At 38.1% G+C, this 72089-nt stretch overlaps 1 protein-coding gene across 1 annotated transcript; it reads right to left on the reverse strand.

Moving 5' to 3' along the window:
• Positions 1-20943: 20943 nt before the first annotated feature.
• OPRK1 (opioid receptor kappa 1) lies at positions 20944-47146 on the reverse strand. The gene is made up of 5 exons (XM_079302854.1): positions 46550-47146; positions 43197-43559; positions 42399-42723; positions 29120-29472; positions 20944-24582 (listed from the first exon to the last, which is right to left on the reverse strand). The coding sequence occupies exons 3-5, from the start codon at positions 42653-42655 to the stop codon at positions 24050-24052; spliced, it is 1143 nt and encodes a 380-aa protein (XP_079158980.1). The 5' UTR covers positions 42656-42723; positions 43197-43559; positions 46550-47146; the 3' UTR covers positions 20944-24049.
• Positions 47147-72089: the final 24943 nt, after the last annotated feature.

Consider the following 72089-nt stretch of genomic DNA (forward strand, 5'->3'; position numbering starts at 1 on the left):
AGCCTTTCTCATTGCTATCAAATCCATTTTTACATAAAGACATTTTCCAAACAAAAGATACGAGGCCAAGTTCAGCATGCAGATGAAATAATTTCTTCCAGATCTGAAGTCACTCTTTGTGCATGTATTAGTAGAGGAACATTACTTTTCTATTACTGTCACACATTGCTCATTTCAGTCCTCCATTATCCTTCGTCTATAGACTCTTATCTTACTGCCTCCTCTCCTTCAATAGCTGCCAATCATCCTATTTTATATGGAACTTAGATGGTCTTAAATGCCATAATTAGTACAACTAGTCACTGAGTACCTCAACTGAAAAATTCAAGTGCATTTAGCTGAAATATCTTAATTTGCTTTGCTTTTTTTTTTTTTTTTTTTTGGTAACAAAAACACTGAATCTGAAGAAAGCTGCATTTAATGGTCGTGGATGTCTTTGCAAAGCAAAGCACCTTCCGTATTTATGAAGGCTTCCTAAGGTCAGCTTTGCACCTGCTGTTGAATGACTTTGGTGACTTTGCACAACTCCATGCCACACCATGATTCATTTGTTACAAGAGAGGCCAATATGTCTCAGGAAAAGAGATGAAATTATTGTGCATGTACATATGCCTCTGAATGACATTTCTTCATAATGGCTCTCAAACCTGGAGATCAAATGTCTAAAAAGTGAATTATGAGCACTGTCTTCAAAGAGAGTAGAAATACCTGTTTTCACACAGAATAGTACTCCCCATAACTTTTCTTCAACACCGTCTTGTCAGAGACTTCAAAGATGCACTTGGACTTCTTTTCACCCTAAAAGAAATAAAATCTTTTAAATGCTCAGTCAGGAAGAGCCTGTAAGAATAAATTAATTGCAGCATTACTACTAGCAGTGATTAGGCAGATCTCTTGGGAAAAAGTAAGCCCCATTTTCTATCCTTTCAAAGTCTGTTTCTGGCCTTGTGTCACCCAGTCATTAGCTAATATGCAGTCTTTGGAGTAACAACACACCTAAAGCATCTCCAGTGAACAGTTTACTGCTTCTTGCCTTGAACTTGAGAGTTTCACACCTCTCAGGCAATGACAAAACAAAAAATGGGGTATCCCACATTCTGTGTAGAAGAGGGATGAAAATATTCCAAGTCTATCCTTAAAATAATTGAATTGATGAATAAATGAATTGATGTGACTTTTACCTAAGGTTTACTGAAGGAGGATACAACTCCATGGCACCAAGGTTCACCTGCTTATTTCCAACACCAAAGAATTTTCTCATGACTGATTTTCCCTGCTCTACTTTCCACATCCAACATAATGTGTAAGTACTCACTATGGGACTTAGATTTCATTTTGTGAAAGGTCTGTGCTGCCTTTTCCTAAGAGTGGAAAAAGGTCTCATGCAGTAACTCTGATTAAAGAACTTTCTCCTAGAAAGACTTAGTAAGTTCTAAACCTTTTCCAGTATCAATTTTACAGGTGAGACCGCAATTTAGGCTTGCTGAGGTGGACTGCCATGGTTTTGCAAAGGTGTTGAATGAATCCAGAATATAGCCCAATGAAGAGTCATAATGAGCACTGACCAGACAGTGTTTTAACTTATTATATCAAATCATGTGACATTCGATATCACAGAGAGCAGACAATGGGTGTAAATTCACACAGAAATATATCCTTCTTTGGAAACAATGTCTTAAATCTGCCCATAGGTTTTTAATTCAATTTTTTCAACACACCGCAATTAAGCCTGGCTGTGTATCATATGAGGAAAAAAACCATTATGGTCAATTGTTTAAGATCTCAGCTTCTGTTCCAGTATTAAAAAAAGAACAGCATTTGTGAATGACAGAAAGCTTTTAACACTGTGAGAACACAGTGTACTAAACATTAGATGTAAAGAAGAGAACTTGGTGGTTTTTTTATAGGAATTGTTCATAATGGATTTTTATAGCACTAATGCACTTAGAGGTTTTCAGGCACAGTGGGTGAACCTGGATGCCCCCAGCTGAGAGTCAGCAGCAGCCTCTCCAGCTCAGCACCCTGTCTGCCTCAGAACCAGTGCTGCAGGGCCAGTGCTGGGTTTTCACAACCAAAAGTAACACCCAAATTTCCCTGAGTCTGAATTGCCATGTTCAAAGCCCACGCGAACGAGTAAGGATGCTCACAGAGCTTGAAGCAAAAACACACTTTGCTTTTCCAAAAGATCTTCCAGGAGGGAAATGCAAAGTTGTTTTTTTTCACTTGGACTTTCAAGTTAACATTTCTCTTAGAAAGAAAGCAGTAAAGAGTTTCTTGTTTCTTATCACACATCCAGTGTTCAACAAATCCTATAAAACCTACAACCTTCTGACAGCTTTAATAGCTAAGTAAGAAGCAATCACACTGTACAGCAAACATCAGTTTGTACACACAGTAGCTGAAGATCTCTAATGAAATGTTACAGTCTTAGCAATATTTAAAAAAATAAAATAAAGAAGAAGAAAATAAGACATAAATCTGTACACTGAGTCACAATATAGTCCAATTGCCCATATCAATTTTTTTGACATATTATTGCATATTTACTTCACTCCTGTCTTTGGCAAGCCTTTTTATAATTTTCATGCGTGACTCTATTGTACCTTTGCTCCATTTTGCATGTTTACCTTCACCCACAAGCCCTTCCACAGGACCTGTATTCTCTCCACTGCTGAAGTTGAGCTGCAAAAGTCATTGGAATGTTTCTTGTTTCACCATCTTGTTCCCCAACCTCACCATTGGGCTTTGGTTTTACAGTTATTTTTAATTGAGGGAATGATCAGGCCTAATTTTGTATATGATAGCAGAGCATTTTAAATCGCAATGAAAAACTGCATATATGCCTTTAGATGCAGATAGTCAGGGCTGACCTAACAGCAGCTGTTAGATTTAGACTTTTGTTCCAGAGAAGCACTTGGAAAATCGATATGTACTTGGATAAGGGATCAACTGGGAGTCTGAGCTGAAACCCACTAAACCTATGGGAAGACCCCTATTGATTTTTAAAATTTTGAAATGTATTGTTCAGTCATATGTTTCATATGTTGTCCAGTCAGTTTTTAAAGCATATTCTGAGGAAATTGCCATTTTACTATTATAGAAACCTAAAACTTCTCCATATATAATAAGCTACAATTCATAAATCATTTAAAAACTTCAGGAACTGTACTCAGCAGGAGAAAGGCCAGGAAAAAATGAAAAAGAACAAATCTGTGCTAGCAAATTCATGCTTCTTTGAAGGCTGATGATAAAACTAAAACAAAGCAAGTAACTTGTATCAAAGGAAGATAGAAAATGAATTAATTTAAATTAAATTGAATTAATGCAAGGATGATATTAAAATCACTAAAAGTAAATTTTTACAAGAAGAAGCCCACAGTCCCAAACTATAGTCATAACACAGCATGAAAAATCAGCAAATCAACTGAACATCATCCAGATCTTTGAGAACTTGATAGCCAAGAGACATGACAGATGGCTGAATAGCAAACACACAGGCATCTTTCTTCTTTTGTGAAGCAAAGTTTTTCCAAAATTTTGCAAAGTGTAATGGTTTAAATTGCTGAATTACTTTACCTCCTACATTTGGAACATTCATAGCAAAGAAGAAAGGAAAGTTTGCCAATTTGGGAGCATTCAGATATTTTAAAACAAGAGCCAGAACCTCAAAGAGGTTTTATTCCAACTCTGCAAATGGAAAAGTTGAGGAACAGATGGATTGAGAGGGCTTCTTGTGCACTGAGCAACTCCTCTTGAAATCAGTCAGTGGTGAACACAGAGGTGGTGAAAACGAGATTTCACAGCAAAGCTGACTACTGGAATTAGAAACGAGATCTAACAGTTCCCTCCCTCTCATGCTTCACAATCCAGGTAAAACCAAATCTCTCTTCTCAGAATGAGAATCTGATATCTCCTCAGAGTCCATTCTCTGTTAATCATTGCATGAAGTTTACATCCCAGAAGAACACACAGCAATCTGTTTCTTAAAACTAAGAATTTTATCACTTGCTTTTGCCCTAGAAATGTGAGATGGTCCCAGTTTTGAAAAGGGAGGGATAATGAGTTGCCCTTTGCAGAGATTTATATGCAATAAATTGTGGTTTATTGGAGGACACCTGATAGTTGCTGGCATCTTTGGAAGGAATTTCACAAACCTGGCACATCCCTTCTCAGCTCTTCAAGTTTTTCCTATTTCCTGTGATTTTGTTCTTTGCACCAACAGTGTCAAGAATAAAGAAATCTCTGTACCTGGAACTATAACTACAGTGTCTTAAGGTCCCCATGCAGCCAACATTGTGGGATGTCAAAAACATAAATCAACCATGTTGCTTAGGTACCTTAAAACATATCAAATAAATTTAAATTTACATTTGAAATTATCTAAATAAAATGTTTTATGTTGAGTCTGTTTAAGGATTTTTCTGTAGGAGAGTTTGGTTTGTGGTTTTTTTTAATATGTTAGAAATAGCAACTAAGTCTTAAATCATTTATTTTTAACCATAAATAGACTGTTTTCAAAAACTCATGCTTGAGCAAGTGACTTATCCCACAGTTCTCAGACACTGGTTGCAGGCTAGAATAAATACCTCCCTGAAGGTCTACTCCACTCTTTACTGAAGAATTGAATTTGAAAAGCAGTATTTAAATAAATACAACCAGAAAAGGTGAACCAAGGTGCGTATTTTACGATAAAAAAACATTTTACTCCCAGATTTATTTAATTTTTGAAATTTTGAAATCAAATATGGTAATATTTTCATAACTCAAAAAGAAAGAAGTGTCAATTTTTCAGTGAGAAAAATGCTTTCCCATAAACAGTTTTGAACTAAACTAACTGGTAATTTGGAACTAAATTTTCATGCTTTAGTATATACTTATCTTGGATTTTACTCTAACTTAATCAAGCAATTCATAGTCATGCCAGGTCTAGCATTAAAAAAATGTAAATTACATGAGAAATTTATAGCTCTGCTACAGAAGAAAACCTCTAACCCTTCTAGACTCCCACTTAGCATTATAGTCTTTTTGCATATTCACAACAAATAATTTTTTCTATCCTGAAAAATTTATTTTCCCGCGTTAACATTATTATTTTAAAAATATCTGTACTGAATAAGCTTATAAGTGAACATTACAGATAGTGTAACATCTTTTTAGCTCAGTATGGAGTGCTGAGTATCACTGAGCCTCTCTGTTCTGCTCTACTTGATGGGAAATGTGATAAAGTATGAGGTCTGTATCCTCTAGCCCCTTCCTTCACCTCCAGTGGTGAGTGCAAGCCTGAAGCACCTTTCTGCCCAGGGCAGGCAGGGAGACCTGACTGCCAAGATTTAGAGATGCCAAAATTATCTGAAAATACTGAAGACTTCAGGGGATCATGGGGGGAAAGAAATGGGTGTGCAAGCACTGAAGTTTATCTGTAATTTGAAGACATAAACAAAGGTGGACTCATGAACGAAGAGCAATTCTGACAGGGCTGTTCCATCCATACCAATGAACATATAAATAAGCCAGGGTGGAAGTTACAGGCACCACACTGATCCTAATCAGATTATGCAGAGGGCATTTTGGAGTTATGAGGCCTACAGATGATCTGGAGTTGGCACAGTATAGGGCACAAAATAAAGGTGGACATCTGAGTGGATGATATTCTGCTTAGCTCAAGATAAAACAATAGGGAAAAAAGTGTCCAGAGGAATTAACAATGAAGACAACTGAAATAAGTGTACAGAAGACCAACAGGCTCTAGAAATAGATGCATGTTGATTTTGCTGCAAGACATTGCTTCTATTGGGGGAGGTCAGGAACTGCAGAAAATGCTTTGCTACACTTTATAATAACAATACATTGGCAATAAAGTTCATAATTCACATTCATGTCAAGACTGGTTATATTCATAGTAGGGAAAATGATGAAAGCTGACAAACCACACTTTGTAAATATCACAGTATGCATCAGAGATAAAAAAGCACTTCCAAATCTAAGAACTTACGTGGATATACATTTTGCATAGTAATTTAGGCAGAAATTATTGCTGACTTTCCACATTCAGCTTTAAAAAAGAACTGGACTACACATTTCTGGTAAGGAAATTTAGTTTGGATTAGGTAAATTAGCTACAAATTTAAATACATTTATTAAACAGAATGAAGTCTCTAAGTGTTCAGTTTCATTCAAAATTAAAGTGACATCAACATGGTATGACATAATTTTCTAAGTTAATTAAAGAAATCTAAATTAAGGCTGTCTTAGTCCTAAGAAAAAGAAATCCCTGTAGGTGTTCACTCTAATCTAAACAGTCATTTTCACAACTCCCTTTCTTAATGTTATGCAATTTATTCTCTGGGCTTCTTTGAATTAACCCAGAAAGAGTTTTAATAATGTATGAGAAACCTCAAGTCAGATCCAATATTCTTTATACAGGGGAAACTGCCAGAAACTTAACAAAGTGCACGGAATATTTGACCTATGATGTTTCTTTTCCAGAGGATAACAAATTAACAACAATTTCACCTCATATTAACAAACAAAAGGAAGGTCACTAGCCAAAAAAAAAAAGTACTGAGTTAAAAACAGAAGCTTTAAGTTATGCAGCAGTTCTGGCAAATATCTGTTTATACAGTGCCAGTTAAAATCTGGTGTGACACACCCATTTTTTCTGTTGTGAGATGTTCTACACTGATCCTTCACCTGAATTTGCTCTATGGTATTATGCTGGGAGATTAATGTATCTTTTACTTCAATATCAGTTGCATGTTTTTGTTTGTTGCAATTTCTTGTAAAAAGGACAGATTAACTTCTTTCTCTAGAGAGCCTTACTTTCCTTTTCTTTTACTGCTTTCTTTTGATTAGAGCACTTTATTAGGCTCATCTAACACACAAAAATATCCAACTGACCTCTTCAAGGAAGATTGATTTTTATTTCTCTTACATTATTGCACAACTTAAAGGCCTATTTACAGACTTCATGTGAGATCAGAATCAGAATGACATGTAAATAAAGAAGCAGTGCTGTTGCAAGTCAAAAGGTTTGAATGAACAACAAACATACTCAGAAATGTGTCCCTCAAATGGGAATTGAGAGAAAATTTTCAAACTTATCTTGAAATAAATTTAGCATCAGTTACATTTCCTTTGTGTGTAATGAATAATTAGTGAGCAGAGAGCATCACTGCCAAACATTGCAAATTCATGATCGAGTCTAGTCTCACGCTGCTTAATCAATTTCCTATCAAAAATACTTGCATTAAATAGTAATTCACATTTTTAAAGCCAAATTCCTTAGGTAATTTCCTCATGGAATTCTTTACAACTCTAATGTACATTCATTTTTACAAGCTATGGAGCCTTTCAGTAAGATCAATATGCAGAGAGATAGGTTAAAAACTCCAATGTGTCATCCTCAGGCATCTCACAGCAGCTTCTAAACTCCCTTTATAGTGTTAAAATTCTCGTACAATTTTTCATTTTCTCTTTGAAGTGCACTCACACAAATAATGAATTCTAAATTTCTCAGTGTTTCTTCTCCAGTGTGGGGAAACCAAATTAATTCAATACATTTATTTTGCAGAACTCTGCTTATAAATATTCCCTGAATTTTCTCACATCACTCAGTGAAATGCAGTGAGCAGTTTGTCACTACTCTAGAATTTTCTTCAGAGAAATTGCTTAGGGAGTTGTTTTCCAGTCTACATTTCATTAATCATGTGTTTTTGCATATAGAAAATGCTTCTGTATGTGTTTCATTCCAGTATACAAGCTCAAAAAAATTTTGTTTATAATAGGTCTTTTTTTTCTTGTTTAAAGTCTCTTCGTATTTTAATAATTTAACGAATAAAATTACAATGGTTCTGAAAATTTAAATGGTTTTTTTTCACTGGCAAAATAGGAGATTATTTATATCGTCACTGTCACAGGAAAAATAAATTTCTAATATAACAGAAAAGATAGATGTAGAGTCATAGAATTATAGAATCATAGAGTAGTTTGGGTTGAAAAGGACCTTCAAGACCATCCAGCTCCAACCTCCCTGTCACAGGCAGGTGCTTCCACTACTGGTTCTCAGAGTCCCATCCAGTCTGGTCTTGATCATTTCCAGGGATGAGGCATCCACAGCTTCTCTGGGCAACCTGTTCCAGTGCCTCACCACCCACACAGTATAAAATTTCTTCCTTAATATCTAACCCAAACCTACTTTCTTTGAGTTTAAAACCACTCCCTCCTCTTATTTGCTATAATGCCACTACATGCCCTCATCAAAAGCCCTTTCCCAGCTCTCCTGTAAGACCCCCTATAAGTTCTCCCAGAAGCCTTCTCTTCAAGATGAACAACCCCAGCTCTCTCAGCCTGTCTTCATAGGAGATAATTGTAAAATTGAAAAATTTAATATTTCCTCCCAGCAAAAGACTGCATTCATGTCTATTGGATTTCAGTAAGCAGATTTCTAATGTGAAATTCAAATTTTCCGGCTCTCTCTGCACTCTACCATGAGGAGTGAAGCTGTACTTCAGCAATTCAGTCACAGTAATATTGATATAATCTCTGCTGATATGAGAAGGATCAAAAAATCATTAGCACTTCAATTAAAGGCCTTTTAATCCTATCCCTCTTGACACACCTGCAGTAGCATGTGTCAGCCCTAGAAGTTAAGCCATGGTATTTTAACAACCTGCCAGCTGGAAGTTTTCAGAATTATCTGGTACTCAGATCTGCCTTATCTTAAGAGAGGAAAGCTTTTTGCCTTGTTACACTCTCCTCTTGCAAAACCCACAAAAACATATTACTAAACCGTTTGGCTGAGAAAGGTACGCTCAGATTTTACCCTCTCACGTTTATTTTTTTCATAACATCGTATTTTTACTTAGACCTTTACAAATGCATGTTTTCTCACCCATAATTTCGTGGTATTGACAAAAGGAACACACATTTAAACATTTTATTTCATTGAAGTGCCAGCTGTTCTTACATATGTAATAATTGCAAATTGCCTAGGCAACCTGCATAACTCTGTAAGACATGAAAAGTCCTCTGGCTCTGGCAGTTTGCACAAATCACTTTCTTCTCTAGGCATGAGCAGCAGAGCTGCTTGCAGCTGTGTGGTACCCTGCCCTCACTTCAGCTTTGTGCACAAGGCTGGTGCTGGAGCTGTGCCTCTCTGGGTTGCTCTTGCAGGCAGAGGTGGGATATGGATGCCTCACAAGGATAAGTGAGAGTGGCTCTGCCTCTGTGGTACCCTGAGGAACCCTGAGCCAGTAATCCCAAACAAACTGAATATGTCCCAGTTTCCACCTGAATGAATTACGATGAGCCCATCATAGATGTCTCTTATTTCAATGGCTTGTTCAGTATGGGGAAATTATTTTGAAGTTTTTCTTTCCAGATTATGCCTTTCCCAGATCCATTCTGGGGGAAACTTCTGGTAAGATCAACTACAAGTTTATTTATATAACCTTAAATTACATGTTTCTGATAACTGACAGCATTGTGAAGCAGCACTTTTTGTAATGAGATTAGTCAACAAGTAATATTCCTCTGATTTTTAGCCCTCTAGATAAACACCAACAGGTCAACTCAATTTGTTTCCATCTCATTTTTAACAAAATTTTAAATTCTGCTCAAAAAGTAAATCCAGCCAAAAATCATGAGGGTGACAAAAACAAACAGCCACCCAAGCAAGCTGAGTCAAGTTGAATTAAAGATGTGTGGTCAGGTGAAGGTAGATTTGAGTAGTGGCTGATTTACAGAACCCTGGTACCAATTTTAAGTACAAAATATCTTGGTCTTCAGTGTGGCATTGACTTACAAAATCTCTTACCTTTTCAGTTGCACAGTTATAACCATTTTTCAGCAGGAATGTAGCACATTTATGTATCTAGAATTTTTCCAAAAGAAAAAGTAGCATCCCAATATCTTCAGTGTTATATTTAAAAAAGCAAGAGATAAGTATGGAAAACAAACTCTAGTATAAATAGTTATGTTTGCCTTTAGCATTCAGTGCTCACAGTCAAGATAAATTCAACATAAATCAAAATTAGCAACTTACAGTACTGAATTACATCAATCTAAGATGAACTACCTGGTAGAAAAGAGATTAAATTCAACTACCCTTGAGAAATCATAAATTCATCTAGAGTTTTATTGAGAAAAAAAATTCACCAAATTTTCAAATCCTGGAGAAAAATTCTAGAGATTGAATTATATTAGAAATGTTCTCACAAGTCTGTGAATTGGGTTTTTCTTCAGCCCAGGACTTTGAAATATTTTAATCATGTTGCTCTCTCATATTCCACTCCTGTTGCCTATTTGGAGGCCTCATTTTGGCTTTGGTGAGGTTTTACATTTGTCCTTGAGTAGGCTAGAAAATTTATAAATAAAAAGCATGACAGGATTTAGAGAAACTTAACTATTGCCTTCATCAAGCCAGTATCCCAAGAATAATGATGGTGTGAGTCATGGATGAAAGTGCCTAAGTAAAGAATAAGGAACAGGTAGAAAACATTGTAACCAACAATGCCAAGCCTCAGCAGAAAAAAGTCCTACATCAAAGTATAAATAAATGTTTGAGCAAGAAATATTTGTCAGGAGATAGAAATTATCATAATGGATAAAAGTGAAAAAAAAAACTTTCTGGCATAGAAGCTGAATAGGGAAATGAGTCAATGTCATTACAGTTATAATACCTATAATTCAGCAAAAATGTCATTTGAAAGATATAAAAAAGTTACCAGGATAAATTTTTTTCTAGTGTTCTGGATAAGTTATGGGTAAATGTAAAATCTGGGTGGCAAAATTAAAACAATAAACAGTCATTTTATCACTACCTGAAGATCACTTTTGACTTGCCTCTAACTTTGGTCAATCTCAGAAATCCATAAAACCAGCACAAAAAAAAGTCAAGCAGGTTATAAGTAGTTTTGAATTAGTTAATTAACATGTCATTTACTACCTTAACATAGTTTCATTACTGGAGATTCATGATAGGTGGGTCCAGAAAAAATTTAATATTCTCACTCTCAATATCTCTGTTCTGGTACTGAGCTACATTTCAGGTGTTTAAGGTGCTTTTCAGCAGCTGTTTCTTTGTAGCTCGTCTTTGTTACGTTTAGCCCCTGAGAGTTTGCCAATCCTCGTTTGATAATCTTTTGGTTCCCCAATCAGGTAAATTTTTAAAGAGCAAATAATCATAGAATCATAGAACCACAGAATCATAGAATCACAGAATATGCTGAGTAGGAAGGGACCCAACAGGATCATTGAGCCAACTCCCTGCCCTGCCCAGGACATCCCCAGGAGTCACACCATGTTCCTGAGAGCATTGTCCAAATGCTTCTTGACCTCTCTCAGGCTTGGTGCTGAGACCTTCCCTGGGGAGTCTCTTCCAGTGCCCAGCCACTGTATGGGTGAAAATCCTTTCCCTGATATCCAGCCTAAACCTCCCCTGACTCAATTTCATGCCATCTCCCTGAGTCCTGTCACTGGTCACAAGAGCAAAGAGATCAATATAAAAGATGGCAGAGTAGCTTCTGTAACTGCTCATTATAAACCTCGGTATTTTCAATATGGTCTCAGTATTCTAGTTCAAAAGCATTTCCCATTTTTGAAAAACATTCACCCCTATCTTCTTAGTGAAAGCTCAGCAGAGACTACAGAGCCTACAGAGAATATTTTTTAAAGAAAATAAGACATTCAACTGCAAACATAGGTGTTTCTGTGATTTTCAATTATCTACAATACATCAAAACCATGATTTCCATCAGCATACTTATATCCTTGTATCCACATTTGCACCTGCCCATCTAACATTAACTTAAGGAGTGCAATATGTGTTTTAAATCCTGCATTTCTAAAGAAGTTTCCTCATAAAACTGACCAACTTCTAATGGCTACCTTGTAATTCTTACCTCAGAATTCTCATATTCTGGATGAAGGGTAAACCAAATATGAGAGATGATATCATACTAAACAATGAAGGTTCACAGCATGCCAACAGAAAACTTCAGGGTTATCCAACATATTTTTTCAGCCACCCCAGTGCTCAGAAAGGTCAAAGTTCACACATATGGCCCTTCTGAACTGTTGCCTGCACCTACAACACATGGCAGAAATGCCTGCAGAGGGTCCAAAAATTTCAACAAAGTCATGTAGTTTTGAAGCTTGTTTTTTTTTAAAAAAAAAAAAAGAGTATGGCAAAGTTAAAAAATAAATAACTCATCAACATTTGGAAGCATAAACACCAGAAGGAGCCCTGAAGGAGATGTGTCTTATTGCATTTTAAACAAATATCAAGGTAGGTAACTTTCATGATAAACACATTGCAATTTGATTTCAGTAGTTTATTAAATTAACAAAGCCATATTTGTTCATCTCAATTGCCAAAATTGCATAAGTTGCCATGTTATTTTCTAGCACCATTTTTGTCTTAAACATGAATTACAGAGATGAATTTCAGTTGTTTTTATCAAATGTTTTTGTGCCACATTCCAACACATAAGTTTTCTGAGCAGAATTAGGGTTATACAAAGATATCATTCACCATATTTTCTCCCATCATATGACAGATATATCCTTATACTCACTTCTAGTACTTACTTGGATTGCTTGCAAAAAGCCATCAGATTTTAAATCATCAGATCTCTGTTCTAGGAACCCACTTACCTGCTCCCCATCACTGCAGCACCTAAGTCACACACAAATTGTGACTGCCATGTGCAGAAAGGGGCTCTAACACACTTTTTCTCTGCATGTCTCTCATATTAGGTCCTGGTTCACACTTCTAACCAGTAACCATATATCCCAGGCACAGAATTCCTGCTCCAACCTGCCCCAGCCTGCTCCAACCTATACTTGGGCAGTTTCTTCAGCCACAATTACAGCTGTGAAATTACTTAAGTCCTACAGACCATCTTCATGGAGGCATCTGAAAAAACAGATACATTCCAGTGCTGCTTTTAAAACATACTGGCACTCAATTCCTTCAGGTAGCCAGCTGCCTTAGCATTTCCAAATCAATCTTGCTTGAAACCACCTTGCCAATTTTTCACACCTGATCTCTTTGATCTCACAACAAATACCTGGGACAGTTTCTGGGAGTGAGCTCCAGTTTTCCAAATGCTGATTCAGAGTACCTGCAGGTCCATCTTTTATTTTTGGAGCTGTTAATTGAAGAGTTATACTGTGAGCTTTGTACAAGAAAAAACATTCTTTTTTTTCTTCTTCTTCTTTTTCCTGGAAGTCCTACAAGTATAGTAATAGCTTCTGCTAAAAGCTGTTTGGAATTCACAGCCAGTTTCCACCAATGAAAGCTTCCCATGGATACTATTTATCTTCACTTGTTCAAAGCAAATTAAAAATAAGGTGTAGAATAGAACTAGCATTTGCACATTCACTTATGCCCAGCACCCTGATCTTTGGCATATGATAAGAAACATGAATTCTTACACCAAGCCTTGGATCAATCAAAAAATTGCCTACATGACCTCTTATTAACAAAGCAGAAGGTAAGGAAACGAAGAACTGTAGAAAGAGGATAACTCTTTTCAGGTGAAAGCAGCTGCTCAGGCTGCCTGCAACACAATAATTCAATCTGTAGCAACAAAACCAAGACCACTTGAAAGTGCTCAGGAAGGTACAGAAAAATCTTCAAACACATACCTGAAAAGCCTCCCATGCTTGGAGAGACACTCATCCAGTTTGTTCCCTACTAGAGTTTCTTCTCCAGCAGAGCTGTAGCCCACTTCTTTGCAGTGCTGCCATGACCTCTCTGCTGCTTTGCACAGTCATGGCTCTGGTATCAGGTCTAGCACAGCAGGTCTGACACTTTCTGAGGGCTCACTTTCTGAGGAGCCAAGCTAAGAGGTTGTTCTGCCTCCACAGACTCTTACAATGACTTATCTTGCCACTAGTCTCTGTGCAGCCATTCCTGGGTCTCACATCTACCCAGAAGTGAGGTTACAACTCAAAAGTGTCTGCCAAAATGTTTTGTTTCAACCAGAGAGGAAGCCACTATCTAGGATATGGCAGATCCACATTACAGTCTGTGATCACCCCTTTTCAGCCATACCAAACTCTCTCTCCTCCTCCTCTTACTCATCCCTGGTAAGCACCTAAACTGCAGTCCTTCTGGAGGTTGTTGTGTTTGTTTTCACTAAAAATTCACCCTGAGAAACTGCCCCTCAAAAAGTTTTATTAGAGCAAAACCATTGAAAAAGAATTTCAGCTTTGACTAAACAATATTTTCCAATCATGAGTACAACTCTCAGGCCACCATTATATGCTAATTACTGAGATGTAGTGAGCTCTGTGGTTTGCTGTTTACAAAAATAAAAGCACAGGCAGGAACTTTTTCTGTCAGCTGCCAAAATTAGCAATAAGCTAGTTCTCAGTGAAGAAAGTTTCTGGCAAGCTATCAACCACAAAATTGAAAATCAGAGAGAGAATATTTATCAGAAGGAGAACATTTATTTATTATTTTTCACACTTGTGAAAAACAAGTGTAGCATTTAGGTACATGCTTAATGGAAGGCTTGGTTTCACTGCATATAGCTCATCTGGGTAGAGTGGAAAGAAACAGGAATGTGTATCTGTTTGGGAGAGAAAGAAGGAAAGAGATTAGCTGGCAAGGGGGAAAGTACTGAGGGAATTTGCTGGAAGGTCTACCACATCCAGTTTATGCTGTTTATTAAGTCAGGAAATTCTGGGTATAGCTCCCAGTCAAAGCCCATTTTTATCTGCCTTTTTTTGCATATCTGCAAGGAAATTCACCTTACTCTTGCTACACAAGTGTATTTGTCTTCACTGAGGACAATGAAGAATGTTGAACTAGAAAAGATTTCATCAAAAACCACGAAAGTTTGTAGCATTCATCATGTCAAATTGGAGTGTTGCTCTAGCAAAATCACTGTCTTTCTGCCACAGAGGCAGTGACTCTGCAGATGGAAATTCACCACACTTCTGAGCCCATCATACATATCAAATAACACCTTTAACCTCCTAATTACTCACTGACTTTCAACACCAGGTGCATTTTGAAGCACAACATCAGATAATAGTTTTCTAGAATTGATAGCTAGCAAGAACATGTGCTGAGGAAAACAGATATGAGGAGCCTTCATACTGAGGGCACAGGACATGTTAGGAATATATGCAAAGTTTACAAATTACAATCCTGAAGAAAGGAATCACTTGAGGAAAAATTATTTCATTTCCCTATGAATCCTTATTTGATGCCATAAAAACACAGAATCTTAGAATGGTTTGGGTTGGAAGGAGCCTTAGAGATCATCTAGGTCCAGCCCCTCTGCCATGGGCAGGAACCCCTTCCACTAGACCAGATTGCTCAGAGCCCCATCCAACCTGGCCTTGAGCACTCCCAGGGATTGGGCATCCAGAGATTCTCTGGACAACATGTTCCAATGCCTCACCATCCCTACAGACAACCTGTTCCCAACATCTAATGTAAACCTCCATTCTTTCAGTAACCATTCCCCATGTCCTTGTAAAAAGCCCGTCCTCAGCTCTCTAGTGGGCTCACTTTAGGTACTAGAAGGATGCTCCAGAGCCTTCTTTTCCCCAGGCTGAACAGGCCCAACTCTCTCAGCCTGTCCTCATAGGAGAGGTGCTCCAGCCCTCTGATCACAGTCATGACCCTCCTCTGGAGTCACTCCAGCTGGTCCACATCCTTCTTATTTTGAGGACTCCACTCTCCAGAGGGGAGAATCACTTTCCTCAACCTGCTGACCCCTCTCCTTCTGGTGCAGCCCTGCATATAGTTGGCTTTCTGGGCTGCAAGTGCAGCCAGAAGGCAAGGAAGGAGCCATCTGGACAAATTCCTGCCAGACTAACACCATAATGCAGGAATTTCCTAAGGAGTGCATTCAGTTTGCAGTTTGGGTGCTATTTGTGGAAAACACCAGCAGGGAAAAGACGGATTATCTCACCCTGGTAATATATGTGCTCTTCTCTGTCCTTGCAAATAATATTGTGACTCCTCAGAGGCTAGATTGAATGGTTTTCAGATATGTCTTTTAAGAGACAGATAATATTAATATTTCCAAAGGCACATCAAGGATGGATCCCTCATCTCAGAAGCTGGGTGCCAGGATGTCAGGCCACCAGCAAGATGCTATTTTCCTCCAGAAAATTAGTAAAAAAAGACTGTTTTGCTATCCTCTTTTTTCCACTCCATCCATCATAATATTTTTCAGAAAGGAAATCCATATTCAGATCAGCTTTATTAATAAACAAGACAACTTTCCCCACTCCCTACTCTCCCTGCTAAGTAGCAAATTTCTCTTCCTTTCCTCCATTTGTTAAAGCAATGACTCAGAGGGCTCTTGCAAGTCTGAAACACCCAGGATGTGTGAAATATTCATATCAAATCAAGACACAGGACAGCTCACTAATTCATTAAAAGCTGCTAATATCATAGTAATCCATAAACATTTTTCTCTTTGACAGATTTTGACCCCCGTTTCTGTTTGCAGGGCAGAGGAAATTCATTTCACATCTCATGAAGACCTTTTTCCCCAAGCAACTACTTTTAAAAAAATTACTCTCTAGGCCTTGCCTTAGTTTTTCCAAGCTTTTCAGAGCATAAAATAGGTGGAAAAGCTAAAATAAAACATATTTTGTGTTTCCTTCTGAAAGGACAAAAAATAGTCTATCAAATAAGGGATATACATCAACAGAAAATATATGTAAAGTCCATGGCTTGTTCCAAACTTTCCTATAGCATTTCTGGCATGGCATATGCTCCCAAAAAAGAGCAAACAGCCAAGTCTCCTGTGGTGGGTTGACCCTGGCAGGACACCAGGTGCCCACCAAAGCTGCTCTATCATTCTCCTCCTCCACTGGGAAGTGCAGATGAAATATAACAAAAGGCTTGTGGGCCAAGATAAGGTCAGGGAGAAATCACTCAGCAATTATTGGCACAGGCAAAATAGACTTGACTCGGGGGAGTTAATTATATTGCCAATCAAATCAGGGTTAGACAATGAGAAATTCTTGCTACAGAACAACATAATGCTTGTCCAATTTTTTTAAGCCACATGAATATCACTCTCTAAAACCTTTCTACCTTTTCCCATGCAAATTAAGAAACAAGCAAAAATGCTATACAGTGTTTGTATGAGGGAATCTACTCTGGTATGTTACATATGTATTATATGTAGGATTCCAAATTTTTTGCTTCTGTCCAGAACTGATATGAAGAGTTAAGCAGGTGAGTTCATAAAAAGAGATCAATATTACTCATCTAATGCTAATGGAATTTGACTTGCAGCTGTGATCTTCATGGGGTTATCATTAGGCCTATGTGACTTAACTGCATTTTATTCTCTGATTAAAATTCATCTGTCAGAGTGAAATCAGAAATGTGGTTTCTGTCACACATAGAGCAATTACTCTTAGTACAAAGCCTGTGGAGAGAAAGGTCTGCTGTTCTTTAAAGAATAGGTAGAATTTAACAGCAGTTTTTACAGCAGTAGCACACTTTCTGTGTTTTGCCCAGCTGCCATTTGGTATTACAGAAATCTATAGGCCTAACATGTCCAAATTTTTTGCTTTTATTAATGCCAAGCCTGTGCCAAACTCAAATAACTCCTTGCTTAGCTAATTCTTTTGCCTGAGAATTGTGGTCTGGAAACCTCTCCCACAAGCTTCTTGGGCTTCAACATGAAGTGCAGTTGCAGCTGCTACTTTTTGGTGCTCAAGCAGATGAAAATAACATTGTAGTAAAAGCATTAACTTTACACATACACCATACTCAAATCCTGGTCTGAGTCCCACCACATAAGGTTTGAATTTGTACCAGTTGCTGAAAGCATCCTGAAAATGCACATGGAAAATCCTCTGTGTTGCAGAAGGTTTGTTGAATATGGAAATGGCAGCTTTAAATGGAAAAGCTTTTGTTTTTCACTGTGTAAAACCAAATAAAGCCCATAGCCATAACTGAGGCATTCCCCTGGGATGAGAAGGCTTCTGTTCTCCCCCTGAACCCAGAGACAGCACATGCCTTTATTTCCATTAAGTGAATGAAATGATGCTAAAGTCTTATCTTGTGAAGAAAAATATTGCTTTCACAACATTCTATGTGATCCTGTTATTATTATTATAATTACTTTTCACGTTTATGGCTGCCACTCTGACGAATCAATTTGTAAGTATGTTGGGTTATGGCACTTTCAGCAACAAAGCACTTTTAAAATGCATGCAAACACTATTAAGAACCAGCTACAAAGTGCAGTAGAGTGGTTAAATTTCATTTTGCCCTGTTAGACAAGAAAAAAGAAACTCCAGGGAGCACTGTATGTGTATACTTGCATATGGGGCAGAATTGTAACACCTGACAGCTCCCATAAGGGAAAAGCACCATATTTTAATGTGATTCATATAGTTGGGGGTAATCTCTGAGTTTTAGGCACATATAGGAGTTAATAAAGTGGAAGGAAAAAAAAAAAAGAAGAAAAAATGTAATATGGATTTACAGATAACAGTTTTATGAATTTGTAATTTTTATCTCTTTTTTTTCTTTTTCTTTTTTTTTCCCTCCACTAGAAAAGGAGACTGGAACTCAAGCAGGAATTGAAAGAGGGGGAAGGATACATTAGGTAAGGCTAATTTCTATAGGAGCTGTCCATTCCAGATACTTCTTGCATCATGACACAAAGCAGAGATAAGAAATGTCAGACTGAGGAAAAAGTGCTCCAAGAGCACAAAATACCAGCTTACCTGCTACAAATGTCATCCTATTAATGCTAGCTTTCAGTTGAATAAAGACATTTTTCAATTAGGGCAGGTCTGGCCATAAAAATTCTTCTTCAGGGAGAAGGTACATATCCCGAAAATGCATCCTGCCATTCCCAGGGCTAATTACTGTGGTTTTGTCAAGTACATTACAACTTCACACTACAAGGGTATTTTCACTGATCAATCAAATATTTGTCCAACAGATGCAGACTTTCAAATATGTTTCAGATATGTGGAAATAGAAGATAAATATAGGCAACTGATGTTTTTTTGCCCATACTAACCATTTACTGAAGAGCAAGATTTAGTTGCAGGTCCATCATTAGACTGCATTCATCACTGCTTCCTGGTGCTGCTTTCTGAAAAGCTTCTTGTACAGGAAAGTATTTTAAAAATGATGGTGGCTGTTTTGGAGACAGACAGCTAAGTATTTACTTTTATGAGAAATAGTTTGGGAGGAAATGTTTCAGCATTAATAAGTACTTTTCTTCCAGGACATGATGGCCTCTACCAAGAAAGTCTCCAGTATTTCACAGTAGTTTCCAAACCCTCCTTTAACCTTGCACTGTTCTCCCACTCTGCCAAATGTTTGGTACTTCAGTACCTGTGTTGTCTACTTTATCCCCATATGTTAAGGGTGTCTAAAATGTTTGTGGTTTTGATGCTTTTAGAACACATTTCAGCTAATTTGAAGAAAATCGGTTTCTTTATAATATATATAAATATATAAAATCAGAATTTATAAATTAAAAGCAAAAAGAAATCTTGTACACCCATAGACAGGTACATACATATTCACAACCTCTATTTTTCATGTCTCCTAACTTCTGTACACTTTTTCTAAGCAACTGCTGTCACTATCAATGCCATTTTCTCATACTGTGTACCCACTATCAAGTCTTCACACCATGAAATCACTAATAGACAATAACACCTCCAGATTTACTACAGGGTTTGCTTCAACTTTGCAGTGGAGTACAAAGCTGAAGGTATTTTTGATATTCCTTTTAGCAGGGAAGTAGCAGCCTAGATTTCTACAGCCATCAGTCTGCCCCAGGGCTTGTTTGCTTATGAAGGAGATGGGTATTTCCCTTCTGTAGATCCCTAAGCCCATCTGAGATGTTGCCATGGGCATTAACACAATTGGAAACTGAATAAAAGAACTCATATTCGATGCCAACTAAAAATCAGCATTGGAGGGAAAGCAGACTGAAGAGATGGTGAATTCCATGATTATTTTCCAGAAATGGCTGTCCTGATTTCAGTTGGGTTATTGTTAATTCTCTTTCAAGCAGCAGGTACAATGCTGTATTTTGGATTAAGAGAATATGTTGACAACACACTGATGTTTTAGTCATGGCTAAGCAGAGCTTAGCCCTGAGTCAAGGACTTCCCTATTTCCTATGCTCTGCCAGCAGGCAGGTGCACAAGAAGCCAGGAGGGAGCACAGCCAGAACAGCTGAACCAGTCCTGCCAAAAGAGACATCCCATGCCACAGGATTTCATACTCAGTGTATAAACTGGGAGAAGTTGGCCAAGAGGAGCCAGGCACTCTGTGGGGTGGGCTGGGCATTGGCCATTGGTGGTGAGCAATTGTATTGGGCATCAGGTATCTGTCTTGGGTTTTATTTTTCTGTCTCCTTTTTATTACTGATGGTATTAGCATTAGTACTAATACTAGTATATTTTACTTTGTTTCCATAATTAAACTGTTTTTATCCCAACCCACAAGTCCTTTGGAGGGGCAGGAATGGGCAGTGAGAAAGCAGCTCTGTTGTTCTTTGTAGCCAGCTGGGATTAAATCACAGTGGGGTAACCTAAAGCTGAGCAGCCCTTGCACACAGTGAGGGACAAGTTTTACCCAATGCAGCAGGAGAAGCAGCTCTTGCTCTCAGCTGCTTCCCTTCAGCAAGCAGCACCCAGAGCTTGCACACTCTTGCATTAGCCACATAGTTGGACATCCAAACACTTTTAACTAAGTGATCAAATTCTGCCGTCTGAGATAATTCCACCTTGCATGTCAGGGCTTTATGCAGCAACAGTTCTCAAGCCATATGCAGCCCAACAAAATGAAAAACCCAAGTCAAAATACTTTGATTCAGTCAGTTGAAGTATCTTTCAGTCTATTGGGTTTGAATAGATGTACTTCCTTTATATTGGGCTGCACACCTGTAAGATACAGTTAAAAATTATCCAGGTACAATTAATTTTTTTATTTGACAGATTACATAACTTATCACAAACTCAACCAATTTTGCTGAATCCACATTTTTTTCTGAAGAAAAAGCTTAAATGGGAGGAAAACGGCCATATTTACAGTGATTATGTTTGATTAAGTATTGATAAGTAATTAAGGAAAAAAAATCCCAGCACAATCTCCCTGTCTTCCTTGCAAAGATTAATTTAACAGAACCAAAAGGAATTCTGGCTCAAATTTGTATGTTTTCCCTCTGCCTTTCACAGGAGAAAAGTTTTATTTTCAGTTTTCCTCTGAATTTCTCGTTATGTTGAGATATTGCTCATTAACTACATTTGAGATTTCTCAGCATCTGAGCACCATTTCTCTGCCATATGTTGGTCTGTCCTGAACCAGAATATCAAGTATATTTTCCAAATAAAAGAGTTCTCAATTAAAAGAAGCCGAAAACACAGAAAGTGACATATTAACTATCCACACTAGCAGTTTGATTGGAATTTAGCCCCACAAACAGGTCCATGACCATGCTTTTGCAGCATTGAATTTTTGGAAACTCCAAAAAGAAAGGGTTGCAGCAAGTACAACTAATTCCCAGGCTGTCTGCATGTGTCTGCCCCAGGTTACCTTCCTCCAGGGCCCATGGGACAGCACAGCCTGTCCCTTCTGCCCCATTCCCCACCCAGACCCTCTCCTGGGCCAGGCAGCTCCTTCCCTGCCTTCACCTCTTGTAGCCTCCTGGAGCCAGCACGAGAGAGAAGGCAAGCCATTGACCTGGAATTGCAAAGTGAAGTGCTTTGCAATGGGAATCTAATCACCTAGAAGCAGATTCTGTGAGCAAAACCATAGCATCATTTTTAATGTACTTTCTCATGTTAGAGATATCTTGGCCAGTTTTCTGCTGTTGTTCAGTGAAGTGTAGTAAGTTTGACAAGAAAACTTCTGAGACACCTTTATACTGCATTCAGACTAATTTGGCTGGTAATATTCTATGATAAAAATAAACCTTTAGGACACATTCTTATGGCATTTTGCAAGCTTAATTGTTAGGAAGCTCTACTTTCCTCCCACTGTGATAGAAATTATGATCTTCTTAAAAACATAAACCACCAAAAATATTATTAGAAGCCTCCTTTTTGCAAATTAAGAGCACTGATTTTTCATCACAATGCAGAGCATTTCACATAATGTGTAGAACAAAATTCTATTCAAATACAGACATACATATGCAAATGGTAAGTCATGAAAAAGAACACATGTTATTTTGAATGAAAATGGTTAATTAGATTCTAGTTCTTTCCCATTTCACTTGCTCCTAACTTGATAAATATCTTGGATTTTCGACTTTTGCTTCAAACATTCTCTTTTTGTGGCCATTTAAAGGTCAGGACTTAATTTAGAAAGGTAGGTGAATGTTAAAAAAATGAATTAATGACAGAATAAGAGGTGAGACTCAGCAGTTGTGTGAGCATCATTCATTTCCCCAGGTAAAGCAAGCATCCTGAGGTCAGCTACAATTCTTCATGTCAAAATTTGTCCAGAAAGAGTTACCTTGAATATTTCACGAACAGCATATATCAAGTTGATATAAAAACACTTGACATACATGAATGTATTAACAAAAAGGTATATGGAAGTCCTGCAGAAGGCTGAATTTCTACAACACTTCCACAGGAACAGAACTGCCAGCTAGCCCAAAATAAAACTCATCATTTATACTGGCGTGCATAAAGCATTTTTGGTCTGATAGAACCAAATCAGATTGTGTTTCTGAGGAAATTTGCTCTGAAATGAAGGCACACACCTTATTCTTTCTTTTGCATAGAGAACTAAAATCACAAGAAGATATATGGTGTATCTGTTCAGAGTGAAGATAATGACAGCATTCCTCCAAATTTCAGCAGCAACAGTAGTGGGAGTTGTAATATATAACATCAGGAAAACAAAAGTCTACAGACTGGAAGTTAGGGTCAGTTTTGCCTTCAGCAAGCTAGTGACTTATTTAGCTGTGCCTTGACACCTCCATCTTCACAGGAAAAGAGAGAAAATAACTGAATTCATAGGACTGTGTCAAAGAAAATATATCAGCATCAATAAACCAGGAACTTTTTCCTTTCAAAGGCCAGTAAATCATCCAGTAGTATTTAATTTGCTTTGTTTCAATCCAGTTAGTTTATGTGCTACTTCACTTATTTCTAATTTGTCAAATATTTATTTAAGTCTGCTTACACATTGTCTATTGTCCAGGAAAATAAGTTACACATGAGAGTGTTTGCTCCATGTAATGCACATAATACAGCTTTTCATCACTTTTGTGACAAGTGAAGCATTTGAAGTTTTCTAGCCTCTGGTTCAATACACACTCTGAAAATGCATATATTAATTATTCAGATTCAATAAAGAAACAACCACCTTGGAAAATCACACATACAAAACATTGCACACAGGTGATTAAACACATGATAACAATTCTCCCTAAATTCCAATATTTTTGAATGCCAAAACCTTTACCATACAGACACAATAAAATCACTTTGGTGTGTAGGTAGATCATGCTTAAATTGGATTTTCACAACACAGTCAAGGGTTACAGATATATTAATTGAGGACAATAATGTTTATCATTCTGGCATTGTTCAAAGAAACCTAACACTCCTCACTGTTAAAGAGGATCAAGTTTTCAAACTACATACTTCAGAAGCAATCACTGTTGGGGCAGAAGTTTCTGGTATAGCTCAGTTTTCTGGCCAAATGTTGCTTACTACAATGTTATTGTAAAGAGAACTTGTAAAGAGAAGAGACAGAACTATTTTATCCAAAATCACCTCATGCAACACTATCTCCTCACACACTACAAAAGTGTGTTTTAGTGCTGTCTCGAGTACAACAGATATGGTGCCAAAACCTGACCATCATCCAGGTCCTCTTCATTTGAGCTTATTTTCAGGAGGTTCTTTTTTGCCAGCAGTAAATGTGCTGGGATTTCTGAAACGTTCCAGAAATGTCTGTCTGGGTGGGTTGGTTTCAAACAGCAGTGGTAATCTGCGTCAGCCCCAAGTCGTTGGACTCCTCTCTCTCCTGAGGACAGTAAGATGACATTTCCACAACTAGTCATACAGGTTTGTTTGTCCCACCTGCTTCCCTCATGTAAGCTGGGTCTTGCACAGTGTTTCTGACTCTACTGGTGCTCTGCCTGTCCATCCTCATCTTGAAGGGGAAGCAGAAGTCCTTGAAGCATCTCTTGAAGTTTTCATCCAAAAACGCATAAAGGATTGGATTGAGGCTGCTGTTGGTGTAACCCAGAGCAATGCAGAAGTAATAGCTGGATATGGCAGCAGTACTGTGGGACACATCTCCTAAGGCCTCAACCAGCACAAAAATGTGAATAGGAGTCCAGCAGATGATAAAAACTGCCACAACCACGAGCACCAACCTGGTGATGCGACGCAGGTTTCGATCTTTTTCTCGAGACCCGGAGAGGAGCCGCACGCTCTTCAGGCGCAGAATCATCAGAGTATAGCAAACAATTATAATGAGAACTGGAATAACAAATGCAAAGACAAAGACACAGATTTTCATGAAGATGTCCCACCACACATAATCTCTGTCTGGAAACTGCAAGGAGCATTCAGTGCTAGCAGTATCTAGAAATGAAGGAAGCAAGAAGAAAATTGCTTTGTTATTAGGCACTCTAAACAATGTTGTTATCATAGAATAACCTAGGAAAATGATTAACATGTACTGTGATATTAATAAATGGAGTTATCATTAATTCACTTAAAGGAAGCTTTCAGTTACTATTGAAACTAGTTTTATGAAGCTGTCTCCAGAAATTACTGAGTTTCGAGCTTTTTAAAATGCAAAATATTGTATGAAATCTCTTTCCCATGGGAGGATCTAAAATAGCTGCACAAAAACAAAATCTGTAAAGTTGTGTCTATTTGAATCTCACTCAAATTTAAAACCAGACTGAGTATCATGTTTAGCAAAGTAGAAATCTCATCATTATTATAAAACTACATATGTTTTTGTCTGTGGGTGGAGAAAGATTTTTGATAACATGAAGAGCAGAAGCTGAAGGAGGTTTTGATAGTAAGAAAATTTTGCCAATATATGATAACTGTGCAGTAATCTTTTCCCATATGCCTTTTTACAGCACAAATAGAGTACACACAAATGCTTACTTTCAGAAAAACTCCTGGAAACATCTTCTTTTCTGTTAAATAGAAGCAAATTAAATGCAGGTGTGCATGGAGCCAAATGGAAGCTACACTTTTTGCAGATCATGCCTGTGCAGAGACTACAGGATCTGGCCCACAGAAATCAGCCCACTCCCTTTCCCACTACCCCTGCCAGGATTCAGAGCCACAGGCTGCCACTTGAATGCATTTAACAGAAATATTTCATCTGGCAGGAGGTGGCTAAGGAATGAACTACTTGAGGTTTCATTTGCTGACCTCATCAGAGCCTTCCAGCATATAAAACATATGGAAAAATAAGCAATAAGATAAAGGAAAAGGCAAGAGAAGGGGCAAATTGACACCTACTGTCAGTAGTTCAACTCTACTGAAGATAAGTCAGAGTAGCACAGGGATTTTTCACTCTGAATTGTAGCTTAGATTTTATCCTGGAAAATTATTTGGAAATTTTTATCATTTTCCCTACTGAGTTTGTCATTCCTCTACAAATTGTTACGCATTGTTTTTCATTTAGTCAGCTCTAAGAATGGAATACTCCTGCACATCACTTTTTCATATTTGTCTCCATCAGGACATGTCAGGAAAAAAAAAATTCAGGCCATATTTCCCTACTATAAAAACGCTTCCCAAAATATTGCAGAGAATTTGTTTTGAAAAACGATTAGGTGAGGAAGTTATCATTATAGTACACACATTTCATTATATACACACATTTCCATGGTTAGATATCAGAAAGCTCTTACTGGGCAATATTGAATATGGAAATATTTTAATAGGAAACATTTACAGCTAAAAAATAAAAAAGCTAAATATTTTGAGTTTTTTTTAAATAATATGGTGCCAAAAGCTGAAAATGGAAAAGACATATTTTTCAAGGCCAATGCATGATACTCAGATGACACCACAAGTATGACTTGACACTCAGTGAACTTATCTAAATCCTTTGTGATGTAGGTTTTCATGAGCATAGTTGCTTTTACTTAATTTCATTCTAGAAATGCCAACAATTACCTTCAAAGAAGTTTTCCTGACAATTGTTACTGTTATTTGTATAGATTATGGCTTAGCAGCAGACATAAATTCAGGATGCAGCTGTATTATCTAAATTAGTAAAGCTGCCTCCAGATGTGTGGGATAAAAATGAAGTGTGATCAGGGATGGCTGCTCTGGACCACATCCAGCTACTCACTGAAACTCATTCCCAGAAGAAATTACCTCTTCAGATCTACTGACATAATTTCACATACTTATCAAAATTATTAGGTCATCCTCACTATATTTTGCTATAATTTGTGATCGGCAATGTTATTTTGGAATTCCATATTATCAAATACAAACGTAATTATTATCTTACATCTCGTTGCAGTTTGATTTCTATGGAAAATCTTATTCTAAATTCCTGAAAAATCAAGTATTGAACTTGATCTATGTAATGCCATAGCACAGCACTTTATGGAATTCATTTACATTTTCCCAGTTTACAAGTAGGAAACAGTCAATAAAAAATTCTGGTCATACTGCACAATACCGCATTAATTTTCTGGAACTTTGGAAGTGGAACATATTAAAATCCAATTTATATTTTAGTTTTACGGTCTGAAAAGTTGCAGAACTATGAATAGAGTCATAAACTTCAGATTTCATACTGACATTTTCCACTTTGAAAGTCAAATGTTCCAAATACATTGATATATTTAAGGAAAAACACTGATTTCTATATGGTATTTGATGTAAACTTATTTTATAATGTGCTTGATAAACTACCACTTAAGATTAATCTTAATCTTGATCTAGGAAACAAACATATTAGATATGTAATATTGATTGTGTCACTTTCATACCGTTCACACCCTTACTGGTAATATGAATGTTAATTTTATACCTTTATTTTTTTGACAGCTGAAAATTCTTCAGCAAGAAAAGCTCCATTAAAGCCAGAGTGGGAAAATTTACACAGATGTAAAATATATTCAGCAGGAAAAATGTACCTAAAAGGACACACCTGGGAGCAATTCTGAGCTGTGATAACAAAACAGATTAACTGAGCACAGTGATGGAACTTAAAGTATAACTACTTTCCATTTGCTGTTCAGTTGTTGCTTAAATGTGAATCCAACAGAGGCCCTGAAGCACATAAACAACAACTGTTTTAACCAACATAACATCGAGTTTCAGGCCTGAGCTCCAGCTGTCAGGCAAAGGGAGCATCCTCTCCTTCACTTCAGCATTTATCAGCTCAATTCATGAACACACCAGACAAGGTAATTGACACTAAATGTTCAAGAGAGACTTTAGATCAGACAAGCAGGGAGGAACAGTAACAGCTGACAAGCAGCTACCAATATTTCCAACCTCATTTAGTCCAGCTGTGTTCTGTATTACCAGTCTCTGTTTCATAAGTTTAAAAAAAAGGGCTGCCTTCTACATGTCAGGGAGAAGGCATTTAATCATTGCTGGCCCCAGAGGATCCCCTTTGATCTAAATGTGCTGCTGACATTGAATGACAGGAATATTCTGTTAGTTGAGCATGCTCCAACAAAACACCTGTCTGAGCCAGTGTCCCATGCCCTTCAAGATCTTGAACATAGCAAGACATTCTTCTAAATATGCCTGAAGTTAATGTTTCCCCAGCTAGACCTTGTTTTATAGAGCCTGTCAAAATTGTGCTGGGGAAAAGGGTTACAGCAGAGTTGCAGACCAGGACACATGATCCCCAAAGCACCAAATGAAAAGCTTCCAGAGGACCTTTCTGTCACCTACATAAGAGAAGACTAACAGAAAGAACAAAATCTGTGTATCTTCAGCCAAATCTATCAGTCCCTGAGCAGCTGTTACTTAAACAATTTTTCACATTGGTCTATGTCAAACATCTCAGCATACAACATTTATTGTCTCTGTCAGATGAAACAGTGTCCTTAGTAAACATTTGTCTCAAGAGGAGTGAAACCATTATAAACAGAAAAGGTTGATAGTGGAGGAAATAATGAATAATTTTTCTAAAGGTTGTTTGCATCTCAAGTAAGACTCCTACCAAATAACTGCCTTGTATTCTATCAAGCCATTCAGTAAAGGGATGGTCTCAACCCAAGGACACTGTTAGAAGTCTCCAGCCTTTTGAAGACAGTGTGTTGCCCTGCACTGCATTTACACCTGTGTTTATGAAGCACGTGTGTGTGAAAATGTTTCTCCCTTCCTTCTCAAGGAAGATCTTGAAATCCGATTAACCCCACAGCACAGCAATGAGTCAGGAGCTATAGGGGCTAAATCCACAGTCCTTCATGGAATAGAAATTTCAAGCAAAGCCTATACAAGGCCTGCATACAGTTTTCATTTACTTTGTGTTCTTGTAGCTGTTTCTCTGCCATAGCCTCCATAACCTGAATTTTTGTTTCCTGTGACAATCCTTATTCTCAGCTTTTCAGGCTTCCATATAAATTCTCTCCCTTTTTAAAATATGACCTTGACATATTGACATACATAATTTATCTTAATTTTCTCTCTCCAGCTACTGACTTTTTCCTTTCTTCACTAGGTTTTCAGGTTCTGTGAAATGACTGGTGATAATAAACTCCCAAGGTTTCTAGTTTCTGCTCTTGGGACTTCATCGAAACTATTCTCACAACGCCTACAAAAAGAATCTTAAGCCCACATTTCAAATTTCAGCCTAAATTGATCATATATTTATTTGCCCATTGTGATTAAACTCCTGATAATTTTCCCCTGCTGTCTGCTTGTAGTTTTTGATGGATTCATTCTAGCACAGGCAGTGCTCCAAAGTGCATTTTGTTCTTTCATTTAGCACAGGCATCTGATCTTAAATGATTTATATGTTGTATTGTGATGTTCCACTACATATTTTGAAATGTCAGGAATTTAGGTGTACTTTTGAAGAAGGACTGAACAAGGATTGATCAATATTTGAACCAACAATTTATTGCCTGTTGAGAAACAAAAAGACTGAATTTTGAATGCTCACACTCACCTTCCCTGACTTTGGTGCCTCCAAGAACTATTGCTGATATACCAACAGATGAGGACAGCAGCCAGATACAGATGTTGATTATTTTTGCTTTCAGAGGTGTACGAAAATCCAGAGCCTTCACAGGGTGACACACAGCAATGTATCGATCAACACTCATCATAGTGAGTGTGAAAATGCTGGTAAACATGTTGTAATAGTCAATAGAAATCACAATTTTACACAGCACATCACCAAAGGGCCAGGAGTTCATCAGGTACTCGGTGCTTTGGAAAGGCATGGTGGTGGTAACAAGAGCATCTGCCATAGCCAGGTTGAAGATGTAGATGTTGGTCGCTGTCTTCATCTTCGTGTACCTGCAGAACAAAAGAAATAAGGCTGTATTACTACAAGATATGATTATGTCCCTTCAGATATGTAACAGTCTATCAGTCAGGTTTGTCCATAGTTGGGGTTTTTTATGTCTTCTCTCAGCTGTGATAGAAATGCACACAAATGCAAGACCTTTAGGATAAAAGTGAACACACTTTATTCAATCTCTCAGCACTATGTTAGCAATTAGAGCTATTTACCACAGGCAAACCAGGTATATGAATACATTTGATCTAATTAGACAAATTTCAATTCTATTTTCTCAAATCCCACTACAAGAAAACATCACTGTTAAATTTGGAAGTGATAAAAATATTTTTTGTTTCCTTTTCTTATGGCTATCTGTCAGTTATTGTGAAATATCTGGGCTTGGTTTGTGGAAGAAATTGTTATCCAGTAAGAAAACAAGTTGATTGCTTTGTCTGCTGGTCCAGATTGCTTCTTATATGACAGTTTGTCTTCCTTGAATTCACTAGAGTGCCAGCTGATACAGTTTTAGTCATTTACCTTCCTTGTTCCTTCCTTGCCTGTTCCTTCTCCTTTCTTATCATCAGCTTTTCCTAGCCCCCTTTTATGAGTGATAATGTGAAAGATCACTATTGTTTAAGTGGGATACCGCAGTGGGGAAAAAACTATCATAGCAGTATTTTTTTCTGCATTCTTTAATTTTATCAAAAGTAAGCCCTTGTTTTGATGAGCTGGTAGGTGTTACATAGAAACATACAGCCTACATAAAAAAACCAGGATCTGATATTTTAGATGACACCCTGCTTTGTTCAGCCCCAGTTATGGTTTTGGGAGACAGCCTGTAGAGGACTGCTTCCCTCTATGGACACAAGGATGATGGAAAACCTTCTAAAATGGGAATTTACCTATGACTCCTTTCTGAAATGCTTCTCCTCAATATTTGTGTTTGCTCATTGCTGTTCATTTCTCATTGGATTTAATGAGATTATCTTTCTCAAAACTGCTTCAGTCCCATATTTTGAGTGTGTATCCAAACTAAAATGTGCACATGTAACACACATACAAACACACATAGCTACATTTTGCTATACATTGCTAGTAATTTACAGTGGAAATACAAGATTCAATCACTTTAGTCAATGGGCATATAGGATAATATGTCTATTTGCCTTTAAAACTTTAATGTATAGAATAAAAAAATATTTTAGAAGGAAATAGAGCAGCACTGTCAAATTGTGCCCAATATGTAAATTATCTATTGAATAAAATGTGAGCAGGAATTTCATTTTATGACCAATATGAAATGTTAAAAATAGCATTGGTCTTTATAAAACATTCTAATTAAGACTTATCAAGGAGCTAAAGCCAAATGGTGGTTTGAAGCAAAGGGGAAAAAAACTGCAAGGGAAGAGAGAATACATCCTTGTCACCCACGTACCAACCCATCAGTCAGAGTTGGGTTTCTGCTCCCCACTAGATCAGTCTCCTCAACAGACTCTCCAGGAGAGGAGGCTTTCTGTGCTGCAGGCAATATTATAGCCCTTAAGATACTGTTCAAACACAAATATGAATTTTTACATATAGAAAAAGGTAAATATGACATATTAAAAGACAAAAAACTTCCCTCCTGGTTAAAAAAATTAAAAAAGGAAAGAAAAAAATATTATCCTTGAGTGTATCTCAGCTGTAAAATAAAAGCTCACTAAAAACTCAACACTGTCTCCTAAAATTTAATTCTATTAAATAGAATAGTAGAGGGAAAATTTTTCTTCTACGTACATCACTGATGATATTTGGAATTGCTGTCTTGTTCATATAGCAATAAAAAGACTGTGGAAAGTTGGAATGGTTGCATAAAAAGCACTAAAATTAAGTGAAGGGACAGGAGAAAATACTTTGACTAACTTAAAGAGCTGAGCACATTTAGTTTATTAGAAAGAACACCAAGAGGTGACTTGATTACAGTGTCTGAAGACCTTCACGGGGAGAAAATAGCAGGTACTGAAAAGTTCTTTCAGACTACATGGAAAAGCATAGCAAGAAAAAACACGTAAAACTCTTAAGAGAGACAAATTCAGCTTAGAAACAATGACAGCTCTTTCCTAACAGCTGAGGTGATTATTATGGGGAATAAGAAAGGGGTAATTTTTCCATCCACTGATGCCTGCAAATCAAGGTCTGCTGCTTCACAAAGGATTTGCTTCAGTCAAATATGAGTTACTAGACTAAACACAGGAACATTCAGAAGAAATGCAATGACCTTTGATATGCAGAGGTGACACAAGTAATCATTCTCCTGAATCATTATTTCTGTAAATCTTTAAAAACTTTGCCAAGGGCTTAAATTGTGAAAGTTTTCTTTCAAAATATACAAGAATTAGCTTGACCTTTTTTCCTTTAAGAAAATAAAAAACTGGGGGAAAATATCTAAGAAGATTTTATTAGCCTTGAAAAAGCAAATATACGAAAGTCTTTATATCTCACATTTCCCATCCCTTGCAACCTTAATTCAACTCTTTGATGTATGTGCCATTACAACCTCACATGCCATATTTTCCCAGCACCCCTTACCCTTTCTCTCTTCCCTAGCCTTCCAGTGGAAGAATAGCAAAGAAGTGCTGTAAAATAGAGCTAGTAAAGAGCTACTTTTGCCTGGAAACATTGGCCTGTGTTTAAATGAGGTATTGGCCTTTAAAGTTATTAGGCAGTATAGATAAAGGCATACATTCATTTACAAGTTTATAAAATTCAGAAATGCCTTCTGAATCTGGACACAATCATCCAAACTCCTTTGAATGTTTCTAATTAAACACCTAAAAATTATTAAATGTCTACATGCCTCTGAAGATATGTGCTTGCAGGTTTAATCAAAACTCCAGATAAAGTAATGGAGTGACTGCTGTTGCTGACAGACCCTTTGAAGTGAACCCTCATCAGTTCCACAAGATGAGGGATTTACCTTCTTTCCTACAACTCATTCAATTGCATCAGATCATAGAAGGAAATACATTTTGTGGTCTGAGGTTTTCTCACTATACTCTGCAATCATCTGAGCAAGGTCAAAACAGTGATTGTTTAAGGAAATCTTGTCTTCCTTTGCAAAATTAAAATTCTTGATCAAATATCTGGATTCACCTAAGTTAAAAATATTTCTATCTGTTTTAATTAATTTAGCAGGACAGAGAGGGTAAACTTAGGCATAATTGCAGCATAGGTGGCAAAGTAGGAATTAATGACATTTTCCTAGTGTCCGAGGTACAAGTTTCAAAGAATATTATAATATTAATAAACCATGGCTGTATTAACTGCTCATGTGAAATCCCATGTCTAGAAAATGGTTTGTTAAATTCTGGAACTTCTTAAGGGAATGGCAACATTTCTAATACTACATAGGAATAGAAAGCCCCTCTTTTAAACCAGATGTTAGAATCTAATTTCAAGCAGCAGAAAAAACTGATCACTTAAGCTGGTGGATCTCAAGACTGCTTGTAAAGCTGTTAGTAGGCCTTGAGCCTCTGTAGACTAAAAACTGGAAGATATATCAAAACTGCAGAAAAATAGTCAAGAATAAACAAAACACTTTCATATGGGTGCGCTGCTTTTTTACTTTTTTTTTTTTTTAAATGGGTATATGATGAAAGTTTTTAAGAAGCAAGTTTTAAATTATGTCTACTTACTATTAGGCATTGTTCACTTCCCAAAATTGTGAAGTTCTTCGAGACTAACTTTAAACTGACCCCTAGAAATTTTCCCCTGTTTCTCAACTAATCATTGCTGTTCTTTTCCCTTTGGAGTAGGACATGCTTTTTAGACAAGCTTTTAAGACAGCAAATAAGAAGAAATCACACCTCCAGCCTGTGCTATCAATGAAATTGTGGTAACAGAAGAGGGAAGCATGCTACTAAGGATCTGGTGTGCTTTCAGAAAAAAAAATTGCCAGTAGAGCCCCTTAAAGTTATTATCTCAAGCAGAGGACAGGAGTGTGATTCTAAAGTACACTGTAATATTAGAAAAGCTGATAAAAGGTGAGAAAGGGGCTCTGGTGAAACTTTTTTCATGTAACTGTCATAGGATAAAGTAATGAAATGTTCCCTGCAGTGTGAAATGAGGGATGGGGAAGGGAGCAAAACTAACAAATATGCTAAAACATTCTCCAGCTGCAGAGGGAAAGTAGAAAGGCATCAAATACAATGAGGAATAGCAAACACAGATTTTTCACAGATACTTGGGTAAGTGAATGAAAATTAAAGCTAAAGCACATCTAAGCAAATTGCAAAAACACCTATCAGCAGGATGCAGGCTCTGTTCCACTAGGTTCCTCTGAATGAAGTATATGGAGATCAAGCAGCTGAAAAGCTAAATCAGGAAAGCTCTAAATCTCAAGGCTATATTCTGAGTACACTCACTGTAATACTGCATCAGAACAGGAGGAAAAACACCACAAAAACAGTCCAGAAGGATCTATTCCAAACCCATACCATGTCAAAAGGATGGCTCAGCTCTCTCTTGGATATCCATAATCCAATATAAAATCATATGTCAATATGTAATGAACTCTAAGATCACTTAAAGAATAGAAAATTAATATGCTGCAGTTTTCATGTTTGTGTTATGTGATATCATCAAGTTTTGAATTGCCATCTTATAGCAGCCGAGGATCTCAGATGATACTTTATTTAAAGGAAAATGTTCTTATTGCACATATTTAATGGTTGCCTGTCTTAATCATCAAATCTTTAAGGACTCGACAAAAAATTGTTGGAATTCTCTTTACTAGTAAGATACCAATTTTAAAGCAGCTCAAAAAAGAAAAGCATAGAGAGTGTAATCTCTGTGAATGTCAAAAGGTATAATGAAAACCTTACAGATTTCCACCACCATTTCTTCTCTGCACTAGCCATAAACTGAGCCTGAGCAAGATGTTGTGGATTTAGATTGGATGTGGAAGTTTTTTTCCTGAGCTAAAGAACCAGGCTCTGAATTAGTTCAAGTTTAGGTATATCGTGGTCAATGTGGGAGAAAATTCACACTATTTAACAAAAATGAACTAATTTTCCTTCTTCTATGATAAAGGCTTTTAATACTTTTATGTGAGCTCAAAAGCCTCTCTTTGAAGAAACTATAAAATAGTAGGAAAAAAATACTGTGAAATTTTTTGCTTCCATGACTTTGATAGGAGAGCTCAGAGGTCAAGGTGCTGTGATTCACTGCAGATTAAAATCTATCAGTGAGAATGCAGAATTTAACATAATTGGTACTTGATCTAAAACCATTATGTCTAATAATACTATGAAAGAGCCTAGACAATTAGCTTAGACTATGTTTCACATTTTTTTATTCTCTATTGGAAAGTAGAGATGAATACTGACCTAGCCAAGTAACTTATTCTATCTCTTGAAAAACTTCATGCTGCTGCAGATATCTCCCAGTGACCAGTCATGCCAAGGGGAATTCCAGGGTGTTATAGAAACCATCCAAATTTTTTTCACTTGTCACAAGTACATTGTTTTAGTGAATATTGGATTTATGTCTCTGGTAACATCCACTTTTCCTGTTAACTCTTCTTTCTTGGAAGAATTTTTTATTTTTTAATAAAGGGTATGAGCTCCCTTGGAAAAGTGCTTTCCCATGGGTTTATGGGAGAGGGAATTGAGTAGAACAGAGATTTTCTGGCAAGGAGAACAAATCTCATTGCTCAAGGAAACAGGGAATAATTGCTCCTGTGAAATGATTTCTCAGGGTCTTTCTTTCCTTGTTGGAAGCAGACAACTTTTGTTGAATGCTTGCTTTCCCTAGATGTTTCTGCAGGACAGAAAAAAGGAAAGAGTTCAGAAACCACCCACTAGGGGGTCTGGGAGTATGGGTATCACTCTTCCCAGAACAATGCAATTGGTCTCCTTTTTGCCACAGGGATGAATAAGAACTGGCACAGCTGGGGGTGTTTTATAGGACAACTACACCTCAGATGTAGGGAGACCCAAATCTCTGGTCAACACTCCCATAATAAAGTTTAATGGGAGACAAGGGACTTTGCTCTATAACGAGTATAGGATTATGTGGTAAGAGAGCAAATGCACATATCAGTAGTGAGCCAGCTCAGGGAGAAGTCATCAGTGCCTCTCAGGAGGCAGCTGGGGGCTTTCTCTGGACTCCTGTCATTTGTCTCTTTTCCTCACCTGCCTCAGGGAAGCCCACAGCACAGACCAGCTGAACACACACATTCTCAAAGGAGATGATTCAAGTGAAACACAGAAAACTTTAAGTCACACTCAACAGAAGAGCAGAAGAGCAGAGCTTATGGCTTCCATGGTGAAAATATTCTGCCCATTTTAACAAACAAGTCATTCTGAAAGGTGAGTCTAAGAGTAATTCCTGATGTATGGTGAAACAAAATTTTTGAGTGTGAACATTAAATGAACATTGAATAGATTGTCTGAATTCATTCTACCATGCAGCTTCTCATCTGTCACTGCTCAAGGAGGCTTTTGCCAGTTGCCCAACAGTAGTAGTAAAAAAATATATATATATATATATATATATATATATATATATATATAATAGACTACCAACAATGCAGTGGGGAGTGTGGGAAGTGCATTTAGCAAATATAAAATCCTCTGTGTTCCACATGCAGCACAGCTAAATTTGGGAACCATAGGCATTCATTCTTAATGAATCACTGACTTTTGGAGCAGAAATGAGCAGCTGCATGTTACAAAGGTGGATTGATATAAGAAATGGAGAAAACATGAAAGCTCTGCTCACTTTCTTTTGCAGAAGTTCATACACTGAATAAAATTCTCTTCTCATACTCATGCAGAGAACACAGAGATTGAAAATTGAAAATAATGTTTCAAAACTGAAAACAGCAAAATACCCAAAATTAATTTTAACTTCCATGAGGATTAGAAGGTGAATCTAGTGAGAGCTGAACCCTCTGGTTTTGGGAAAAATAAATATTGCAAAGGTAATTCACAGCCTGGCATGATAACTTCCCAATAGGACCATGCAAATTTAAAGCAAATTAACAAGTAATATTTTGATGTTATCAAAATCTAGTACTAATTTCAACCAATATCTAAAATCAATTAAATTTTTGTGTACCTTTTATTTTTTTAATTTCTGTGTACCTTGACATATTGTTTATTTTTATATTTTTTCTATTTTTTGGAATGTTAGCATGATCAGATATTCCTTTTCCGATATCCTTGTTGCATCTGTGCTCACCCTTTCCCCAAAACTATTCCATTTTGTGAACTCATGCCTGTCTGTAGACAAAATTATATTCTTACTGCCTTTTCCTCATATTTCTCTAAATTCACAAAAGAAGATAGCAATAAGCAAATCACAAAGTCTGCCTTAAGGAGAAGAACACCAATTCCTCACATTGCCAGAATTATCTGATATTTAGAGATGGAAGGACCAAAATGGAGAGCTGAAGTATACTTCCTGGAAGTGAAGTGTAGCTGGATGCTTTTTCTTCAGAAAGAAATATGTAACTGGAATCAGAACTCTTCTTTGGAACACATCTGTTTCAGAGAATTTAATTTAAAGGGGCAAATTAATCACAGTTAGACAGTGAGAGTTGGCAAGACAGGAAGATTATCTTCCCTTGTCCTTAGCGTGTTCCAGGAATTCAAATCATCCAGTCGAGAATTTCCTTTTACAACACCCTTTCAGCAAATTCAAAGTCCTCTCTCAGAAAAAATCTAAATGAAAGGTCCCTCACTCTTCCCTCATTTTCACCAGAAGGGCTTAGCCAGTCTGCCCTCCCCAGCTGTGCACCCTCCCTGTGCTTCATCCAGGGTCATGAGCTGCCCACCACTCTCTCACTTGACAACAGGAAAGTCATCTCAAGCTTTCTGCCTTGCCAGCAGCCAAACTGGAAACTTCTAAGTTTTCACTTTCTTCCAGCTCAAAAAGGTTCTTTGTAATTCATCGTGCTTGCAGACACTGATTCCAGTTATGCCTTTCTCTGAACTAAATGATTACCTGGCTGTTAGCCCAGTAGAAATGTCTGGATGGATACCAAATTACTTTACAGAAGCCAAACACATTACTCACTATAATCTATAGCCTCTCTTTAATACTGTCTCTAGTAAATATTCCTTTCAAGCCTTTCCTCTGCTCTCCCTGCCTGTTTTCAGTATCAGCTCTTCTTATCACAGCATGACCATGAGCTGGATTTCTTGTCAGCTTATAAATCCCAGGTCTCACTTAGTCACTGCCTAGCTGGGTTTTTAAAGTATTAGAAATAGTAACATTTTTTTAAATGGTCTGTGTTGTCAGACTATTGATACTCTTTTATAAGCCTGCCCTCTTTAATGTTTCCTGCTGCCTTGTTCCTTGTGCCATCTGTAAAAGCTTTTGATAATGATCAGTCTTCAAAGTGATGATGGAAATTATGTCACATTTGAACTAATGCTCAGAACTGATCAAAATTACCTTAATTCAGTGAGGTAAGGCTAAATGCTCTTTGAAATCTGTGATGAATTGCTATGAATCCATTTGATGCCTCTCTGCTGGTAGTAGTAAGCTGTCAGATTTTTGATTAGCAAAGGAAAGGCTAAAAGTCCTAAACTTCACAAAATATAGTACAGTTCACCTTTTGCCTTTAACAGCCAAACCCTTGAATTCATAAAAAAATGAAATTATACAAACTGCCAGCAATAGGGAACAGGTAATGCAGTTAGATCGACTCTTCTGGAGCTTAAATTTTCATTTCATAAGAATATTCTTCCAAATATAATTTAATAAAATTAGGACAATAATTTAAAGCAATTTAACAAGTGATCTTTTGATGGTATAAAAATCTATTATTAATTTAAACCAATGTGTTCAATTAATTTCAATGTTGTGCACTTTTTAAAAATAAATTTTTATTCTTGTTTGGATTAAATGATGAACAAATTTTAAAAACAATCTGGCAAGGAGTCAATTTTGTATGACATTTCTTAATACACTCTTCCTGTTACGTAAGATGTCATTCAGTTCAATGGATATAAGAACAAAAATGTATTAGTGGTAAAATGTTTTCTTCAACATTAGACTAAGCAGAGGATTATAAGGTTTCGCTTTTCCCTTAGGAATCACTCTACATATCTGTAATACAACCTCTTCTGAAAAAAATTCTTGAATGTAGAAAATTATTCAGTTCACTGCAAGCTTGAAAAATAATTTTAAAACAAATACAGGATTGGGTCTTTGGGATTCTGTTGATAACAGCTGGTCTCAGTAAATTACTTCAGGAACAATGAGGGTACATAGAAAAAGTGCATCTGGATAGGGTTTTATCAGAGTTTATGATATCCATAGTTAAAGCTGTAACTGTACTCAGATTTTCTTCCCTGTAGCTGTCACAAGAAACTACCATTTTGCTTACAGCCAGCATTAAAGATTAAAGAAAAAAGGTCATGAAGGAAGAGGAATGGAGAAAAAAAGCCTTTTTGCTTCCAAGGACAAATAGTTTTTTTTATGCCCTTCAGCCAGCTATTTTACCTCCAGAAATATCTTCTGAGACCTCAGAGGAAAATTTAATCTTAAAAGAAAAGGTTTGGGGTTGAAGTGGATTCTGGTAATGCCAAGAACCACACAGCTGCAGGACTTTCCTTGGGTGAGGTCAGATAGTTTTACCTGGTACCTCCAAACCCATTCCATGCTTCCTCTCCTCCTCCACAGGGGAGGACTGTGCTTCTGACACAGTGCCTGTATTTCCCACCAGTACAAGAGGCAATGGGATGCAGCAGGCACAGGACAGCATCACATCCCATGTGCCATGGCTCAGCACGGGCTGTCCATGCACTCAGCTGTCAGCAGAGCCCCTGGGATGGTACCTGTGCTGCACAGCTGATCCCAGCATGGGGATGGCTCCTGCTAACCACCCACACTGGAGAGCCAGCTGCATGGGCAGGAGAAGCGTGCCAGCCCACTCTGCTCAGCACAGAGATTTTTCTGCACATTAGAAATGACTCTGAGTGTGTCTGAGGAGCTCAGGGTGTTTGCAATAGACCTGGTCTTGCTCTGTTAGAAGCTTTAGTGATTAGATTTTGGCTTTTAAACCCAACTCTTGCTGTATGTGTAAAGACAGTGAATGCCAGCATCTCCATTTTACATGTGAGAAAACCTCATCAGGACAGGAAAAAGTGTTGAAGCCTCATAGTAAAACCAAGAGAAGAATCCAGGTCTCCTGATAAATGGTTTAAGAGGCCATGCTGCCAACACCGTGCTAAAGGACCATTCCCAATCAGACTTCAGCACGACTCTCTCCTCACAGGAGCTGTATCACACTCAGCTACTTTTCAGTCAGGAGTTTGAACATGTGATTGAAATTGCATTCTCCTGTTATTTTTTCCTCTGAGGAAGCTCTTGAGTTTTCCCTCTCAGCAGGAGAACACACCACCAGACATGTAAGAGATTTCATTTGCCCAGCACTCTATGCACAAGCTGCTGAGATGCTGACTCACTGGTGTCCATGAGCTTTTCAGCAGCCCTTATGCAGAAGTAGCAAAACCAGTCCTGTACTGGTATTAAAGCAAGGAATTGGCCAAGGCCTGCCTATACCACAGGCTATGGCTGGATTTGAGCCAGTTTCTGAGGCATCTCAAAGTTCTGGAGTCTCATAAATCTACCACAGAATTGACACTTCAACCCTTTGACTGAAAGTCTCATAACACAAGGGTTCTTTTTCTTTTTTTTTATCACCCAAAAAGTGGCCCACTGTCAGGCCTGGAGTGTCAGGCAGTTGGGCTAGATGATCATTGTAATAATTCCAACTGAACTATTCCAATAATATTAGATGATTAAATGAGGAAGGGGAGAAGGAGTCATGCCTGCCTTCCCTGCCTCTCCAGAGGGGAGAAGGAGAGCAGAACTGGAATTCAGAGTTGAGAAATGACAGCAAGAGACTTCAAACAAAGGCTGTACTCAACTGGAAGGTTGAGTACACAGTATATCCCCATCCCACTTTAGAGTTGTGGCAGCTGGAAGAGTGGGATTGTGGTGTGGCTGGGGGACAGGATCTGCCTCTCCCTTACCATCTTCTCTCACAAACTTCCCAAAGACCTTGTCTTTCCTCACCAAAGGACATCCCTGCAGGGTACATTGTTCATGAGTTGTTAAAATGCATCCTGAGACACAATCATGCAGAGAGTATATACCAGGAAAAAAATGGAGGGAGACAAGAAGTTTGGACAAAATAAATCCCTTGCATGAACATTTCAAATATTTCAAGATCATAAAAAACATTTAAAACTGTTGGCTTGTATATGTCTGCACTTCATCTAATGATTCTACAATGTTTAAAATATTTGCCACACAGAAAACCTAGGAGAGAATGATAACAGAAAAGAAAAAAAAAAAAACCTATCAAGATGTGTTTTGTCTTAGTTATTTTTTTTTGCCACATAATCAATAGATGAGCCAAGAGAAAATTCAAGGAAAGGCTAGTGTGGGAACTAGAGGGAAAGTGAGCAATAGCTACCTAGACCTTTACCAAAAAAATCTTAAGAGGGTAGCAGAAGGAAAGAAAAAAGTAAATATATATATGCACCAGTTAATTTGAATTTATTTCTGCTCTCCAGGCCAGTTAATCAGCTGATTTTGTTACCAACGGATGGCTTAGAAAATCTCTGCCTTTGTAGCTGTGTGACTGTCAAATACGAAGTCTCTTTTCTTGAAGGAGAAATTCAAAAAGAAATTAAATCTCTGTCCTGAATGAAGAGCAATAGAGCATGCAAGGGTATAAAAATCATATAATGAAAATGGATCAAACCACTTTTTCTAACTGGCCACAGGCATCTTCCTTTATTGCATTGACTAGTAAATGGAATTTTATTTTCATTATTCAAGAGTATTCCCCTGATTATAACTCATCTTTGGGAGTACCTTATCAACAGCTTCAGCAATTCTCTTAACTTTCCCTTATATCAAGTCTGACAGTTACTTCATCATTCTACAATTGCTTGACCCTTATCAAGCATGCTTTACAAAAGAGAATCCCCTCCAATACCTCCATTTTTTTTTTATGTACAAGCTGATTTCATTGGAGCAATGAATACTCCACAGTTCTGGGATTTTTTCCCCCAGAAACTTTATCAGAATGCAAATGGGCTGTGGAGAAAGGGACCCAAAAAGTTTCATGATTTCAGTACCCTGGACTGCTCATTATCACCCTGCCCAACAGCATTGTCCAAGCAAGCCTCTAGATTGCAAATGGAAAGGACAAAAAGAGAGAGGAAGCACAGTGCAAGTTAAAATATACACCAATACACAAGTGTAAGTGCAAGCATAAGTATCAGTGCATTTCACTAGGGGGTTTAGTTTTTAACATTCATTAACAAAGACACAGAGTTTTCCCCCTTTCCTGAAAAACAGTGGAAAAGGTATTTCAGCACCTTCTCTGCTTTCTTCAGTCCAACACCAACAGCTGGAGTTAAACACTGCTAAACAGAGAAAAAGCATCCTTTGCTTTCCATTAAGCCATTCCTCCTATCTTTATAATTTCCTGGCTTTCCCTCCTTGTTAAACAAAACATTAGGTGCCAAAGTAGGGATGTATCAGTGTCCACATGACTGGACACATAAGCTGTCCCTGGGGTCTCCTCACAGTGGAAATAAAAGCTGCCTTGTAGAAGTTTCTTTCTTTCACTCAAGCTTTTATTTTCCCTCAGAGCAGCATCTCATCCCTAGAGGGCAGCCAATGAACACAGCTGCAGGCACAAAGCATTTCCCTCAGGCAGCAGGATTTATCACATTTAACCAGCTTGTCCCTTCTGTCTCTAACACAGGTCCAGGCAAACCACTGTGACTGACAAGATTTGGGTCATTTCAGTTGCTTTTCTCCAGTTCCTCATGGTAGAGCTCCCATAATCCACTCACTCCCCCACCCTGCCAAACTTAGGGACAGCCTTTTGCACCTCTTCCAACTGCTACCCAAACCCTCTTACCTTATGATGACAAACATGACCAGGGAGTTCCCCACCAAGCCGACCACAAAGACCACGGAGTAGACAGCAGTGATGATGATGGGGATGGCGGGGGAGATGCTGGTGTGGTTGTGCTGGCTGTCCCCAAAGAGCCCAGTGGCATTGCTGTCATAGTCTGCCCAGCCTGGGAGCCAGCTGCTGGTGCTGGGGGGTCGGCAGGGCCCTGGAGAGCAGGTGGAGACTGGCTCCTCACGGAAAATCTGTATGGGGGCATCCATAGGGTACAGTCCCCACAGGCAGGAGGGAGACCAGCAGGAGAGTGCACACAGCAGTGCACACAGGTCTGCTGGATAGAGGGAAGAGAGAGAAAGAAGTGTTTTTATAGCCACAGAATATTAAGACCTCTAAACCTGTACATGTTAAGGGGAGCTCTGCTGTGGTGGGAACTGTAATTTGCCAAGCAGAGATTTAAGCAAATCACATTCATATTAAACGACTGCAAGTTTTATATCTTGCTATGTAATGCTGCTTCTCCAAGTGCACAAGGAAAGTTTTCCTCCACTTTCAAAGGCAAGCCAGATGGGAGCAGCTCAGATCCACCCCCACACTTTAACCCTGTCTTTCCCATCTTTCATATTTTAAGTTAAACTCTATCATATCAGGGGCTCCTCATTGCTTAAGCTTTGCTATAAAGGGGAAGGAGACAGAAAAACCCACCACCTCTGCACACCTGCTTTAACATCCTGCCCTGAGATTTTTTTTTTCCCCTTAACCCATACTTGCTTTCATAGAAAAGACACATTAATGACAAAAATATACCTTTCAGTCCAGGAAAAGAAGCGGAGTCCTCAAACAGGTGCTGTTTGCAGGAAAAGAAAAGTATAAAGCCTCTGTGCTGGGCTCCTGGAAGTGCCACTGATCACCTAGGACTTTTGAATGTGAGGCACCTGCGCCCCCAGAGCGGCGTGCTGGCAGCAGAGCTGGCTCCCAGGCATCAGCTGCACCGTGCAGCAGCAGCATTTGCTGCTGTTCCAGCTCCCACCACTTCTCCTTTCCTCTCTCAGGCTCCCTCTGCCTCCCTCTCGCTCTGCCAGGGCTCCAGCAGCACTCTGCACTGATGCACACGTTCTCCACTGTCTCTGTCCCCGCAGCTCAGAGGCTCACATGACTTCTTTCTAAACACTGAGATGCAGATAAATTAAAAGAAAAGCAAGAAATAAGTTCTGTTTTGAATTAATTTTATTATTTTAATGCACTTTTCCAAGTTGTCTTTCCTCAATTCCCCTGCACTTCCAGGCCTCAAGAAATAATCCTATTTGCCTTATTGAATCCCACAGGATTTCAGACTAGTAGATGCTGAATAAAAGAGGAATTTTTAGTCCAGATGCCTTGCCTGGTCCATCAGCTCTTTCATGCCTCAACTCCACAACTGTGTCCAAAACATTTCTCACTGAAAAGAGAAATAATAGCTGTGCCCCTGTTCCTATGCACCTACAACTCCAAAGTCAGAAGTTGGCTACTGGAGAAAAGAGGGCACCTTAAATACTATACAGTTTTGGTTTTTTTCAATCTGTCCCTCACCATGTGAGAAGCCCAGAAATCCCTCTAGCACTCCATTCTCCCAGCTGCATCCAGCAACAGGGAGGTGGTGTGTAAAGAAATCATACCCCTCAGAGCTTATCCCTAATAAACTCCCTCAAGCAGGAGCTGCAAGGCACCAATATGTGTGTTTAAGTATCCTTTAACTTGCACAGAGACCTTGAAATCCCCACCAGAATTCTCTCTAGATGGCAATCTGGGAGAGAAGAGGCAACTCTGGAATAACCCTGAGTTATTCCTGCTTCTTCAGAAGAGGCTGGGAACAGACAGACTGGCTGCATCTCAAAGTTTGTGGCAGGAAAAACAGCCTCTGGAGAAAGAGAGAGGCTGTGGGTTTCCTTCAAGCTTTTCCAATCTTGAAACTATGCTTTATGCTCCTCTTGTTGAGTGTCTGTGATACAACTGAGTTTTCTATTCTAAACCAATTTTTTTTAATCAAGAGATTACATCATGTCAGCTCCGAGTGAGAAGTCATGTAGGAGGCTTAAAAGGTACAGAACACCCTCTCTTAGAGGAAAGGGCTTGTTCAAATGTGATAATGGCTTTGACTATGGTCACTGTTTCCTCCAGAACTTCAGTAACTGCTCATGATATGTGTATAGAGCTGTCTAAAAGTGTCACATCTCATGATGATGGATAAAAATGCAAAATAACTAATGTGCGACAGAAATGTCCCTGAGACAGGGACACAAGCGAGAGAAGCAATCATTTTTTTGGAGATGAAGTAGACCCTGACATAAAATGTACTCTGTTGAAAAATCTCAGCTTTACAGAGATGGGGTGACTGAGAGGTGTTTTTAAAAAGATTTTGTTCTATTATTGAAGGGTGAAACATAAGAGATGCAATACTTTGAGCTATTTTAGTGTTTTTAAAATTTCAATCAAACATTAAAAATCTTTTACAAATCCATTTCTCACAGAACTCAAATTCTGTCTTTATCTTCTGCAATCCACAGTCTCCTGCCCATGTACTGAAGGGAATTACTATTGCTGTATCTCCTCATAAATAATAAACAATTTTACTGGCAATTTTTAACTTCCTACTAGAATTTTCCACATTCTGCAATTAAAATATACAGGACAGATTTAATATAGCAATGTTTTAGCACTCATTGGTAATTTAGCTCCTATGAGCAATCATTTTGTCACTCTGCAATTCCTACAAATCCTATTTGGTGGATCCAAAACTTCTAATGGGGAAGAAAACCTAGTATTTCTCTGAGTAAATCTAGAGCACAGATGATACCAAAAGTAAGATAAATAGCAGACTCACAGCTTTTTCAAGCACTGATGGTTGGACAGTAAGCTGCTAATTCTCTAGCTGAATTCTGTGCTGAAACTCTCCAAGCATCTTAGAGTCAGCACAAAAAAGATATGCTCACAGTTGTAGTCACTGGCCTTTCATGGAGTTTGCACTGTAACTGCATGGGACTGAATTGAGGTGGAGTGTGACCACAACACTGCAAATTACAGGTTGAGCCAGAGGCAATGTTTAAGTTTCCTGATGCTTTTTGTTTATGCATGTTCCATGTCAGAGGCCCAGCTTTTGCTCTTGGTTGCTGTAGGACTTAGTGTTGCAGTAGAAAGAAAGTACTTGGCTAAGGGAAATGGGTTGTCTTCTGAAAGTCAAATCAAGGTCATATGCACTGTTAAGAAATAGTCTTTTCCTATCTTGTGTTGGCTTTGCTAATGAAACCTGAATATCAGGATTACCATCAGTAACTGGTGTCACTGCAGGCACCAAAAACAATCTCCATGATATAGAAAGAAAAACTAAAGGCAGAGGGAGAACCAGTGTGCATCACCATCTTCCTCTTTTTAACACCTAACTGCACAGTGCCTCTGCACCCTTCCAACAGTCCTGTGGAAAAGGCAGGAGTCTCCTGGAGTCACGAGGGCAGAGAAAGGCTTTACAGCTGACCCAACCCAGACTGCCCACACATCAACACCAGAAACCCCTGTTCCCTCTGAAGGCTTACATCAGACAGAAGGCCCTGCTTTCAAAGGAAAGCAAGGAAATATTTAGAGAAGAAAAACAGCATGAAAACCCCATTGTCTCACCGCTCAACTGTGATTTTCCTCCGGGAATGTTCTTACAAACATGTGGCTTGCATGCCTGACAACTTTCTGCAATAATACATTAGACCTGATAGTGTTCACCTCACTGGACTTTGGGAAACACAACAGAAACCACTTGGACTTTTAAAATAAAGAAAATACAAAACTATATATCAAATTCCGTAATTATAGAAAATTGTTTAAGTTGTAAATTCCAGCCCTCAAAAGTGAAAACAATATCACGTTCAGCTGCCTGATACCTAGGAACTACAACATGTGCATTCATACAATTTTTATTTTTTCCAGGCTCTCTGCCTCAATCAAAAATCAGTTATATGGTATTGCTAAATATAAGTGGGAGAGCAGCCATAAACTGGGAATTTTGTATCTGTGAGGTGTTTTCTTTTTCAATCCTAGTGAAATTCTTTAAATTAATAAAAAATGTGGGGGGAGGGAAATACGTGATATTTAACAATAGCAGGTAGGAAGGGCTTCAGCACTGTCTTTTTTCTTACCAAAAGCTAAAGAGCTGCCCCCATCAGCACAAAGTTTTAAAACCTTAGAGATGTGGTGGGACATTAATTCAGCCCTGACTCAGAGGTAAGAATGAACCACTTTGAATTACTGGCAAAGCTCTGTGCAGAGCCGTGCCATCTGCTCACCGTGCTGCAGCACAGACCCAGCTCCATCACCTCAGCCCACTCAGGCTTTGACTGAAAGCTGTTTCATTCCTGGCATTGCTTTCTAGACATGACACTCCACCAAATCTGCAGGATAGGACAGACCCTGAGGTTCAGCCATGAACTGTAACACCAGGCACTTTGGAACAAGATCATTTCCTGAGACCACCTACTATTCTAGAGGCTGGAGAAGAAACCACATGAGTTAAGTGGAGCATACTATCAAGATGCTTTTTCAGCTAATATTTGTTTTTACTACATTTGACCAAAGGCTATGATGATAGTGAGCCTGTGTAAAGGTAGGAGATGCTGGAAACACTTTCTCATGGCTCCAGTTGCCAAGGAAACAAAGTTCTCTTTTCTCTCTGCATCCAGAAATGTTAGCTCTCTGTGTGAACACATCTCCCAGGAAATAGTGTGTTTTCTGCTCTTCAAAAGGCATGCAAAGGGGAGGAAGAGGAAAAAGAAAGATGAGAAAGTATATGCAGTACTACTCAAAGAGCTTTTGTACACATATTTTGCTCACAGTGGACTAAATGTTCAGCATAAGATTTGTGCTTTGCTTTTACTTATCAACAGCAGAAGTTCATGTTACATATTGAAAAAATTTACTGGTACAGACCTCCATTGTTTCCTTCAGAAACCAACCCAATAAAGTGCTGAGCACTGGGACAGCTTCTGTCCCAAGACATGTCCTCCTTCCACAGAAAAGTCCCTGGGTGCTTATGAAAAGACCAGCCACCCTTTAACAGCCAGCTGCAGGGGGGGCTGGGGCAGGCATTGAAAGCTTTCTGGCCCCAGGCCTCTAACAATGAGGGGAGTTGTACAAAGAAGAGCTAACTGGCAGTGAGGAGGTCAGTGGCTGGGATTCAGGAGTCCAGAAGATCCAGCAGGAGGCCATCTGCCTTGCTCTGCTGTCACCCTGCCTCCCCCCAGCAGCACTTCTGTCCACAGCTGGCCATGGCATTCTGCAGGACCCTGCAGCAGAGGCAGAATTGTCAAAACAGGTCACCACTTTGCCATCTTCCCTGGATTTCACTTCATCAAGATCCTCAGCTGGATCAACCTGAGATCACCTCAGAAGTTTTATAACTTCTCACTTTTCTGGAACAGGCTAGAGCTGTGACTCCAGAGAAAATGAAAGGATGCTTAAAGCAGATAAATATGTGCAACAGAACAACTTCTAAGATTTCTCTTTAAAAGAGAAAGTTGTGATATTCTTCAGATATCTGTAAAAGGATGCAGGTATCTGATCTACAGACCAGCTCATCTGATACAGATGTTTTAACAAAAAAACCTTAACTAAACAAACCAAACAGAAAAAAAAAAAAAAAAATTAATAAATAAATAAAGACAAACCAAAAAAAACCACAAACCAACTAAACAAAAAGAAACAATGATAAAGCAAAACAATTACATCTCTCTAATTATTATTTGCAAATACATCTCCTGTGGGCATTGTTAATCATCTTTCATGGCAAGTTGGCTTCCCAGAATGTGGAACACAGTTCTGCTGGTAAGTGGCTACACTCTACCAGGAGGGGAAGGGGGATCAGCTAACACAACTTGAACTCCCACCCGAGTTTGGTTCTGAGACAGCAGATGATGATCATGCCATTCAAACATTTTATGGGAATAAATAAAAGATTAACCTGGTTGTTTCTTTTTAGGATGATCCCAGTAGATTGTGTGGGATAAGTTCCCCAAAGAGCTCAAGATCCTGCAAAGTCTTCTCTTTACCTTTTTAACAAGAAAAGAAGGATGATTCATTTCCAGGAAGGTTAAGAACTCTGCTGATAATATGCCAATGATACCTAAATCTAAATCTTCTTTGCTTCATACTTAGAATTGTTTGTTGACTTATTCTAGTTCCTGTCAGAAGAGTGAAAAATTATAAACTTGTAACTAGAGAAAAGTGTATTTTTCATACAGCCCCTAAACCTTGCCCCTCCCACCTTCTCTGCCTCCTTGTTTTTGGCTCCTTCATTCATACATAATTAATGGTTTAAAGACAGGTGCTGTGATGAATGAGGGATTAATTTAGCTTTCTGAATAAGGATTGTGCCTGCATCAGCACACTAAACCATTCTCTGCTGACTCTGGGACAGAGTGGCTGCTGGCTTCAAGATGGAGTGGAGAAGACTAAACCCCACTTAGTCCTTCCCCTCCCCTTTTTGCAGCTAATCGAGTCCTATTAGTCACTCACTGAACCCTACAGAGGACCTGCAGCTGCAAAACAGTGCAGTAATAGTGATGCTAAGAGTGGGGAGTATAAAGTAAAACAAGGTTTGGATGCCAAAGTTTTCCTCAGCACAGGAGGAGTGACCTTAAACGTGTACCAGTAAAACCCACAAAACAAACCCTCAATTATTTGAAGTTATTTGGGTTTATTTAAGTCACACTGAACAAAGGGCTAAAAACTGGCAAGCTCAAACTCTCGCTCAAGGGTCAGGGTGAAGCCTCAAAGTTGTCAAACTGCCCAGAAAGCCCATTTAACCAGAGCACATTCAGAAAGAACACATGGCCTGTATGTGAGGGGGGATGAGCCCCAGGGGGATTCTGGCAATGGGGCTGAGGCAGCCCTTCACAGCCATCTTCCTCCCTAGTCTGACTGGTTACACTGCATAGAATCACAAAAGGCTTCATTAAGGTTGTGTAAGATCATGTATTCCAGCAGTTATACCAGCTTTGCCAAGCCTACCATTAAACCATGCCCCCTGGTGCCACATCTACACATGGTGACCCCCCCACTTCTCTTTGCAGTTTGTTCCAGTTTCCCTTTGGAAATTTTTCCAACCTGAGCCTCCCCTTGTGCAGCTTGAGGACATTTATTCAGGTTCTGCATTTGTTACCTGGGAGAAGATACTGACTCCCACCTGGCTACAGCTCATTTTGGGTAGCAGTAGGGAGTGATAAGGTCTCCTGTGAGCCTTCTTTACTCCAGACTTAACAACCCCAGCCTCCTCAGTCAATTCAGCACCTCCCCTGCCCTTCTCTGGACATTTTACAGCAGTTCAGTGTCTTTCTCATAGTGAGGGGCCCAAAACTGGACACAAGACTTAAGCTGTGGCCTCACCAGTGCCAGGTACAGAGGGACAACCACCGTCCTGGTCCTGGTGGCCACACCCTTGCTGATACAGGCCAGGATGACATTGGCCTTCTTGGCCACCTGGGCTCAGGCTGACTCATGTTCAGCAGCTGTCAACCAAGTCATTTTCTTCTAGGCAGCTTTCCAGGCACTTGTCCCCAAGAATCTAGCACTGTCTGAGGTTGTTGTGACCTAAGTGCAGAATCCAGCACTTCAATGTTTTGGACCTCAGGCACTTGGCCTCTGCTCATGGTTCCAGCCTATCCACATCCTTCTGCAGAGCCTTCCTGCTCTCCAGCAGATCAACACTTCTTTCCACTTTGGTGCCAGCTGCAAACTGACAGAGAGTGGACTCAATCTCCTCTTTCAGACCACTGATAAAGGTATTCAACAGAAATGTTCTGGCAAACACCACTTGTGACCAGCCACCAGCTGGATGTAACTCCACTCACCACCACTCTCTGGGCCTGGCCATCCAGCCAGGTTTTATTCAGCAAAGAGTAGATTCATCCAGGCTGTGTACAGCCATGCTCACAACTGCCTAGCAGTGTCAAGCAATAGTAAGGCATGTGCTTTAAGCCTTTTGCAGCCTTTTGCTTCAGCATATTTGATAAAGTAAAAAGCAACATTTAAGCTCAAGTATAAATATCACAAAGAGGTCAAATGGCCATTTTACACTGTCTTGTTTGATGTTGTCACTAAAAAGTAGATTACAAAGCGTGAAAATGAATCTGAAATCTCTTGCCAATGCTTGGCAGCATATGGAAGTGCTCCTTTTGAGACATTTGTTTAAACAAGAAATGCAAGACGAAAATTAGCCTGGGATCAATTTGTTGATTGCTTTAAGCTGAGCTGAGTATAAAGCTGGAAAACTCAAGTTCCATTTAGAAGGTACTTAGTGGGACACATTAAATAGTAAGTCAAATTTTATTGTCATTACTTGCTGTCTGTAGCACAACTAAATTCAGTGATACTGCTCATGGAATAAAAATACCAGGCTAAAGAATTAATTTCTAAAAGACAAAGAGGAGGAGAAGGAAAAGAAAATCAATAGAAGTATAAGAGAATATTACAAAATCAACCCAAGCTGAAAAAAAACTTACAGAAGGAAAAAGTGTTGACTAGGCATCAGTGCAACCAAGTGGCATCAAGAAGAAATACCAAGTGAAAAATAACAATTTGGAAGGAGAACAAAGAAAATCGGCAAGGGCTTAATCATTACACTGAGGTGTGCCCTGTAAATGGGCTGTCTTGACCTTTTTTCTGTTTTCACCTCATTTCTTGATAGTATAAATGCCTATTGTCAAATTGTCAGCATCTTCATAAAGTAAATGGCACCAAGCCAGTCTCTTTTTATTTTAATTAACTAGAATCTCATACTAGCTAATTTTCCAAAGTACTTTTAAATTGTGGTGAAAGAAGAATTCTAAATACTTTCGGTTGGTAATTGCTCTACATACCAAAGGATTTTTTTTTAGTAAATGCAAAGATCCTTTGAAATCTCAATAATAGGAAGCATTTTATTCCCCAATGGCTTTATTTGCACTGTTGCAATAGTATGACTTAAATGAAGACACAACAGTGTCTTTACTGCCTGGGAACTCATGCTTGCTCTGTCACACAGTGACAGAAAGTGCTGCTTTCCACCAGTAGGGAGAGTTGGCCAGTCAGGCATTTTACACAAATGAAAAAAAGTGAAATAATTTGGGGCTCATCCATGAAGACTGTTGAAGGACAATACATTAAACATGCTTAATTTTTTTTTTTTTACAAAATCACTGATTAGCTTTAATATAGCTGGTCATGTTCCTGGCGTGTAACCCATGGTTTTATTTTCATTCTGCAGACAGAAACTCTCCTAGAAAATACTCATCTTAGAAGAACTGAACCTGGCTGTCAGTTTCTTATGCAGATATACAGTTTCAAAAAGAACCTGCTTCATAATTAAAACCAATGTTATGCTTAAAATTTATCAGAATGTAAACACTTTTTAATAAGATGCACCACTAAGCAATTTTGTACAGAAACCAGAAAATTTCCCTGAGACTGTCCTGTGATCAGCTGGCAAATCTTTGTCTTGTATAGCAGGTCTTCATCAAGAAAGAAAGAAACAGGTTACCCAGAGAGGTGATAAATTCCCCATCCCTAAAATCATTCAAGGTCAGGTTGGACAAGGCTCTGAGCACTCTGATCTAGTCCAGAATGTCCCTGCTCATTGCAGGGAGTTGCACTTGATGGCCTTTAAATCTCTCTTGAAACCAAAGTATTCTACGGTTCTAAGATCTGCAAATAACTCATTCCTGAACAAAATAGCCATTTATTTGCATGGCACATTTTTACTACCTAAGATGGGAAATGGATGCACAGACATTTTCAGGGTGATTGAGAGAGAGGGAGTTTCAGCAGCTGAGGCTGGCTAATGGCACTTCTAGGCTTTAGCCTTTTCTCTTGGAGCCAGCCCACTAAACAAGTATTCAGAGAAAGACAGACTGCTGCTCTGGTCTATCAACCAAAACTCGTGCTAGACATGTGGAAAGCCCAGACTCACCTCCATGCTCCAAACCAGACACTGTAACTGCCTTGATCTCTCACATGCTGGCAAAATGAGCTTGTTCCACCAGTAATGTTCTTCATTTCATCCAGAATATTCATATTTAAATTTCCTATAGCAATTTAACCTGTATATTCTAGTAATAAAACTTTCATATTTCAATGTAAATGATAAAACCATCTCACTATATTTTTAGGTGTGAATCTGACTGTCTTAGGTCATTCAAATCTGAACTTTTGACCGTTGATTTTAATTTATTTTTACCTTGATTTTACGAAGTGCTTCTAGGACATTGTATAATTAAAAGTCACATGATACTTGTAGAATGCTTGATACACCTCTTAAATTAATGAAGAGTTAGGAAACTGTGAAAAACTATTCAGATAAGATTTATTCATCAATAAATTCAGACAAAATTATAGGTCTCTAGAAAGAAAAGTTTACTAATTATGATGTTACAATTGTTAGATAAAATGCTAAAAGTCATTAAAAAAACTTATGCATGGAAAATTATGTCCTACTCTTCTGGAATAGTCATGTGAACATAACAGGATTAAAATATTTATTTCAGAATTGAAAATGCTGAATCCTTCCCATGCTGCCTATCAGTGACTCCCACAGTATTGATTCAGAAGCCACAGAGTACATGTCGTCTCAGAGGAGATCACCTTAAACAATTTCAGGAATGAATCCTCATTCCAAGAAAATGAGGCTCTGGTTTATATAGACAGGTCCACTGAGTGCAAAGGATCATGATGAAAGGTTATTCTTATATTTTTCATAACAATGAAGGATACCTCTGGCAATTAGCTTTCCCTCTATTATGAGGAATACTGAAATATAGGACCAGCTTCTAGTAACTGAAGAGAATAAAAGAGATGAGCTGCAGGAGAAGCGACACTCTACATTTTATATGTATCCCAGACAATAGGAAAAAGAACCATTTGAGTCCCCTGCTCTTGTATCTTTGCTGCTTCTGAAAAAAAATATGAAATGATCCTCAGGCTGCTGCAAAGAGTTACATTCCTGGCTTTCTATAGGTGTCATGGGGGGAAAGAGTAGATAAGCTCTTTCTATAATTAGATTTTTCTCCTATTTTGAATGTCCATGGCAACAAAATAATGAGGTCTCTTCAGAGTTCATGGGCATCCCTGCTGTTGAGCCAAACCCCAGGAAAAAATGAGTCCCACTGCTCCTGAAAGTGCTTCATGCAGGCATACCAGGTTTTAGGTGAAGGTGCTCTTTCAGGGATGTTGCCATGGAAGCTTCTTAGTGACTCTGATAAGCTTTGTTGTGCAAGAACCAGCTGGTGGTTTGGCTCAGAGAGCCTCCAGTACCTTGGCACTGTGATTAATCTGAGACCTGTGGTGTGTTTGAGCTGACACTGGTACTATGCACATGGGGTTGGCCTTGACTTGTAGCTGGTTCTCCTGGTCACCCATTCTCCCTGCAATTCCTACTCCATAAGGGCTAGTTTACTCCATGGCTTAGTATATTTTACCAGACAAATATATATTAGGGAAAAAATTGTAAAGAAATAGAGTAAATTCATTCCTATTTGATGATTAACTTTTGCAACCCAACTATTTCTGCATATCTAAGGCAATAAGATGGTGATAATCAGGTGAAATAATATCCTTGTCCAAATCCTATGAGCTTTCTACAGACAATTTCTGAAGCAACTTATTTCAACAAATTGAACACCAGTTTTGTTATTTTGCAGACTATGATCATGAATATTATTATTTTGCAGATTCTGTCACTTGAAAGGGTAAGTAAGACTTCACCATTTCCAGATTAATAATTCCTCCTGGAGAGAAAGTGCTTCAGAGAAAGGATCCAGGCTCAACATTTTTGAACCTATGTGCCATATGAACTCACAGCTCCTGCTTTTTCTCTGTGATTGCCCCATGCTGCTTCAGAGTAATTGCACAAATGGAGTTTTGGGGTACACTCCATTAAACAGTTGGAATTATAATTCTGTATGCAGAAGGTAATTGAATTGCATATGATCTTATCATTTTTGTAAACTTTGTACACCTCTGAGGTTTGAAAAAGATCTCTTAAGAAGTGTAAATTGATACATGGATCTTCAAAGAGGTGTAGCACTATCACCTTTTCAGTACAACCAAGAAATAAGAAATAAGAAAAAAATAAGAAAGTATGAAAAATCATAGAACATAGTATCATTAAAGCTGGAAAATACCTCTGAGATCTTTATATCTAACCATTAACCTAATACTACCAGATCAATTGTTAAACCACATCCCATAAGAACACATCTGCACCTTTTTAAACACTTCCCAGGCTGGTGATTCTACCATTTCCTTAGCAGCCTGTTCCAGTGATTCATTTAACTCTAACACAAATTTATCTATAGGTGCAATCACCATAGATATTAAATATATCTGCCAAGTTATAATTTTCTCCTCCTGGGGAGGATTGCATTTTGGAGGTTTTAGAATTCTAGTAAATATTTAAAAATAAATGGCTCCAAAGTAATTTATTCCATTACATACTTGACTCCACACTATTCTTCTACCATAGAAGATGTATGCATTTTTGCTTCTAAAATACTATACATGGACATCCCCTAGAAAAAGAATTTAGTATTAAACCTTTCCTATGATTGTTTTTAACAATGTTTTTTCTTTTGTCTCTCAGAATTTTTCCCTCAACAGGAAGGATATATTTCCTTTACAACCAAATCTGCTGTGACTATATTCTGAACACATAATTACTGGTCTCTTCACTGTGAAATCCATATTTATTTTTTACTACATACATATTTGTATTTTGAGGTGCAGACATACACATATTTAGAAGATGCAGTGGGAGATAAAATAGGACAGCTTACCTGGTTCAAATTTAGACTTTTTTATCTTCTGAAGTACCAGTTTTTCTATCTTGATGAGCTTAGTGACTCTTCCTCAATTTTAAAAAAATGTTCTTGACTCATCAAGTATTTCATTCAAGTAGCATAAAGACAGTTATATGAAAAGGAAGAAAATAGTAGATGATATTGAACATCTTCTGAGAGTTACATAGTTTTACCAATATTATCATTCCCCTTTTCATGTAAAGTCAAATTGTCAGTATTAAAAAATCATCAAACTCAAAAAAGACAGGTTATGCCTGACTAACAAGGAAAACACTTCCAGAATGAATATTTGAAAAGCTTGCTTAACCTACCCTGTCCTAAATATATTTCCACTGAAAACTGGGAAACCAGAATAAACATTAAGAAAATATACTTCCTTTAAAAACTGTTCCCAGTGGCTTAGATGGCTACAAGTAGATGCTGGGATTAAGCCACTTTGCCAAATCACCAAGCTCAGCGAAACAAGCACAAGACTGTGGCCCCACTGCCAAGAGAAAAGCATCATCAGCAATTCCTGGAGAAAAATGGGTGACCTCCATCTACAATAAACAAAGAAAGTGTCCCCCTGCCCCTTCTCATATTCCCCAGGGGAGGGCTAATCCCAGAGGGTTTAGAATCAGCCTTCAATTTACTGCTGGAGCACAAGGAACTGCTCAAATGTTGTCCTCTCTGAGATACCGTTTTTCAGTTTTTAGGCAAACTTTTAATACTGGATCTGCTTGTATATTTTTTTCTTTCATGCTAATTTTCAGTCTTTAGTTTATTGATTTTGAGTCAAATTTGTAAAGAAGAAAAGAAACAGATATACAGAGGGAAAGGACAAAGAGGAATATTATAAGGCTGGGGAGGCAAGACAAAGAGACAGATAGCCACAAAAGCAGGTGATTGTTTGCCTTCTGCCTTTAGACTAAGACATAATAACCGTAGAAACTACATGGAAAAAAATATTTTTATAAGACCTGGAGAGCAAGTCCAGTCTAAGAAAACAGTTGTGATTATTTTTTAGCTTCTGAACAGAGACAGTAAACGTAATTCTGAGCACTTGAATAGTTTTTTCTACTTGTTCCACTTCAACATTTTTTTCCACAACATTTCCCATCAGCACACAAATCACTGACTGACATAGGATAAAAGCAGCTGAAAATGCAAGGATTTGAGTGATATCTCCCCATATTTTTCCAAAATACAGCCACAGAACAGTAAGATTCAGAAGTTTTGATTTCCTGGCCTGTAGCAAACACAAGACTCAAGCTAAGTCAGACTGCAGGGAGTTACTAGTGCAGGGAATCACTACTACTACAATTTACAGTTTATTTTACTGGTCATCCTTTTCTTCTGCAAGCCACATTCAGCAGGGCATCTTTCAAGCTTTCAACATTCAATCACTATGTTCATGCTTTCCTCCATTGCTGCCTTTTTACTTCAGAAGTCCACAGAAAATACCATAAAATTACTTATTTTCCACCTCATTACAAGGTGGATGTGAAAATTAACCTCCTTTACAATAACATTTATTAAGTTTATTTTTACAAAATGCTCTGATGCAAATCACCCAAATAAATGGAAGTTAGACTTGGAGGAAAAAAAAGATCCTCTGAAGCTCTGTGATTTCAGTGCTTGACGTCTGCAGGCACTCAGCACTGCAGCTGGTGAGGTCTTTTTTTGCCCCTTTTGTTAGACTCCTTAATTATCTGCTGTTCTGTAGTGTGATATGGAGAACCTTCTAGAGCAATGAGAGTAGACTCAGGCAGGCCCATCAGCTGATAAACACTTGTTGCTTTCACCTCCACCACTTTGAAATTAACTTCTTTTTTGGAATCAGAAAAACAAAAGATGGGCTCAAAACAGCAGAGAATCTACCCTGGGTTGAAGGTTTATTCCCCATTTCTCTGCCTTTGCCTTCTAGTATTCTCCCTTCAAAACCCTGAAGTCTTTGGTCAAAGAGTGTATTTATAGAAACAAAGAGACACTATTTCACAAACCACTTTTGTGCTTCCAATAGGACTTGCTGTAAATCTGAGGTGATAAAAGCTAAACTAAAAATAGAGAGAAAATCCTGAGCATTTTCCAGAATAATTACAGGATAAGAAGTATTGATTTCTTCACCATTATAACTGTATCTGACATTTACAGTTAATGGGTTTTAGAAAACATAGTAAGGGGAATTCTGGGTACATGAAAGATGGATTTTTTTCTAACATCATTCTTCCTTACTGCATATCCCGCTTCTTTAAAAATCTTTAAACAGATTTCTCTCTAATTCTTATGTGGAATACCTTGCATATGCTTTTGTAAGAAGAATTTGTTGAACTGCTTCTTTGCTGTTAAATTTTTTTTAAAAACTACTTGAAAGGGCAGTTATGCTGTCACAGTTATGTGAGTGCTTCTAATTAAACCTACATAAAACTACCATGAATAAGTGTCTAAGAAAAATAACAGTCATTTATTATGAAAGCAATTTTTCAAGCTTGTTTTGTTTATAGCACAATTAAATAAAGCATTTAATATTTGGAGAGCAGACCAAGGATGGATATCAATTGGCATTTTTAATTTTAGAAAAAAATACAAGTAACAAATACTGCTTTTGTTATGATATCAACAGAGCCTTCATGGCTACTGTAGAGTGCAAAGCTATAAACCAACATAATAGTGTATCTAGTTTATATACAGTCTATCTAGTTTATATATGTTTTGCAAAAATTACTTGCTTCCAGTCTAGAGAAAAATGAAGAACGTGTTGTATCTGAAGTTAATCAGCACACTATTCCCAGAGAACCACCCAATCCAGACTTAGACACACTAAGAGATTGTAAAAAATTCACTGTTCCTAGTGGACAAGTGGTGCTCAAACTGGCATTTGGAAAACACAAATTTATAAAACACTTCATCATATAGTACATTTCTAAGTGTACTTGGTTTGGAAGGAATTATGTGTACATCAGTTCTGTTGGTTTCTACTTTCCTGATATAAATAATAAAATAGTGCACTGTGCCCCAGACAGCTAATCTAAAGCAAGCCAGGTCAGTCATCACCATGGAGACCTTTAAAAACTCAAAAATGCTTAAAAAATAAAATCTGCTGACCTAGAGGTACTGGAATAATTCCTATCCTCTTTAAAACCTTTTTTTTCAGCCTCTGCCTCATATGGGACTCTTTGTGTGCCCTCTCTTTGCCATCCAACCACTCAACTTCACTAAACCCTTATCATGAATTAAGTACTTTTGATTAATCTTTTGAAAAACTGGATTAAAATTGTCCAATAACTTTAAAAGCCACTAAAGAAACAGAAATAAAGATACAGAGGACATTTAGTTTTCTTAATTTTGCTTAAAAACAAGTGATGCAGTTTGATACCTACTGAACTGTAAGCACCCTGTACATAGCACAAAAATACCATGTCAGTCATGACATGCCTTCAAAACTGACCAGGTTCTTAAGGCTGGAGATTAGAAGAAGATACCATTCTGAAAACAATGCTATCTCAGTCTTCACTCCAATGAAGCTGAAGTTTCTATAAGTGGGGACCAGCTTCAGAGAAGTTAAAGTTGCATAGACATTTCATTCAGGATAAATGTGATGCATAAAAATGAGTCCCTATAGTGGAATGCATTGGACTTCTGGGTTGTAACAACAGCAGAAGGAAGTAAGATCTTCCATTAATGGCTGTAATATATTTTATATATGTAAGGAAAAGAGAAAAAACCAACCAAAAAAACAAACAACCAAAACAACAAACAGAATTAAAACTTTGAATATTAACTCCTTACAAATAAGAATCTGGAATAAGATTGCTTAACAGCAGCAGGATACAGAGTAATACAGAGATACCGTGATACAGAGAATAATTCTGTTCTCTGTGGTTCAGAAATAAATGATGGTCTATGACACGTAGCTAAGTGATTTGATATAAATGAGAAAGCAGAAGGAGGAGACTTTCCTCCAATTTAAAGACAGAAGATTACCACACAGACATTACACAGAATGGTTGGAAGGGACTTCCAAGTCCAACCCATGTCCTCACACCTCAATTAAACCACAGCACTGAGTGCCACATTCAATCTGTTTTTAAACACACCCAGGGATGGTCACTCCACCATCTCCTCGGGCAGACCATGCCAGTACTTCATTGTTCTTTCCATGAAAAACTTTCTCCTAATATCCAACCTAAATTTCCCTTGGTGCAGCTTAAGGCTGTGTCCTCTCATTCTGTCAGTTGCTGCCTGGAGAAAGAGACCAACCCCCACCTGGCTACAGCCACCTTTCAGGGAGTTGTAGAGAGTGACAAGGTCACCCCTGAGTCTCCTTTCCTCCAGGCTGAACAACCCCAGCTCCCTCAGTTCCTCACAGGGCTTGTGTTCCAAGCCCCAACTAGCATTTCTTGTCCTTGGCACCCACTTAGCATACAGTGGCCATTTGCATTTGCATCCATTTTATGAGTAGGTCAGTCACAGCCCATCTAAAATGCCAGTTTTGACTATGTTAAAAACTACACAATTAACAGACAATTGGCTTTACCTCAATTTGAAGCTAAAACTGAAAAAGATGAGCAAACTACTGGAAACATTACCTAAGTAAATGTCATGCCTTTGTCATATTTTCCTAAACCAGCATGAAGTTGAGGACTTTAAATTCAAGAATTATTTTATATGCCTACTCTTTTTAATTCTAAGCAATAAACATCATGGTTTGTTTTCTAAAATATAAGTTGAAGTTTTTTCCTTCCTACTATATTAGTTTTGAATCTTTGTATGTCTACAATTGATAGGATTGGCAGTACTCAGACTAAGCTTACATCCTGCTTTGTACTTTAGGTATATTTATCATGCATTATATTTACTAGATCTGAAAGTCTTCCAAAAGATTATTTATAAAAAATAAGAAATATTTATTTTGTTTGTAAAATTAATGTTTGTTTCAAGATCAGTAGGGATCAGGAAGCGAGGATTTGGAACAGAAAAATAATTTTGGCAAAAGTAGATTACTGTTTTTTCCTTGTCCAGCACTGATAAAAACTTAATTAGGAACATAATAGATTAGCTAGAGAATTTTTCCTAGTTATGGAAATGAGTATAGATGGGAGGTTTTTACAAAACTCATTTCAAAAGCAGGCAGAAATCTTGGGGTATTCTTGAATCACAGGGGAAAGAGAATAATCCTCAAGAATGGTGACTGACTTGCACTGAAATGTTTCATCGGAAAGGGTAATGCATGCAAAAGAAAACAGAGGAAATAAAACTTATAAAATATTCTGGAAAGTAAATTATCAGACATATCTGATCCTGAGGCAACAAATCTGCTTGGTTCCAAGCAGCCAGACTGAAATATCCAAGTGGCTGGGTTGGAGAGTCTGGAAATTTCTCACAGCTCTACTGGATGTGGTCAGCTGGGGCTCCCAGGAAACTGGGGACCCTGGAGAGAGCCCTTTGCTCCACTTGCCCACACATGCAGCAGGAGTACAGCTCAGGAGACTCAGAACAGGGATTCCCACGAGATGCCCATGAGTTGGGCAGCAGGAAATTTCAGTCCAGTCTAGCAGCCTAAAGATAGTTCTGGATGGGAAATAATGCTGATTAAAGTGGGTAGAACAAAATTGATAGCGAGATGTGCAGATGTGACTATTTGACACCTGATACATCATGGCCCTAATGACTTGATGGAAATAGAAAATGAGGAATACCCATCTCTACCCACAAACTCCTTTTGATGCACTTAGTGGTAAGAGACACATTACAGCCAGCCAGATAAATGACAGGAGCATTCCTTCTGCCTAACCCACCTTTCCACTATATAATTTCCATCTAATTCATCATACTACTTTTTTTTATTTTTTCAATCAAGGTCTCTCTGATATTTGAGATCTTTTCTCTGGCATTTTTGTGGCAGAAACATCCAAACTTACTTTGTGCTAATCTGTCTTTCATATTGTGAAATTTCAATTAAAAGACAAATGCAATGAGAAGCATTTAATATTCACAACAGTCCGTATTCCTGTCCTTACACAAACAGCAAGGAAACTCATTATTGTCTTAGCATACTCTGTTTCTGGAGAGCATCACTTTGATCGTAATTCCCTGACATGGGGGAATTAAATAATTCCTAAATTTTAACTCCAAATGAGTTACAAATGCTGACACTTGTCTCCAAAAAACCAGGAGTGCCATAGGAGTCTGAGGACAGGTAACAGCACATTGTCATTCCTGTTTTCAGCACCCACAGCCACTGCACTGGGTGTTGACCAGTGGCATTCACGGAAGCATTCTGAAATTGCCAATAGAGCATTGCCAGGTTCCTATTCCATATCCATTGCATCCATCAGTGCTTGTTAGCAGCACGTTTAGCACAACCTGAAATTAAGATCCTTTATAACAACCTTCCTACAGACAGTGGTAGGCCATGTCTGCTGCAGATTCCTTATTCTCCCAAGAGACAATAAGAGAATTTCTTATTCTCCAAAGGCAGCCCATCAGCAGGGCTGGGGCTCTTCCAGGTCACCAGGCACTTGCTCTCTGCTCAAAGTTAGTTGTCCAACTTCCCCTATAGTCTGTGAGAGAGACTCACCACATCAGCTGTGGGCACCAAGAAGGCTGGGCTGGCCTCTTGCTGAAAGTGGCCACTAGATCAGGGGGTTATTTTGCTTAAATCTGAAACAGCAAACAAAATTAGTATCTCAAATCATACAGTTTGCCTGGAGGATGCCCTTCAGAGAATAAATCAGTCCAAGCTCTAAACCTCCCTAAGAAAAACACAGATCACACTCATGGCTATAAACAGAGTAGTGACATTAACTCATCTAAAAGAACTTATTGTTGCTAAACCCAAATGTCCAGTAAAGTGTTCTCCAGAGAAGGTTTGACTCATCCACAGTTCAGTAGCTAGGAGGCCAATAAAATGCTTCATAACTTTTGGGACTGCTATTAAGTTTTAATAAATAAATTAGTCTATAGCCCTGTAAGCAGGCTTTATTCCTTGCTTCCTTTAAAATGTTAATAGACAATTTTAACAACCATATGGTTCAAGTGGTTTGTGTCATTAAATTAGACAAATCCTTCATGCCTGCAGACTCTTCTGATGACATTCTTTAGAATGATATTCAAGTTATTCTTAAACACAAAGGGAAAAATTATTGAAACCTGAAATCTTCCCCCCTGAGAAATCCATCATGGATTCTGTATATGTTAGACTCCAGTAATACATACAAAAGGTTCAGAACATTTTCACTGCTCTAAGGAGATTATAGTCCTACAAGGATATAAAAAATTTATTGGAGTTTCACAGAGAGCTATTTTTTATCCTGTTCTGGTTGGATTATATTCTGTCCAGAGAGAATGAAGAATGGTCTCCTGACCTTCTAAAGATGACTGGGATTACTGGGCTGAATTCCACTCTTATGTTTATTGAACAGCATGGAGTTTTCTTTCTTGTTTCTGATTTTTCCTAAAATTTCATCTTTATATCTAAAATTTACTTAGAAATTGCCATAACACTTTACTTGTCTATTGTGTCAGAACATAGCTACAGTTCAGTGTAAATAAAATAAGACATTAAATGAAAATATTTTTGTCCCTAGGAGATAAAAAATATAAAATATTTCCATAGTTGTTTACTTTCATTGTATTTGGAATATTCCTGTAATTCACAGGGTACTGCAGTGGTGGCATCATTGACTTTCACATGTTCACCGTGTCTCAATGCAGTATATTTAGAGATTAAAAGTCAGTTTTCTAACCACCTTCACCCTGAAGACTCAACATCACTAATAAGAAGAGAACAACTTTATGCTTTTTTAAATTATTATTATTCCATTCTGACCACAAATAAACATTTTTTAGACCAAATCTTGGGCCTGTCTGTATTTCAGTAATTCTAAAGTTTTTACCACCTTTTGGAGCCAGCTGTAACACCATCACACTTTGTGCAGTGAGATTCATCAGCCATGGTCTCCTTTAGCAGTGGGTACATATAATTTCTTCAGTTTAGCCAGTATTTCTTTGATGTGACACTTACTGTGGCTTTGTTGAATCAGAACACTCATGCTCTCAAACATCATCAAAAGGTTATTTCATCAATCAAGGTTTACTCTATGAGCTCCTGGATTTTCTGAGGCCGTGAATTTCTGAGGGAAGTAAAAGGGATAATTATAAACAGTTCTTTTGTTTCCATAACACTGCCATTATCTAGGGCAAAGGCAAGACACCCTTTAATATGCTTTAATAAAATGTTTCATCTAACTGATGTTTTCTTCCTTGTAAGAAGGTCTCAGATTGAGATCCTGGCCTCACAAAATCCAGTCTGATTGTGTCCAAAATTGTCAGTCACAGCCTGTCACTTCTGCCACTCCCTCAGCCCATTAGGAGTGAAAGGGTGTGAGGAAACCAGGCTATTTCTCAAGCAATCACAACAGCTTTGGAGAAGTGTTCTTTAGAGAGACTACATAAATGTTTTCCCTTTGAAATTCCCCAGCTATGCTTTTTAACCCTGTAAACAACATGTCTGCAGCTCCAACAAGCCTCATGTCGTTCTTCAGCACTGACCCGGTTTTACATCAAGACTCGAAATAAAAATGTTTTGCACTTGCATTGGAAAAATAATGGATAGATGTATTCAGACACACAAGGGCTGTAAAATCGTGTCCACTTTACTGTGCAATGCCAGCACATTACTGTGTAATTTCCCTGCAGTTAGTGTGCTGAGATTTTCATGTGCTGAAGCATGTTTTCCTTTCTGTGTTCAGCAAGACCCCTGCCAGCACAGCTCAGGACTAGGCACTGCCTCAGTCCTGTGCCACCTCAGGGAACACAAGTGTGACTTTTACTTTCATATGCCACAAAAACCAAGCTACAGAAACCACCAATGTTGCAAAGCTTGACAGATATTAAAAAATAAATAACATTCATATAGTGAGAACTATTTTAAGAGGATTTGAATTTTTTTTTCAATGCTTTTACACCTTATCACCAATTATGCCAGTTATGATCTTCTGGTTTACATTAAAAACCAGAACTTTATCAACCACAACTTCTCCACATGAAACAGGTCAGACATTGTTCCAATGCTGGTCCAGGACTACGTGTACTTATGTCAGTGCTATTATCATTGTATAGATGCTTCCAAAGCTAGGCAAGCTGTTTTCAAACATTTTGTTTATTCTTGAAATTTCAAAAATCAAGGCTAGATTGAAGATTAACTTCTCCTTTAAAATGCATAAAAATTTCCAGATTGTATAGTGTTTGTATACTACACAAATTAATTTCTTTGAAAAAATACGTCACATGTGTCACAGAACTTCACCATAGGACTCATTCAATCTAAACAGCTAAAACAAAAAATCATAGAGTGTAAAGGAGATCATATATCTTGTAAAGTTTGTCCATATTTGTTATGAACTCCAAAAAAACAAAATGTTTCTTCCCAGAGATCTTTAATTCTCATTGAATTATTATGAAATTTTTGTTGCATTTTCAATCTTGATTCTGGAATCAAAATGCTATTTTAAATATTATCAGTAAACAGACACTATTTTTAGAATATATTTATTGAAGGACAGACATTTGATAAAGTATTTTTGATCTGAGATAGTCTCACACAACTTCTGAAAATACATAATATTGTCCATGTATATACATGTGCATGTGTGTGTGTATGTATATGAAAACATAAACAGAAATATGCAAATGTAAAACTATAACAGTTGATTAAATTTTTTAAAACATTTTTAAAGCTATTTTGTGCTATATTTAATTCCAGCAGCATTTTTCAGATAACTGAGGAATTATTATTTGTCTTTAATTACCACAGTTGGAATTCACTTATTTAAATGCAACATTTTAATATGAGAAGATCCCCAGGCTGAGTACAGAAGAGCCAAAAAGGCAGAGGGAAGATTGCTTGGTTTTGACTTGGCTTTATTTGTGCAACCTTCCCTCCTGTGCATATGCATTACCATGGAGGTTTTGAAGGAGATGAACAGTTTTGTTAATACCTTCAGGATTTCTGCTTCATGCAGGGAACACATTCAGGAGGGAGATGCAGTGAAAATAAAGCTTTATTCATTATGATTGATGCGAGCTGGTGCCAAGAGCAGCCCAACATCATCACTGAAGCTGTGAGATGCTGCAGGAGTTCAGGTTCCAGTTTAATTTCAGAGACAAATTTCTTTGTAATGTCAAACAAGTCCTGCCAGGCATCACATTTGCTAAGGGAAAGGCAGCAATATTCCTCTACCTCACAATGACAGGTTAAAGCTTAATTAAACAGCATCTTGTTACAAACGTGCATTTGCCCCCAACTGGACAATTGTAAAATTAATTCAAGTCTTGATTCAATGCTGAGTGAAAAGAATTTGCATGGGCTGTGTTTCAACACCTCTCTTCACTCTCATCCTGAGGTACCTATAAATCTACAAAGCCTGTGGCCTCTCACTGCAGGCTCTTTAATTCACCAACTATCACAATTTCTTATCTCCACAGTTAGAAAGGAAGGTGAATAAAACCATATATATGTTCATGATCTATTCAACATCCAGTCACTTCTAAACTTGCTCAGAACCGGAAATCCTCATTTCAGAATCCTGTTGAAATTAGGTTTATTTTCTAAATTTTTGTCTATTCTTTACCCCAACTGATTCTTAAATGACACCTTTATGTCATATATCTCTGTGGTGGGTGGATCTTTGCTGAGTGCTAAGTCCTCACTCAGCTGCTCTCTCACTCCCCATCCTCAACAGCACAAGGGGAGAAAATAACATGGAAAAGGTAGTGGTAAGGCTGGTGGCTTGAGGTGAGAACAAGGAGATCAATTATTTAGTGGTCCAGACTGCAGTTACAGCCAGAAAACCTTCTCTTGTGTGGATTCTCTCTCCATGGTCTGCAGGGGACACATCCACCTGCTGCAGCACAGGGTCCTCACAGACAGTGAGGATATTCAGTAATATCTGCTCTGCTGTGCTCCCCCATGGGCTGCAGGGCACATCCTGCCTCACCATGTTCCTTCCCACGGGCAGCAGGGGAATCTCTGCTCCAGCTCCTGGAGCACCCCCCATCCTCCCTACACTGACCTCAGTGTCTGCAGAGCTGCATCTCTCACTTATTTTCACTTCTCTCTCTGAGTGGCTGCAGAACATTTTTACCCTTACTTTAATATCTTTTTCAAATGCAGTTGATGGGTGCAGCTCTAGGCAGTGATGGATCTATGATGGATCTCACTGGAACTGACACAGGAGCAGCTCCTAAGCTCTTCTCACAGAGACTATCCCTGCTGCCCCTCAAACACTAAAATCCTGTCACATAGACACAGTCCCATAGATCTTATTGTATCTTTCCCACTCAATTTGAATATCAGTTCTCATTAGGCCCAAACATCAGACTCCAGTGCATACACAAGAAATATGAGAAAAGAAGATGAAGATTCATAAAGAGGTACTGAAGAATTCTTTCTATACTTTATAGAAAAGAGAAAAACATTTCATCAATCTTCTTGCAAAGTATCTGCCTCAGTATCTTTGACATTTGCTAAAGGCAATATTTATCATTTTCCTCCATAACATTTCATCGTTCTCTTTCAGTACCACTTGGATGACATGATGCTTTTATAAACCCACTGTGAAGCCTGTGAATCAGTTTAGTGCTTAGAACATATGAAATTCATTATTCAAGCACCAGTGCTATTGACAGTATATCAAAAAGGTCAAATGAGCAGATTAAAACCTTGCAGTATGAATTAAACATATCAGTTGATCTTTATGACATTGAATACATTTCACACAAGCAAAAGAGACTTACACGTTTCCTGTTAACAAATTTGGGCACATCATTTGCACTTGCTGCTTGAGGAAGTGCAAAATATGTTTGGAGAGAGACAGATAACAAGCAATGAGGCAATAAGAATGTGAAGTTTTTCTTTTCATTTTAGAGAGAAGTGTAGACTAAGAGTTGTAATAGAAATACCATAAATGTTAATCCTCCTGAATCAAAGAAAAAAAAATTCTGACTGAAGAGATGATCAAACTTTTACGTATGTGAATACCATATACACAAATAAAATTTTTCCATTTTTAAAACATCCTGTAAACAGCTTCCAGAAATCAGATTCACTAGGCTGTATGCAGTCTTTGCTAATCTAGGAAGCATAATTCTGAACATAGCACATAAATCAGAGTCCATCAGACTAGAAAATCCAGACATTGGAAAAAATATCCAAATGTAGAGAGTAACGTACATTTCTAATAACTGTGATAAGGAATCCAGTTTGATCTGAAAATAAAATAAAATAAAATAAATAAAATAAAGTAAAATAAAATAAAATAAAATAAATAAAATAAAATAAAATAAAATATGAACTGAAATATATATAAACATTCTATGTTGTGGTTTTTTTCCTGGTCTCTGAAAGAAGCAAACTCCCAAAAAAGTAGGTGTGACTCATTTTTCTCACTGACCTCTTTCAGATAATGGGTGCCATCAGCTCATCTGATGAGTGAGCAGTGCTGCATCCTCCAGCTGATTGACAAAGATGTCCAGGTCCCAGGACAGATCCCTGTGGTGCTCTGCTTCTCACCAGCCTCCAGGCAGAATACAACCCATCAACCACCAACCTCTGAGCCCAACCATCCCAGCAGTCTCTAAGGTTTGGCAGTGCCAGAGAAACCGTCTGATAAACATGATAAACAACAAATTAGCATAGCACTGTTCTCCATGCTAGGTCTTTTATGTGGAGAGATTTTTCCTAACTGAGTCTGCTTGTCTGAGTAGCTGCATCTTCCATATGTCACGAAAAGAGAAAAATCCAACTAAACAGCCTTGTTTTTTCACATGAGACTATTTACATAGTGCCAGGCCATGTAAGTGTTCGTGGCTCTAAAACCATAAAACACACATTCAGACCAAAAAGAGAGACAAGCGACCAATAATCTGTGGGAGACCAGAATTACAAATCAGCAATCACAAAAGACTGCTGAAAAACAAAATAGAAGGAAATATCAGTCTGAACCCTATGGAATAATTGGGTTGTTTCTACTGCTGATGTTTTAGTCTTTAAATTACCATTTTTCCACAGCAAATTAGAGGAAAAAGAAAATAGTTTTGGTTGCATCTGCAGCTGTCTGTGAAGTACGGCAGCAGATTAAACAACAGCACTGCAAGAATAACAGTTATGTTTGGCCAAAAGGAATTCATCACAGGAAACATCAGATCACTGGTTAAAGAGGTCAGAGACTGTTTCAGTCAATTACTGTTGAAACACATGGCTACCTCCTGATTTCACAGCAGAGCAGTACTCACTTCCTGCTCCTAATAAGTTTTGAAAGGACTATACAGTGAGGATAGGTCTGCTCCCACGACAGTGCATGCACATGGTTTATACATTCTATAAATTTGTGCTAACTGTAAACAAAACTTGGGTAATGCAAGTTTCTCTGTGTCAGTGGTGATTAGGCATCATTAGGTGTTCCAGTGCTCCAAGCTAACACCTACCACAGCTCTGTGGAATACTGCTGTTCATGTCCAAATCTTTCCTTCAAAAAAAGCCTTTAGCTCCATTACTTTACCAGTCCCCAAGGTTCAGAAAAGAGTGCAGCACACCAACATCCCCTTTAAAGGTCCCTGTCAGCCTGGGGAGAAGAAACCTGACAAAATTGATACCTGGATACTGTACTAAAGCAGAGAAAGGAACATGCATGCCCATATATACCTTCAATTCCTCTTAAAAAAAGTATGCCAAATTCAGGGCTTTATAAATCAGTAGCACTGGCTGTACCTGTCATAATTTTATGTCAAGCAGAGTTCTCATTCCTAATATTCAGTCAAAAGGCCTTTTCTTCTCTCAGCTAAAAGAGCAAATTGGTATCATAGTGCTATAAGCATGATGACTTCCTTGGAATATAGAGTGGCATCTCTCACTCAGCATAACTCTTGTTATGTAATTTGTATGTCCAAGCATCTCAAATTACCTGCTCGGTTCCTGATTTGGACTGGTTTATTTCAGTACCACTCAAGATTTTCCTTTCTAATGCAAAACCTGTATTTCCTCTGAAATTTGCCCTTTTAGTCGCAAAATTGATCAAGCAGCAGTCCATCCACCCAACAAAGTTATTCAGGCAGGATAATTCTCTGCAATATTTCACTGCTCTGAGTTTAGAGCCTGAACAATGCGATTTCCATCATATGCAGCTCATTTGAGATTAAACATAAATTTTTTGTTTTAGTGGTAAACAGTCTAGCACTCTTGTTTACACCCACACATAATAGTGAAACCAATGGGTTTGAGTCTGGAACTGCTCTGTGGCTTTCCTTGGTTCCTGGAGAAATTTCCTCCCATGGACTCAAGGCATCCCAAGAGCCAAACTGATAAGCACAGCATCTTTGGCCTAATTCCTGTTCACTGGAAATGTTGCTTCCCTGGAGCCAAAATATTAATTAACTGCTCTTTGCCCAGTCATCCCAGGTTGCTAAGACTCAGGAGAAAATGTCTATAAAGAGGGGAGACATTATTTCTGAAGCAGGCATTTCTTATCTCCAATTGTACATCTGTGCTGCCATTATAAGCATCTGAGACTCAGGGAAAGCTAAACACATGCTGTAGCCTAAATTAAAATAATCATCAAGCACTATTCCAGACAATTCAGTGCATAATCAGTCAAACTACAGATGGCATTTGCATTTTTTACCTTCAGAAGTATCAATCCAATTTTAACTGAAATAAAGCTAATATCATAAACTTTAGAACCATAGAATTATAGAATTTGCCTGGTTTTCCTCTGCATTTGTATGATTTGTCATAACCAGAATCACAGGATTACAAAGGGTTTATAATATCACCATCTATAGCTAAACTGCTGCCCACTGTCAACAGATTTTTGACATTATGTATTTCATGCCTCATATGGAAGCATACTCCATTCCCATTCCCCTCCCTTCCATTCCTTTTTGCATTTTTACAATTTAAATATGACTTTAGGATGTTTAGTCTCCAACTCTAATCTGTCTAGGTAGCACTGAATTATTCTTTTGATTTAAATGTCTTTTGCATATTGTTATTCCTGTTGACATTGTTTTGCTAGCAGAGTATTTCCCAAAGATCTGTATGTTCCAGCTCTGTCACAAGCTCATATAAATATAGATATACAGACAGAGACAATTTTTTTTTTAAAGGAAGCTTAGCTGGCTTCTTCCTGCTCTTTTTTCAAGTTAGTAGACTCCACAGCCTAGGACTATCATTCTGTCATCTACAAGCCTTGAATGCTAATTCTCTGTTGGATGTCTCCATTATTTTAGCTATGTCAATGTATGTTAAATGTTCTCTTTCTGATAGGCACAGTGTGCCACTTAGAATTCATTATGAATATTTGATAAGGTGTTGTTTATTTGTGGCAAGTCAATTGTTTATTTCTCACCCACAGATACAGTTTCAAGCAGTTACATAACCAATATATATATGGTATACTTACACATCTATCTATATAAAAATATATATAGATATACATATTTTTATATATGCAGTTAAGTTCAGTCCATCAGTCCATGCTCCTAGGCCACAGAGCCAAATTTAAGTAAAGCAAAGCTCTTTGAATGATAAGGGAGACACACAGAAGGGGTTCTTGACAACAAAATGTTCCCAAATCTTTCACCCACCTTCTTTCTGGAGAAGTTCAGAGGTTCCTTTAACTAATAGGTGAAGAAGTGCAGTAGAAAAGCTCAACAAAAGGGATTTGGTCAGAAAAGCTAAAAACTATATTCTGTCTTTAATAGTCCTTGAGAGATCTCAATATCAAAAAAACTGGACTAGAGCTGCAAAAGTAAATACCAAGTTTAAGTTTCCCTTACCACATAGTAGTTTCAGCTGAAGCACTTTTCTTTTTTAACCCAGCACTTGAATGGATAAAGCAGAAGTGATAATGGATAACCTTCCAAATGTTAAATATATTGGTCTGCAAATTCCCAGGAGAAAGGTCCCACTTGCTAGAGCAGGTTTTATTTGTTTCTAAGGATTTCTTTCTAAAACTCCATGTCCACTCACACAGAGGAGAATTAATTATAATCCATTGCTTTCACTCTTATTACTGAACACCACATTCAATTTGAGACATAGGTCTATTGCTTCTGCAGAACTAATTCTGCTTGCTTCTAGTCAGAAGAGTGTTGAAAGGGAGGAAATAAGGTAATTATGATTTTTCTCACTCATAAGGGCATACACCACATTCAGCTAAATTTATATCAGTATCACTGGGATATTAACTTGCAACTTCTTAGGACAGTTTGAGAGCCAGTGTAAATTGAAGCTGCTCATTTGAAGGAAAGTGAAGCTTTAGCATAGGCAGCTCCTTAGAAGCGGCAGTGATTTATTCTATATGAGAACCTAAGCTGGAATATGGAAAAATCAAAGTTGCTGCAAAAACATCAGTTTATATAGAACCTGCTCAATAAATAAAATGCCTTTGCTTTAGGACAAACACTTTTCCAAGTGCTCTTTTACAGAAATACCTGTTCTGCACTGAGCAAAGTATCAAATTCTGAATATGCAGTGATCCACAGAGCTTACTGCAGCCTTCTCCCCATACAATGGAGTTCTTGCTCAGTCTCCACTTGGAGTGGAATCATCCTTCTGTCTCTGCCCAGCTCCAAGCCATGCTGCACTGCAGTGGTTTTCTCTGAGCACTGAGGCAACACTGAAGAGTCACAAGGTTCCCATTTGCCACATGATGGGGCCCAGCTCTTGGCCATGCTGGGCATCAGCTGCCCTGGTCAAACACAGAAGTCTGGTGTGCTGCTGGAGGATATCAGTGAGCCTGTCCCCTGTCACTGCTGATGAAGAATACTCCCTTTTAAGCTGTGGGAAAGCACAAAATGCCACCCAAATTTCCTT

The sequence above is a fragment of the Erithacus rubecula genome (assembly GCF_903797595.1).
Source record: "Erithacus rubecula genome assembly, chromosome: 3".
NCBI lineage: Eukaryota > Metazoa > Chordata > Aves > Passeriformes > Muscicapidae > Erithacus > Erithacus rubecula.

Coding starts and splice junctions, on each gene's coding strand:
- OPRK1 (XM_079302854.1), bottom strand. CDS start 42,655: ATGGATGCCCCCATACAGATTTTCCGTGAGGAGCCAGTCTCCACCTGC. Junction 29,473..42,398: donor GTCATGTTTGTCATCATAAG/GTAAGAGGGTTT, acceptor TTTGTTCTGCAG/GTACACGAAGATGAAGACAG. Junction 24,583..29,119: donor AGGCACCAAAGTCAGGGAAG/GTGAGTGTGAGC, acceptor CTTCATTTCTAG/ATACTGCTAGCACTGAATGC.